At 44.0% G+C, this 70,701-nt stretch overlaps 4 protein-coding genes across 20 annotated transcripts in view; 3 read left to right on the forward strand and 1 right to left on the reverse strand.

The window, feature by feature from the left end:
* Positions 1–7,203: 7,203 nt before the first annotated feature.
* On the forward strand, positions 7,204–33,578 carry tcf3b (transcription factor 3b). Of its 13 annotated transcripts, none has more exons than XM_084011862.1 (21): positions 7,204–7,788; positions 10,740–10,836; positions 12,899–12,971; positions 18,047–18,120; positions 18,779–18,851; positions 19,286–19,329; positions 19,526–19,658; positions 20,203–20,249; positions 24,725–24,824; positions 24,925–25,025; positions 25,149–25,242; positions 25,360–25,418; positions 25,875–25,950; positions 26,532–26,593; positions 26,788–26,973; positions 27,634–27,745; positions 27,938–28,079; positions 28,380–28,433; positions 29,015–29,268; positions 29,387–29,538; positions 30,073–33,578. In XM_084011862.1, the coding sequence occupies exons 2-20, from the start codon at positions 10,762–10,764 to the stop codon at positions 29,530–29,532; spliced, it is 1,905 nt and encodes a 634-aa protein (XP_083867988.1). In that variant the 5' UTR covers positions 7,204–7,788; positions 10,740–10,761; the 3' UTR covers positions 29,533–29,538; positions 30,073–33,578. The 13 variants fall into 13 exon arrangements, with proteins under 13 accessions (XP_083867988.1, XP_083867990.1, XP_083867978.1 ...); XM_084011864.1 differs by having other exon boundaries at positions 27,637–27,745; XM_084011852.1 differs by having other exon boundaries at positions 7,205–7,788; positions 25,119–25,242.
* Positions 33,579–36,627: 3,049 nt separating this feature from the next.
* Positions 36,628–44,453, forward strand: mbd3b (methyl-CpG binding domain protein 3b). 4 transcript variants are annotated; one of them, XM_084011921.1, is made up of 8 exons: positions 36,719–36,776; positions 38,693–38,761; positions 39,359–39,518; positions 40,361–40,498; positions 40,628–40,718; positions 40,885–41,062; positions 41,842–41,994; positions 42,836–44,453. In XM_084011921.1, the coding sequence occupies exons 1-7, from the start codon at positions 36,763–36,765 to the stop codon at positions 41,987–41,989; spliced, it is 798 nt and encodes a 265-aa protein (XP_083868047.1). In that variant the 5' UTR covers positions 36,719–36,762; the 3' UTR covers positions 41,990–41,994; positions 42,836–44,453. The 4 variants fall into 4 exon arrangements, with proteins under 4 accessions (XP_083868048.1, XP_083868047.1, XP_083868049.1 ...); XM_084011922.1 differs by lacking the exon at positions 38,693–38,761 and having other exon boundaries at positions 36,628–36,776; XM_084011923.1 differs by lacking the exons at positions 36,719–36,776; positions 38,693–38,761 and adding an exon at positions 38,098–38,304.
* Positions 44,454–44,730: 277 nt separating this feature from the next.
* Positions 44,731–56,183, forward strand: LOC311015124 (unconventional myosin-Va). Its single transcript, XM_084012210.1, is given in 35 exon segments — positions 44,731–44,791; positions 45,322–45,432; positions 45,517–45,685; positions 46,457–46,601; positions 46,679–46,835; positions 46,926–47,069; positions 47,149–47,230; positions 47,313–47,420; positions 47,580–47,692; positions 47,758–48,109; positions 48,112–48,200; positions 48,589–48,729; positions 48,821–48,952; positions 49,025–49,108; positions 49,200–49,316; positions 49,384–49,481; positions 49,565–49,651; positions 49,756–50,076; positions 50,449–50,605; positions 50,690–50,929; positions 50,996–51,205; positions 51,333–51,426; positions 51,523–51,671; positions 51,767–51,967; positions 52,089–52,189; positions 52,284–52,398; positions 52,506–52,611; positions 52,908–53,033; positions 53,748–53,899; positions 54,109–54,198; positions 54,273–54,411; positions 54,497–54,794; positions 55,344–55,518; positions 55,638–55,718; positions 55,801–56,183. Coding segments are annotated over 35 exon segments (5,073 nt in total). The 5' UTR covers positions 44,731–44,764; the 3' UTR covers positions 55,963–56,183.
* Positions 56,184–58,931: 2,748 nt separating this feature from the next.
* unc13a (unc-13 homolog A (C. elegans)) overlaps positions 58,932–70,701 on the reverse strand; it is a 39,906-nt gene continuing 28,136 nt past the window's right edge. For both annotated transcript variants that reach the window (XM_084011749.1, XM_084011748.1), the window contains 8 exons: positions 68,722–68,751; positions 67,342–67,398; positions 67,159–67,239; positions 66,686–66,833; positions 65,917–65,973; positions 62,786–62,878; positions 61,945–62,104; positions 58,932–61,860 (listed from right to left, as the gene is read on the reverse strand). In XM_084011749.1, coding sequence (XP_083867875.1) covers positions 61,572–61,860; positions 61,945–62,104; positions 62,786–62,878; positions 65,917–65,973; positions 66,686–66,833; positions 67,159–67,239; positions 67,342–67,398; positions 68,722–68,751 — 915 coding nt within the window. In that variant the 3' untranslated portion in view covers positions 58,932–61,571. The remainder of the gene's footprint in view (positions 61,861–61,944; positions 62,105–62,785; positions 62,879–65,916; positions 65,974–66,685; positions 66,834–67,158; positions 67,240–67,341; positions 67,399–68,721; positions 68,752–70,701) is intronic.

The raw sequence follows: 70,701 nt of genomic DNA on the forward strand, positions 1-70,701 counted from the left end.
ACAGTGTGTCTGTCTCTATCTCTCTCTTTTACATTCTTCCCTATTTCCTGAACATGACGGCACTGATCAAGTTCGTGTCCAAATTTCCTCCGATGCATAAACATGGAGGCCGTACAGCCTGTACGACACAGATAGAACGTCCAGCGCCGTGTCACATGCACAAAGAGCCCTGTAGTCGTCCTCTTACAGAGGCAAAGGTCTCGATTGTATCTGTATCGGGGTTAGGCCACCTATAGTGCTCAAATCTGATTGGTCCCAGAAGTCCAGCGGCAGACTGCAACCATGGGCTCGTTGTCACCCTGTCTTCCTGTTTGTCTCGGTCTGTCTCCCTGAGGCGATCCTGTGGGGTGACAGAGGTCACAGAACAGCTCATTAACCCCACCCTGACAGCCCACACATTGCTGCAGTCCTCAGGCCCTGGATGCACACACACACACACATGCACACACACACACACACACACACACACACTCTTTATAATGCTCCACTTAAGTCGACTTAAACCCACTCTGTAAGCAGTGTGTTTTCAGGGATGAACCATGAGGAGCGTATGTGTCTTGCATGTTGTATGTAATATCACTGCTTTTAAATATGTTTCCTCATTAATGTGGCAAACTCACATTTCCATATACGTATTCAAAAGATTGCATGGTTTGCATTTTCTCTTGAAACCAAACCCCTGTTCATCTAATATAATCCACAGCGAGTGATTACAGGATGAGATGTTTTATTCCGTCATGTTGAACCTGTTGGCCAGATGTCTCGGGGCTCCAAGTCATTAATTGTTATGTTTGTAAAGTATGTAAAAACGCAGTGGGATATGGTGTTATTTTCCATGTTCAGACATCGTTGTTGCAGTCAAAACATATTGGATAAGAGGAACAGCAGCACTTCAGGGGCTGCGAGATGCCTGGGAGCTGTTGTCTGGCGTCTCTAGTGGTATTATTCTCCCGCTCGTGTGTGTGCATGTGTGTGTGTGCGTGAGCCTGCAACTGTTTCTGTTTACATGTTTGTCTATATGCTTATGCGCAAAGGTGTGGCTTTATAATCTCACTTGCCTGTGCACATGTGCATGCATAGCATCGTCATTAAGGCTCCCAGTAAACGAGCCTCCTTACTGTCCTCACAATGAACACTTGGAGACGGGCGGTAACGCAAAGGAAAACAGCCTCTCTCTCACACACACACACACACACACACACACACACGCTAGCCTCATTTTCACCGGTACACACCTTTCTCCAGGGATATAAAATGCCCCTGCCTCTGCACACTGTGGGACATGAGTTTCATCCAAACTAGCTGCCGTCCTCAATAAAAACCCACGTGAGCAATCTCTGCAGTATAGATTTCCAGTTTCTCTGGGGGTATATTTGGTTCAGATCAGGTGTTTAAACTGCTCAATATGACAATAATTAGGCAGCGCTGAAGACATGTGTTCTTTCTTATGTTGATAAGGGACATTGACCTTTAACCTGTGCACCCCTAGAACCCCCCCGTCCACCACCGGTCCCACACGCCCCCGGCCAACACCTCCCCTCTTCTGGCTCTGTCCAGCTCCCATCAGGAAGGATGGGGGGGTGGGGGGGGTGGACAGGCTTGGAGCCTTGCCTCTGGCCATCTCCCCTCCTCCCCGGAGAACAGAGGACTGAGGTGCCTTTAAACCACTGCGGCAAAAAACCCTACCAAAACCCTGCAGTCATTAATATGCAAAAATGCAAATGAGTAGGTAATTAAGAGCTGGAGCTCTCTGGAGGCTCTTTGATTGCTAATGAATTCTAATCTGCAAAGAAAGGGGGGAGGGGAGGAGAAAAAAGAGATGAAAGAAAAAGAGAAAACAACGAAAAAGAGAAGCTTCAACCCCGAAATTTGTCATATCCATAAGTTTTCATATCGGATTGGTTTTTACCTGGGAGCTATAATCCAAATCAATAGTCCAGACGATGCATATATATGGCTGAGAGTATTATGTGATATATAAATATCAAATGACCAGCCTTCAAAACACAATTAAATCAATTTATGAGATTTATTTGGTTTCTTTCTCTCAAAACACGCCCATGAAAATAAGAAATCACGTTCTCCACGGCAGATTATATGAATTACATGAGTATCAATAGGCTGGGAGTCTGTCTGTAATGGACACAGTGTAGTCATTGTGTGGATATGGCTAATTAGAGGTGAACATGACAGGCGGGCAGACGTCTCTGACCAGCGGCGACCAAAGAAAATAGAAGGTCAGATATCTCAACAGTGTGTTCTTTGCTGCAATCGCAGCTGTGCGCTGAAGTAAAGGAGATGTCATTTCATCACTTTTGTGAGCCATAACACATCCCCACATCCACTCTATCTCATTCACTCTGTCACTCACACACACACACTCACACACACACAGACACACACTGCTGTTATTGTTGTTGCAGTGCTCCCACGACACCAACAATCTCTCTGCTTCCCTCCCCCACACGGGCTCACATCTATCTCCCTTTCACTCCCTCTCTTCCCCCTCCTGTCCTGGCAGCCCTGACATGCCTTCTTCAATTGATTTAGAGTCAATTCGGCTCCTGATCGGATTGTTATCATGTGACTTTTCGCACATGTCCCCCCCTCAATATATATGAGTACTGTATTATTTTCTGATTGGGTGTAGATATTTTTTTTGGCTCAGGTAGGAATGCTCCTCTCCACTTTGCACTTTCACTGTCTGCCTCCCTCTCTCTCTCTCTGTCTGTCTCTCTCTCTGTCTCTCTCTCCCTCTCTCTCTCTCCTATATCTTTCACATTCTCTCCCGTTCTTCATCTCTCAACATGACAACAGAAACCTCCAGCCTCCTATCTGCTCTTTCCCCTCGCTGGTACAGTCTGGCGTCGGTGGGCTCTCCATCGCCCCGGCTCTGTAAACAGGAAGCTGGTGTTGTGTTCGCTGTACCTGGAGCGTGGGTGGCAGAACAGGGGCACCCATACAACCGCACAGTAATGGGAATCCAAGATGGCAGGGAGGGGGCGGGGGGGTGGTCCCATAAAACCACCAGAGAAAAGAGAGAGGAGGGTGTCATCCTGACTGAAATGTCCCTTGAGTGGATGGATAGTGGATGTGTGTCTGTCTGCACCGGTCCTTTCCACCACTGTTAGTGTTCAGCAGGATTAATGTCATGGACAATCCCTCAAACTCATTTTCTTCCTCACTGTTGGAGCTCTGTGGGAATTACCGTTTCAGGACGAGGGAGAGAGACATTGGTTTTCCTGCTGGCGGTCGTCCCGTTACGATGGAGTGAAACGTGGGTTCATCGTGTCCCTTTTTTGAGTTCAGCCTGTTTGTTTGAATTCAAGAAAGATAACCGCCGTCCTTCGCTCGTTCCAAAAACAAAGCCTATGTTTTCCAAACTATCTCCTAGAAGGGGGGGGGGGGGGCATAACCTTGTGGACTGTTGGCCTGCTTAAATCACTCAATCCACACCATTTTGTTTTATTGTTGTTTAACATGTTGGAAGAGTTTGGGTGTGTTTTCTGTAATAGGGGGGAGAAGCTTGACGGGAGTCAGTTTATCACGAGCACAGAGAGCACAACAGATAGATTCCCCCCTGTCTCCTCCCCTTCAGCACAGATAGACTCAGAGCATGGGCACTCAGCCAACACTATCAATCTCTCCGCTCCTACCCCCAGCCTCTAACTCTTATTGGAGGACGGCTTCCAAAGGGGCAAGGAAGCATGAATCATAGTCCGGCTATGAGAAGCTGTTATGCCTCTAAATACACGTGTTGTGGCTCAAAAAATGACTCCGTGGCTCGTTCGCCCCCCATTAATGACAAACCCGGCGAGTGATTGTCACAGGCCCCCTTTCAACAAAGTTGTAGCGTTTTGGGAAAGGCGTCGGAGCTGCTCGGGGAGAAGGATTGTTGGTCTTGGCCTAGTTTTCTTGTCTGATCAGAAAACCTGTGCACCTCTGCCCTTCCCCCACCCAAACCTAAGCCTCTACTATTACAGGCTGCGAGGGGCTCAGTGTGAGAGCGAGGTGAGCAGCTTGCCTCGCCGCCCAAGCTCTGTGTGCGTTACGCGCGCTGCTGCCTATACTGTATGTTTATCATTGTGTGTGATATAACCCCGTGATGTGGTTTGGCTCGCATGACTGGCTTGCTATGAGCAGAGCGGGATGGCAATGAGGGTGAAAGGTGTACAACACGTGAGAGAGGGAGGCAGGTAGATTGTGGATGAACCTGTGCTGCTTCCAGACACTCTGTTCCATTGGAGGGTTGGAATCAAAGCTATATGTATCGATAACACGAGGCAGGATTGACCTCTTTATTTGTTCTCTAAAAAACCTTATTAAACACCAAAGAGGATCATATACATGTTACTGAACATGATGTCTTCTTGTAACTGAAAAAATGTGCACATAGATATTTCATTAATATGCACAAATGTATGACCGATTAGCACCAATGTGCCAAACATATGCTAATTTTCCATGTGCATCTGTTGTTAATTACACATATAAACTGGGAATGGCTGGAAGTAATCGTCGAGGGCAACGTGTGACAGCATCCCTCCCCACCCTGCCTTTAACCGTCCATTGTACTGTGGATGTATTTTGGAGATTATAGATGACGTGTTGTGGTTCTATGCTCGGGCCTTCCTGTATAATGACGCTCTGAGCTTAAAGGTCTCCATGTGGTAGATTACCCATAGTTACTGTGGATAATGAAAGATCATTTGAGCGTAAAAATTGAGCTTTTAGAGGTCACTATCCGTGTTAATAGTGAAACAAACAAAATAGTGGATTAAAAGCGCCATAATGTTCACATATTCCAGGCTGCGCTAATTATTTCTGGAGCAGCTGAATGTAAAATTGCTTTGCTCTAGTATCAGGAATAACATATTAAACAGCTATTGCCCTTGGCTGCAATGAGAAAGTGGTACCACCCTAATTCACTTGTAAAAAAAATCATATATATAGGCATGAGGGCATTACAGTTCAAGAGGTAATGCTTTAAAACACATTTCTTCTGCCTTGCTTTACGGTCGATTTCCATTTAACCTCGTGTCATCGTTAGGGAGAAGATTCTTAATATATAACTCTATATGTTTTTTAATTATTTTTCTACCGCCCCTCCTTCTCTTCAGCCTGGCTGCCCTTGTACATGCTCTCCATGTCAGACCCAGCTGTTACTACAAACTACTTGGAGGGCTTACAAGCCTCATTGCTAATACTGACAACGGCACTATTCTTACTCAAGGCCTAACGTCTACTGGAGGAAAAAATCCAGAATATGAGAGATTTTCTTTGCCTCCACGAGAAATCCATTTCCCCAAACAGATGTTTCCATCTGTTCATATCTAATCTTTTGATTAATATATTCCTCAATGAAAGGATTCCAAATAGGTGTTGGATAAATAACTCAAGATGCTCTTCCTTTGATATCCGTGATTATGTCCTGATGCTATATGGCTGTTTTTTTTATTTAAAACGTGAACGTGTGCATGTTTGTGAAGGTATTTACGGCCCATATGTGCGTTTGTTCCCGAGCAGTAACCCCATCACATTCCTAACACGGTCCAAGGGCCTAATTAATGTTCTGTGCCGAGGCTTTCCTTCACCCAGGGGACACACCCAATGGATTATTTACCTATATGTCCTATCGACAGCCCCCCCCCCCCCCCCCCCCCCACCTCTTAATGGTGACCCCAAACAGGGTTGTATGATAACACGAGGCACCCGTGTAGAATTTGTTTGTGCCGTTTCTTAACACACCCAAGACATCCCGCCCACATCGTGACTCAAAAGAGTCACTGCGGCCTTCATCCATCTCTCTCTATCTATATATTTACACACATATATCATCATCATTTCAGAGCTTGTAGACCAGAGACAAAGCAGGGCCATCTTAACTTCCCTCTTCTGTGACGAGGTTTGCTCTTAGGTGAAAAAACAACAGCTGTCTACCAAAAAAGCGTCTGTGTGTGTGTGTGTGTGTGTGTGTGTGTGTGTGTGTGTGTGTGTGTGTGTGTGTGTGTGTGTGTGTGTGTGTGTGTGTATTAACACAGGCAGAACACACATCAGTCACATATCAGGGTCATCTGAACTTATTCCAGTGTTTGTAGTTCTTTATCATAATGGGTGACTGAGCTGCCGGTCGTTTGTTTTCTTGTAAAAAAGCAGCATTTTGAACATTTGCGTTGATCATCCGGTTAACCCTCCCTGTCTGAACTGTTTTCTCTGAACTATTTCCCCCCCACCACCTCCTCCTCCTCTGTGATCCTATACTCTGTGCTCTCCCTCCCCTCCACTCTGCTGCTCTGGAGCAGGCAGTAACCAGGCTGCGTTGATCTTATGTTTCTCGGCTCATTCACGAAACGACCGGGTCGCTTGGAAAGTAGAGCAGAAACACTTAATCTGGTTGCATTTGATAGTCTCTTCATTGCTTCAGTCAGTGCTCAAGCAAAATTCAAGATTCTTATTTATTCTTATTTGAGGCTTTTCTTTGTTGTATCTGATAGCCGAACATTTCAGGGGGGTTAGTACTATTAAAAAAAAACATCTCTTAGGTCTTTTTTGTTTATTGTTGGTGCTATATAGAACAATTTATTGAGAAAATTAACAGCTGGAAATTATGTTTATGACAGCAGTTGATAATTTTTAAGTATCAGCTGGATAAAATATTATTTTGGAACCAGACGACGTTGAAATATTTTAATTATTAAACAGTCTGAATAGTCTCCTTCATAACAATCCACAACAACTAGTATCTTTTTTTTTAAATATTCATTTTATATATATCCAGCAGTTGTATTGATATACAAAACATCTAATAATAGTTTTAAATATAACATTTTAAATGTCGAGACAAACCTTAAAAGTTACAATTGAGATTATATTTTTGGTTTAGGTTTTGTTTCTTGTAATAACAGCCAAATTATTTAACAGCCTTGGCTACGAGATACTGTTGTTGTTTTCTAAGGAAAAGCGGACACACCAACCAAAGTATTAAAATGATGTCAGCGGGCACGTTGGAGCCCCACCCCCTCCCTCCCCTCGGCCAGCTTCCCTGAGCACACAGGGAAAGTGAGCGTCAAGAAGAAGGCGGGGCCAACTCGGATCTACAGCCGCTCGATGGCTGCCGCCGCTGCCAGTCAGGCGCGCGCGCTTCCCCATTGGCCGCGCTCTTTCGCATTTATCGTGCCATCTCGTCAAGCTGCTGCTGTGTAATCGCAGGTAACTTTCTTACGATAGCCTTCCGCTGGACGACCTAGTGCTCGTAGCGCTCTCGCGTTTTAAGCCTCACACGCACAGCACACCAAAACCGAGCTTCGCCGTTAGACGTTCCCCGCCGTCGTGTCCGCCGGAAGACGTTAAAGCTGTATTTTTCCCCCTCTCTCCGCGAAAACACCCCGTCTCTCAAAGGCGTTTGAAATCGGACACCGCTGGCATTGAGGCCCTCACTTTTTTTTTATGCGGAGGGATACGTTGTTGCGTCTGACAATGTGGACGGAGGTGGTGAAGATGTCTACGAGAAGAATGAAATCATCTCAGTTGTAACAACAAAAAAGGGAAGACGCGAGATTAGTTACTAGAATAGATTTGTTTGCGCCGGAGACTTGTAGCGTTGAAGCAAACACGTGGGCGCCGTGTTGAGAAGCGGCTTTACCGGGACAAAAAGGGAAGACATCCACGGCTGCTCCAATGCGTTTCATGCACTGAGGTCGAAATTCTCTTGAAGTTTTATGTTTTTCCCCCTCGCGAGTCTCCGCTTTTTCTTTTTACTGTTGGATATCAGACACTTGGAGAGGAGAGGTAAAAAACACCATAAGACCTTCTTTCACTTCATGTTTCGGGGGAAGTGCATGAATTCGATGGGTTTCACTTGACAACCTATTTTGACGCCTGCAATTTTCGAAAAGTTTCTGGGAATGTGTGGTTAAAGCGGGGAGGGGGGTGTAAGTTTTTTTTTTGTGTGTATTTTTTTTGTCTGGTTTTGAGGTGGCGAGCCAAGTGTGTGATGGTCTCCGCATCGACCACGGAGAGGAGGAAATTACTCCTTTGTTCTGCAAAAAAAAAAAAAAAAAAAAAAAAAAAAAAAGACCCCACTAACGTTAAGTGTTAGTCCTAACGAGCTTCATTTTGTTGTTTTTTTTCTTGTTTCGTGTTTCATCGTGTGTCTCCGCCACAAGCTGCAGCCACAGTGCGGGAATATGAAACGTTAACGTTGTGTAATGTTGCTGAGCAAATTCTCTTAAAAGCTAAACTTTTATGTTGTTGGGGCCTTTACGTGTATTTGTCCATACGAGCCAGAAACTTTCCATTAACACAGAAAAACACAACCCTTTTTTGTGGCTAGCCCTTTAAACATTCCTTTATGGAAGTGTCTGGCCACCAGCTAGACTTTTTTTATTTTATTGCACATTTGGCAGGAAATTCCTCATGCTCCCACCCCCACCGTCTCCTCCGCTGAACTCCCCTCATCATGCAACTCAACCTTCTTACTACGTGAAAGAAACACAGCAAGCTCACTATTTGATGCCTGAAGTTTGGAGCTCCTACAGGGAGGGGAGGGAGGTCACGACCCGTTGCACTTGGCTCTAAAAAAAACAAACAAAACAACACAATTTGTTGTTGTCTCTAGGAAGCACAAGTGGAGATGATGAGGTTTTTCAGGATGTCAAACATGCCAGATATAAAGCGGTGGATGGGTAGTTGTCAGCGTGGATGTGGCCTCTGATCAGATAATACACATCCCTGCATCCTGACGGTGTTTACGGCCGTTGTTGGGAACTATTTGACCCCTCAGATTAGTTGTTTATTTATAATCTTCATCTGGCATTCACTGACTCCTTATTCTCTTGGATAGAACCGTTGAATCAACAGTTGAATCTCTTCCAGAAACGCGTGTAGTCACTTACTTTGCCTCGTTTTTTTTGTTAATCATCCACATCTGACAGGACAGATAACAGCCACACACAAAAATGTGCTTTTAAATTCATTTATTACACATTTGCGGGACAGAAGGAGCCACTATTGCATTTCACAAAAAAACAAAACGGGCACATGGCTGCAAGTCGTGTTAAGAATTTATTTGAAACATAAGTTGGGTGTTTTTTTTTTCCGTGTGAAGCATCTGTTTAGCTCAGTGGCTTGTTTTCTCCGGGACTGCCGGCTCTTTTGTGGGGGAATGACCTGCCTTCTCTCTGCCTTGTGTGGGGGTGACAAAGACCCCCTAATCTGCTCGCTTCAAATATTGATCCAGCAGTAGCCGAAGATGCCATTTTGTTACATTAAGCCCCTCAGTCTGCTCCGTTCAACTCGCTGGGTAAATGTGATTTGCATTGTTTATTATTTCTGTGTGTGTGTGTGTGTGTGTGTGTGTGTGTGTGTGAGATTTATTTTGTCCTCGTCTCTAAAGTTTTGGGGGAAAGCGATGAAAGCCATGTTCCCCCGGCCTTATTTCCACTTGGGACGATGTGTTGTTGTGCGTTCACTTCCCTTTCCTCGTCTCACGGTTTGAATTAGTTCTGCTCGCCTGAGTTCACCAGACGAGAACCGCACTGTTTGTCTCCCCCGACTTGTGTTATTTTCATAATTCATGACATTTAATACTTTTTGTCTTGCTCTCAAGACGTTCCCAATTTGTATTTTATTTATTTATTCTTTCTCAACGTGAATATTCTGAGCTTTTGCGTTTTTTAAAGCTTGCATCTCCTCCAAAAACATCCATCCCTTTTGTTGTTGTTGTTGTTTTATGCATCAGGTTCCGTTAGTTCTGTCTTACAAAGAGGCTGTAAAAGCACACCACCTGTTGGTGTCCAAGTGCCTCTATTCCTCCACTCTCTCCCCTTACCACTCGTTCCCTGTAAGGCTCGCAGGACCGCCGCTCGGCATCAGAGCGGCCTCGGGCTTGCGTTGGAATGCAAAACGCAGGGTAAATCCAGTATTCATGCTCACTGTGTCATTTGACAAGGTTCTTTCTGGGTTGACATATGGTAATTTGGTAATGACGTGTTTGCATACAGTCATTAGCTCTGCCTTTCACCCCTATTTCCTTGGGCTAACAATAGTCCCAATTATGTCTGTAATTGTAAATGTATTACATTCTCTTTTATGTAGCGATGATCGACATATGGCTGTTATTTGCTGGGGTTTGCGTAAAAATGAAAGGCTATTTTTTTAAAAGTCATTACTTGGTAGTGATTTGACTGAGGGCAGAGTCTTCATTTCATGGATCCTTCTGCTGCTTCGATTGGGAAGGCAGCGTCTCTCTGAAATGAGAAAAATTAGCATTTTTAAGTAGATCCAGCTAAAGTGTGTAGTGTTAAGTAGCCTAATGTCTTCTGTTTTCCCTCTTCGGTCCATAGTGAGTGAGGTGGTAATTTCAGCTGTATGTTTTGGCCAGCTGAGACCCCAATAGACAATTGCTTTGATTCTTGATTGGTTTTCCACATCTTTTGCCTCTCACCTGGATGTTCATTTTAATATTATATTATCACAAACAGAAATATGGTGCGTTGCAATAAGAAGAAAGGTGTCTTTTTTTTCAGAATGAAAAATTCAGACATAGGCCCAGCTTTGTTATCTTATGGGAGACTAACAATTTGACAATATGAATCATCTCAAGGGTTGTGATACAGCAAAGCGAGAGTAGTTTGAATCATTCATTACCATCACCCTCTTGTTTTTGAAGAGCTAAATGTAAATTCTCTTTGTGCTTGCTAGTGCCATTAAAATCCTGTATCTGCAAATTTCTCTCATAGGGTTTATTAGAGACTGAAGGGTATGAACGAACAGCAGCAAAGAATGGCTGCAGTGGGAACTGACAAGGAACTCAACGACCTCCTGGATTTCAGTGCGGTAAGCGAGTGGGAGAGCAGTCTGGGTGGTTCTGGGTGGCAGTGGTAGGTGGGTGGCATGGGAGAGAGAGCTGAAGAGAGCGATACAGGTCTGGGTCTGAGCAGAGGAGAGCTGGAGGTCTGAACTAGAGGGGTGGGGGGGTGAGCAGGAAAATCAGTGGGAAGCTTAATTTCTCAATATCTGCAACATAAAATTGGACATTTTTCTTTCTTTCTTTTTCTTTTTTCAACAATAGGGTTTTGTCAGCCCAAGATATTTCCATCCTTCATTCTTGGCATGCAAAGGTAGTGCTGATTACATCAAAGCATGGCAAGTAAAATACTGCCTCAGGGTGACTGGTAAAAATGAATTCAGGTTTTAATATATATATGTATTTTATTCAAATATGTAGGTGATGCAGAGATACAGCAACAAGGAAGTGGATCCTCAAAACAAGCTGGTATCCACTGTAAAAATGTTAATACTGAGTAATATGGTTTTGTTAACAGAATCTGGCGGGGCAGGAATATTGTTCTATATGAATTGGGTTGAGCAGACAGCTTCTGCATTTCTTTTTGTCATATTTTCAGTCTTTTAGGAAGACATTTTCACAGGGATGTTTTCAGAGGAACCCTCCAGACATTAGCTACAAAGTGGATGGAGGGATTCTGCTCAGCTTTTATTTACCAGCGTTTCATTTTGTTCTGAAGCCTTCGTCGAGCTTTACGCTGACATGTAAACGTCTCACAGGCCCAATGGAGCTGTGTTACTTTGTTTTTCTTCTTCTCCTAAATAAATTGAATAGCTGGTAAGGATAAATCACCAGCTCTGGATAATTACAATATATGGGACACAACAGGTAATTCAAAAGAGAAGCTCCTAATGAATATTTGTCAGCAGACGTTAACGTCCCATCAGATTTCTCTTGACAAAGTACAGTTGATTAATATTGAAGTGTTTTTATCATTGCAAGACTCGTTGACATTTTATGAAGCATAACACCAGGGAACGGTAGGACTAGCTTTATTTTTTGTTTTATTTATTTATTTTTTATGGCATTGTTGTGCATGAATTTTGTTGGTGGAGCTTCATTATAATGACTTGCATGTTTCAATCAGATGCTTTTTGTCATTTTCCTTTTCCTTTGCCACACCATCGGTATTTAAAGGAAAGCTTGCCCCGTGAGAGAAACCCCCCCCCCCCCCCCCTTGTTGTGAAGAGGGCTTTGTGGGAGGTTCTCATTAGACAGTTGGGTTTATGTTAGAGAAAGCTCAGATTGATCAGCTGCCAATTTGTATCAGCAGATGTTCCGTTTAAATATGACATTGATAATTGGGTGAGAAACTGTCAAAAATTGCACAAACAAACGTCCAACTCTTTGTTTATTTGCTGACTAGCCACAGAAATGCATGCATTGGATGCGGAATAAAGAAAAGCTAACATGTTTTAGATATCTGCGACCAGACTGAAACAAAGATGGTGTCCAAATGGGTTGTAGACCTACCCAACATGGGTGAGAAAAAAGAGAGAAATCATATGAGGTAGGAGCAGATTGTGTTTTGTTGGCCTACTTTAGAAGCTTTGGTTTGTAGAGTAGAGTTTGGCCACGTCATCCACACAGCAGACATTTAGACCACATCACAGCCTCATGGTAAAGCCCACAGTGTGTTCGGAAAGTTAAAGTTGATACTGCAGGCTCAACTTTTATATGAAAACATGTCTGAAGGCTTTTATTTCAGAAGTGCTGTATATTTGTTTGGCTAAATGTTATTTGTGATATAAAATTTAAAGATTTCTGTTGTTTTTTTAACCTAAATGTGGCATTTTGTAACTTAAGGAAGCATGTTTATAACTTGACAGTTTGTTTTTTTTATTAGCATGTTTTCACTGTTATGCTAGAAGTCGTCTTATAAATGGTGGAATCGTGGGTTTTCAAATCAGTTTATACCTCCACAAAAGTGAACTGCCTGCAAGGAAAGAACTGAACGACATGCTGTGGTTTTATTAGTGGAAATAGGAGGTGTGAAGTGTGCCATCCTCTGCTTTTGATAGTTACGGTATCTTTCCTCCTTTTGTCTTCTAGATGTTCGCGCCTCCAGTAGCCAATGGGAAGAACAGGACAATGACGCTCGCCAGCAGTCAGTTTGGGGGATCGGGTAAGCTCTGAGGCAGTAACACCGCCGGTTTTTGTTTTTCTATCATGTTATTAATGATAATTCACGTCTTTCTCTAAGTTAATTTAACGGGCCTGACTGTGGTTACATGCATGTTTAGGAAAAGCAACAATATACAAATTAAGTGTTTAAATCTTTGATCTTTTTTAGTCACATTAAATGCAAAAATGTTCACCCAGCTGAACAAAAAAGTATTTTCTCATGCAACTGTTATGCTGTTATATCTAGCAAGCAGAAGGTTTCAGTTTGAATAGCAGCAGTTTTGAGATCACTAAGTACAATAGAGGTGGATTATATTTGTGGTGAGCAAAGCTTTAAAGAACATAGAAAATAAAAGAATCTAGGAATGTGGTTATGATTATTTTTGTTTGTTCTATTGATTAGTGTTGGTAATCTCAGATGAAATTCACATTTAGCTCCAGTTTGCTCTATGCCTATTGATGCGAGTGTCTCTTTATTCTTATCTTAATAGAACAATCATCCCTTTAGACTACAGCACTTGTGAAGGATTGAAACTGCAGATTTATTAATATCCACACATTTCATTTCAACATCTGTCTGCTTTTCTTCCCCCGTTGCTTTAAATAGTCTTTGTTTCACTGTTTTAAAGTGTCAAGTAGCTGCAGCTAACCCCCTCGAGCACCTTGAGTTAGCTTTTCTCTCTTCCTGAATCTTATTAGTAAGTCGTGTTACTTTCGTTCCTCTGTCACCCTTCCAACCCGGCGTGTGAAATCGAGTCACACTCCCCAGTGTTCCCCAGAGTGAGAACTTGGCCACTGAGGAACAAAGGCAGAGAAGGAGGCTTATGGACTTGAAACGACTCCCCCACCCTGAAGTGTAAAACACTCCTCCCCCAACACGGCACAGGGCTCTTACCCCCACTGATCTGCAGGAAATGGCCCGAGTCCGAGACAATGTCCCTCACCCCTTGCTCGCAGCCTCTTAAACTGGCCCAGCATGCAGCGAGTGGCCGGAGTGGAAGAGAGAGCTTGTTGAATAGAGGGATCAGCCCGTGGAAGGCAGGATTCTGTTTGTTTCTATTACAGCAGGCAATTACTCAGCAGCCAGGAGTTAATTCCTCGCCCCCTCCTCATGTCCCAAAGTGTGGCCCTCGGTCATCGACACCTATTTTAATGCCGTACTTCAAGCTGTCCCATTTAACTTTGGGAGATCAGCTAGGTGCCGTCTAATAGCACATGGGGGTCAAAATATGAACATCTGCAAAATCAAGAGCTCCTCGTACATCTGTTCTGTGATTGTGTGTGAAATTCAGTGTGCTTATTAGTCTTATTACTCCAAAATATGATACGGTTGTGGGCCGGGAGTGGTATTTATTCTAGAAATGATGACCATTAAAGAACAATGTCCATCTATGACGTCACTGAGGCGGCTTGTATATTCAGGGACCCAGCAGCGCGGGAACGGCAGCGAGCAGCCTAGTGGCCCACCAGACCACCTCTATTCATCAACACAAAAGTGCTCAGAGGGGTGCTAATTGCATTAGGCGTCCTTCTCCCTTCCTCAGTGGCCAGTTTGTTTGTGTGTGTGTGTGTGGGTGCGCGTGTGTGTGTGTGTGGGGAAGGGTGTGTCGGGGAGAGGATAGAGGAGAGGATTGGCAAGAAGTGTGGGATGTTTGAGAAGTAGGGGAGGCAGAGTGTGATAGTGTGTGGTGGGAGCTGGCCAAGCCCACAAGCCTTCAGGCAGGCGTCCCCTCTGTCACCTCTGCAGCTGCTGGCAACGTCTCCAACCCCCTACACACACACACACACACACACACACACACACACACACACACACACACACACACACACACACACACACACACACACACACACACACACACACACACACGGGACGCGACAGGCTCGCTTCCCTGAGATCACAACAAACAACATTGTGAATTCACACACATGTGGTCTCTGTTGGTTAGCTTAGTCTAGCTCTGTTTGACTTGTACGCTCTCAGTAGTGTACCTGCGCACACACACACACACACACACACACACACACACACGCCTCCCTGTATTGTGTCACGCATTTCACCGTGCATGGGTGGGTTGTGTCTAAGCCAAAAAAAAAAGGAGGAAATCTCAGGGGAGAGTGGCTTCCTTCTTCAACTAAATGAGATGTTTTCAGAGCCTGCAGTCATGAGAAGGCTTTGTGGCAGAAAATAAATATCTTTCATTCACACTCGCCACGCCGAAGCCTGGAAGGACGTGGAGACGTCCAGAGAACCTGTTGTTTTCATGCCAACCTCTGTGTGCATAGGTGGCATTTCCAAGCTTTAATCTTATTTCCTCAGTTTGATCGGCGTGTCGAGTTGACTGTTAAATCTTCATCGCTTCACTTCTGAGCTTTATGTAGCTAATGATGCATCGTTTGAATGTGACATAGATTTAGGTGTTGGATTTGTGAGCCAGCGTGAGATCTAGAACTCTATTGCTGTCTTCAATTAATCACAGATGTCATACTGAAAAGACTCATTGGCATTAATGGTCATAGCCATTTGGAGTTTGTACAGCATCCTTTATTTTGCATAAAATCATGTGGAACTGTCGGTGCAGATGGAGTTCGTTTTAGCTGATCAATATGGCCAAAATATCACAATATAGGTAATATTATGTCTCCATAATGATGTAGCTGGTCGGTCTATCTATATCCACGAACACTTTTTCACTTCCTTTGTTATTTGTATTGTATTATACATTTATGTTGTTCCTGATTTAAAGAATTGAAGCATCAGAAGCTCCTGCCTGCAGAGTAAGCTGTCACAGTACATACGGAGCCGTTAGCACTGCTATGCAAGCATCACATTCACTTTTGAATGTCATAATAACATGCAGCAAATGAAAAGTTATCTACATGAGCTGAGAACTGCTTGTTTTTTCTATGGTACGTGTTGGATATCGGCGTCACTGCAGGAATAAAAAGCTCTGAGAGTAAAATACATGATGAAGAAAGGTTGGTCAGATATCTGCTCGTCCCTTTTTTACATTTAATTCAGAATGCAAAGAAGTGATCACCGCAATATTTTAGGTCACAGGCAAAGGGTTGGTTTAAAACAAAATACTAAAAATATTTTTACTGGCCAAAGTAATTGATGTAGGAGTACATCTCTGACCTACTTTAAATGGGACAGAACATATCTTGTTTTTACAGTTAGACTTTAAATCCTGCACACAAGAGCCGTATACCCGGGATATAAATATTATCTTAAAACTTGTGGCCAGTTGACCGCAATTGCTTATTTGTTTTAGCATGCAAAGCATGGTGGGAACTGAACGGTCCATGATTTTTATCAGCTGGGTCGTCTGCGGCGGCTGTCAAACGTGTGTTGGATATTACATGTCACCAGAAAGATGGAACAATAAAAGGTCTCTCTCCTGGCATCGCGGGGCTCTTCTAGGCTGGCTGGGCGTCAGTGTCACCTCAGCAGCTCTCCACCTTGTTTTAATTGCCTCAGAGTTAATTACTCTAGCAAGTGTGAAACAATGTTGTCAGACTTCGCCTGCACGGCCGTGCTTTCCTCTGCACCCCCGCTGGCCAAATGGAGGCTTCATCAGCCAATGAGTGTTGTTGGAAATAGCTGTGAAGAATTATAACGTTCCTCTCCTCCTATCTGTCCTTGGCCGGCTCCGGCTTCTCATGCAGGTTATTGTTGATGTGTAATTTTGTGGGTCACTGCTGCGTGTGAACATACTCCGTGGTCTACCAGCAGTTTGGACGAAGCCTTGAAGTGGAGCGGCAACAAGAAAAGGTGTTTGAGTTTGAGCATCTATTCATTGCGAGGACTGGAAGGAGCTCATTGTTGATGTCTCATAAAGACATTTCTCTCCTGGCACCCAAGGTTTTGGCTGAAGTGTCTTCATACAAAGTCTGTCATCTTTATTTAGCAGCGAGCCCCGTCAGCGGCGTCCTGTGCCATTGGACGTGGTGGATGGTGGTGCAGCGCGTCGCCGTGGCCTTTCAGCAGGGCCGATCTGACAGTGAGCGAGGCTGATCTTTGAGGTCCCCTCTCCTCCCTGCTCGCCTGATTCTCCATGCCACTGGCATCGGCTCCATAGATCACGGCTGTCGCAGCGCGTGTAGGTGCTTGCACCGCTCTGTTAGTCTCATCACTCATTCTCAGTCGTCAGCCAGGCTGCTGATCTCGCCCAGACCCCTCTCACGCTGCCATCCCTCTTCTCCCTCCCTCCCTCCCTCCCTCCCGCTCGTCCCCTTGCTTTCTCCTTCCACCCGCTCACTCTCTTTTGCTTTCTCACACACATTTTTTTAATTAGGCAAAAATCAAAGACGAAATATGAATATTCATAAGGAAACCGCATTAATATGCACAATTATGCAAATCAGCATGCAATTAAGGCTTGTGTCTCCAGAGAGCCTGGATAGCATTAGTGCATAAGACAGGGAGAAGGGGATGATGGGGGTATTTTGGAGTTTTCTGCTCCACCAGTCTTTTGGCTGTGGTTTTCCTTTGTGCCACACATCGTTTATTCTTTCTTTACCTAAAACGTTGCGGCTCCTGTTTTTGGCTTTGTGTTATTTGTACGTGTTTTTGTTTATGTTGGTTTAATTTGAGTGGAATTTAAATGTGGGTGAGATGACAAGTTATCCTCTTGGATTACATTAAGGCTGTAAATGGTTAATGTTCTGCTATTCAGTGATTATTATAAACACTAATAGGCACACCGAGCAGCATTTCCTGTGTGTTTTTTTTTTTTTTCAGTAATGGTGTAACACTGCATCTCGACTGTGACAGTGGTGTCTTTGATCAATAGTGATACTCTCTCTCCTTGCTCTGCAAACCCATTGTGGCCACTTAAGAACATCGAATGCTTAGAGTAGGATGTGGTGACAGCTTCCCTTGATATGACTCCAACATCAGGGTATTTCTTCATATCTGTAGGGACACATAAGATAATGATTATTTCCTGTCATGTGGGGATTACTCACGCCGTCCCCAGCATTATTCCAACCAGTTTTTCTTGATTCTTTCATCTCTGCTTCAGCCTGACTGGCTGATCTACCTGTCAGTCTAAACCCTGTGTCTTCTTGCAGCGATAGATGAGCGCAGCGGCTCTGGGTCTTGGGGCTCAGCAGAACAGAACAGCCCCTCGTTCAGCCAAGGACGGGTAAGATCTAAACACACACTCTGATTTTAAGTTTGCAGATCTAACGCATCACCACCAGACGCCATGATATTGTCACACACTCACACACGTTCAGTTAATCACTCTGCCGTACATGAACACACACACACCTACATAAGAGCTTAGTACTTTTTTCATACCGTGTGCCATGTTTGATTTGAAGTGGTAGTTTTATTCTCTACCTAATAACCTTGGCTCAGGATCCTGCGTTGGCAGGCTCTCTGGTTGCCCAGAACCTCTGTGGAAGCCCACCGGTAATTGCAGCTTCACATCCGCTGTAACTGTCTTGGCACAACTCTGTGTAAATACAAGGAACATGGGGTGAAATAGATGCAGCAGGCTTTGATTACCACAAGTTGATAATTAAGAAAGTCGGTTTGAATCCCCCGAGCTGATGCAGATTTGTTTGGCATGGATCCTGTTGGTTAGACAGAAAAGCAGAAGGAGGGTAAATAGCTGAGAAAGCCATATAGGTGTGCTAACAAGATGGGGACGGCCTTGAACCGCGCTTATCATTTTTGGCTTGTGAATATATTTGGTAGCTTGTCTCATATTAGAGCCTGCACAATTTATCTACATTTCTCTGAGCTCTTCTTTTCGGGTTGCTCATGATGTTTTGTGTGCACCATTGTTCCTGCAGGGCTATGGTGAAGGCTCCCACTACAGTGAGCATGAAGGCTTGTCCTCTCCGTTCATCAGTGCAGGCGTTGCAGGTATGTGCCTTTTTTTTTTTTGTGACTGAAAAATATGTTTAGCACTTGAATTAGTGTATAGAGTTACTTCTCAGTAGCGGAGCACACGTTGCCTCTTCACGCAGTTCAATAATCATGTTGATAATGTGCCGATGCGACTGTTGTGCGTACTTTGTTGTGTGTGTGTGCGTGTGTGTGTGTGTTCATTCGTTGAGTGTCGGGGATGTTAGGGCACTGAAGCAGAAACCTTCCCCAGGGTTTTGTCTGGCAGGCGGCTCAATGCAGCTGAGCGTACTGAAAAAGGGGAGGGCATCCCTGGACTTCTTGTACTAAAAAAAAAAAAAAAAGCTCCTTTTCATGTGTTTTTTAGCACACATCATTGCCTTTTTAATGTATGTGTTTATAGCTCATGGTTTCACTTGCATTCACGTTCAAACTTCCCTTTTATCTTGCAGGTAAAAATGAGAGGCCGCCGTACCCTCCTCCCTTTGGAAGCCAGGTATGTCGGCATGTCTCTTCATCATCTCCTCACAAGGTTCATGAAATCGTGTAAAGGAAGCCTTGATTTTTCACTTCTCTTTTCATGTTAAACGCTTTGAATCAACTGTGATCATTTCCTAGAAGAAAAGCTGCCCACGCCCCTGTAAGGAGTTCATAGTAAGAACCTTTCCCCTGTTTTTTCTTTATCCTCCCAGCCTGGTTTCCTTCCCAGCGACATAGCGATGCCCAGCCCAGATGCCATGTCCCCCTCTGGCCTGAAATCTGGCTCCCAGTTTTACCCGTCATACCCAAACAACCCCAGGAGAAGGCCGCCTGATGGAGGTATAGGTAAGCTTACTTCATTAAGACATGTGTTTTCATTCTTCCAACATTCCCCCTGCAGTGTTTTTTTGTTTTTTAAATTTGGTAAACTGGGCCTGCACCTAATTATTCATTTTCTATTCATCGGTTTATTATTAATTGGTCTAAAATATTCATTCATAATTCAATAAAAACATCCCCAGAGTCAAAGGTGATGCTTTGATATTATTCTATGCTGTAAAATGTACATAGCACACACACACCGTACCACACACACACACACACACACACACACCCCACACACACACACACACCGTACCACACACACACACACACACACACCGTACCCCACACACACGCCACAGTGTGTTCAGAGCTTTCTGTTTTTTATTCTGCAGTTGGATTTAAAGCACAAGAATGATTTACACCTGAACTGACAACGTAACACTGGCAAATGTGTGTTGCTATGTCCTTATTTGTTTTTGTTTTTTGTCTCTCTTTCACCTTTTCCGTGTGTGTGTGTGTGTCTCTGTGTGTGTGTGTGTGTGTGTGTGTGTGTGTCTGCATGTAGAAACCCAGCCAAAGAAGATTCGGAAACCCCCTGGCCTGCCGTCCTCGGTGAGTGCTTATTTCTGCTCGCCTTCACAGCTCACAGTCCTTTCTCTCTCTCTTCCTCTCATGCTCTCTCTCACTGTGCACACTTGCCACACACACAGACACACAAGCACATACACACTGCTTTCCCCCACTCTGCTTGAGCAGGTTTGTGACGGACGGGGGCAAAGACCCTCTGCTCAGTCAGACTCTCAGTGAGCTGACAAGTCGGGCAACTCGGGCCCCAATAAACATCATCACTGTGGTTGTCTCCACGCTACACTCAAGTGGTTTCAAGTGGCGTTCAGGGTCTGCTTGTCATGTAGACGAGCAATTTTATAGGATTTTGAGGTACTTTGTCAAGTCTGGTAACTCGCATTCTTGAATTATTGTGTTCTTGTCGTGTAAGAACACAGCGGTCCTGGATTTGGGAAATGAAGGTGTTTTCATGAATGGTTCAAGTAGGTTGAGTCCTGGTGGCAACTCAGTTTGTTACATTAAATTAATACTTAATTAATATTGCCTGTCTTCATGGTGAACTGATGATCAAAAGAGAAGAGTCTTGATGAATAGAAGTAAATTGCGGTCAGGTTTAACATCAAATCCTTTCCATTTGAATTATTTAGTTTCAGTCCTGAATCATGAAGAAGCGTGAGACTGTTTAGGTGGACGTGTTTCTTTAAATGGCAGGTTTTTAGCAAAGCTGCATGTGTTTTAGGGAAATAGTGAGAATACGACTGGATACTTGAGACTTGGATTGTACTGCACAAGTTGTGTGAGTTTGTAAACGGATGTGTTGATTTAGTAACTTTTCGAAAATCACCATGAAGACCATGGAAGAAAAACTTTTCTTAAAGAATTAGAGCTAACACGGGGTGAGTAATTGATATATAAATGATTATTTTGTGGGGGAAGTTTTTCTTGAAGGACGATGTGGAAATAATTTGGGAGGTTGTTTGGCTAACTATCACATATGTAATCTGTTTCCACCAAATTTTCACTCTTAATTTGTCTTTTTTTTTCAGTTACAATACAAAGACACAAATCAAAACGCATCAATAAGTATAAAAGGCACTTGAATGATTAAAAAAATATGCAGATATAAGTGGTATATTGCTAGTTTGGTTGTTACATTCTTAAGAAAAGTAAAGAATAAAAACATTTTACAAGCATCCACATGTTCATGTGGACACTAGTTCTTAATTCAGCTTTTAAATCTTAGGTTATTCATAACTTGTTCTTATTTTAATATGAAAGTTAAAATTAATTTGAGTTTGTGAAGTGTATTTGCCTGTGGATTAAACCGTGTGCTAACAAACCTTGGTCAAAGCACTGTGAAGTGGTAGGGCTTTGATTTACTGTACCAAGTGTCACATTTTGTCAGCGGGCCCAGAATCCCCGGCAGCTGATATGTGGACGACGGCAACCGCACATAGCTGGCAACGCAACTCACTGTAACGTGTTTGAATGCATCCTGAATGAATCTCACTGTGAAGTCTGAAGCGACTTGACAAAGAATTGTATCGGGCAGCAGTTGCACACATCATTCCCATTTATAGATAATTTCCACTGAGTCCTGGTTGCTGATTACAGCCCGTCTATCCATACAGCTTCAGCTGCTGGAGATGATTCAGAGGCCATTTGCTCCGTTTGAATTCCACATAGCATTTTCAACACGACACTAAATCCTTAATATTTTCCTCTGCAGATTTTCCCTTTTTTATGCTCTCGAAGCAACAGATGCATTGCTTTTTGTGAAACGGCAAACATGATATGTGGAGTCAGAAGATCCCTAGTTGCCCGTCGTGTTGCTGTTGCTGTTGCTATTGGAGCCCAGTCTTGCTGCTTGAGCTGCCACTGGACCATCAATATGAAATACTGCCATTGCACAAACATTTCCTGTCGCTCAGTCCTCAAGCTACCTTCGGTCTCGGATGTCAGGAGTGACCTCAAACATAAACTGGATATGGGACCTTTGCATCTCCTCGCACGTTGCCTTGAAGCAGCAACACAAGTGGAGGATAAGGATTAAGACGTTATTTACCAGGTTTTGTAAATATTGGGTTTGAAAGTCTACTATTCCCCGACATTTACAACCAACATGTAAATGAAAATCGACTCATGCCTATGCTGATGTTTTTTCAACGCATGGATGAAGTAAATTCAAAGGATTTATATGGCTGACTTGGTCCAAATCACAGAACCACGGATGCGTAATCTGGCAGGAAATGAAGCCGAGCGTTAACAGTGTTGCGTTCCGACTGTCGTCTTCGTTGGAGCTAAAGTTGCAACAGATGTAGCCGCCGTAGCCGGCTGCGTTGCCTGGGTGGGTTCGCTTCAGAGCAACTAATACTCAGCTTGGAGATCGGTCTGGACCTGGAGAACTTATTCCTTTTCCTGTCCGTTGAAGAAATCCGTTTAGTTTCTTCAAATCGGTGCTTGTCCTCCACCTGTGGGTGTTGTCACGTTGAAGTGGTTGCTGAAACCTCGGCGTGTAGACACACACACACACACACACACACACACACACACACACACACACACACACACACACACACACACTTGTCCGTGGTGACTACATCAGAGGTGTCTGGTCGAAGCCCCCTCTTTTTCACCGCAGTCGTTCCCTGCAGTGTGAACGATGGCCGTGTGTGGTTTTAGTACGAGTGTGTGTGTGTGTGTGTGAGACCCCCCTCCCCCACCTCACCCAGCCCTCTGCCTACGCTTCGCCACATGATGGCCTGGGTGGGCCTCCCCCCTGTGAGTGACCCAGTTGTGAGGCGCGGTGCTTGCGAGGCCTCTTAGCCCCGTGTCTGAGCCCAGATTAATGACTGCCGATGATGATCCTGTGGTCTTTCGTCCCTCCCACACTCCCTCCCTCCCTCCCTGCTTCTCTTCGCCACCCCATCAACACACTCTTCTGTTTTTGTTCGTCAACTTTTGTCACTTAAATTAAAAAGTTGGCATAAATCAGATGGACAGATGATAGTTTCCCCTGAAGGTGTCTGACTTCTGTAACCCACCAATACATGAACACCAGATCCTAACCCTAACCCGTGAACCTCCACCCCCTCCCTCATCTGTAACACTCAAACATGGAGGAACTTCTCTTCTGCCCCCTAGTTGTCCAGTGGAATAATCACAAAACAGCAGTTGAATAAAGCGGTTTGAGGCTGGTTTGATGTTAATCTTCATCTACTCCCCGCCCCTTTGCCACAACCCATGCTTTTCCTAGCGTAGAGACCTTTACACGGTCATAACCTGAATTATATTAAACCCCTATTAGTTGAGGATTTTACCCTAGAAATCCCCTTTCTTCCTGAGAATACAATTATCCAGCAGCACCAGTCATTGTGTAGTTCTCTGTTCCCATCTAGAGCAGCAGGATTCACTCGACATTGTTCCCCGTGAAAGAACAACTCAAAGCCTATTGTTAAATGAAGCCATCTCCGTCATGTTTTCCCCTGAATTAACCGTGATCATTTTAAATCCCCTGTTTCCTTCACACTCCCCTGGCCATATCAAGCTTTGTTTAAGTCATTTAGATTACCTTCTCCTGTCCCCCCTCAACACCCCTTATCTCTCTACCCATTTCATAAATCATCAGGGCCTTCATCCCCCCCTCATTCCTCCCCCCTTGCCCCTTTACCACCCCCTACCCACTGCAATCTCTCTCTTTCTCTCCCTCTCTCCCACTGCCTGGATCCCAGCCCCCATCTCTGCCTCTCCTCGCTCCCTCTCCTCAGCCCAGCTGCCTGTGGAGTTGGATGTGGTCCAGGAACAGGCAGATGGCTCTGTAATTAGAAGTGCATCTCTCCATTCCCTTTCCACTTCTCCCTGTTAAATCAAATTACAGAAAAAATCCCTTCTCTGGATTAGCATTCTTTGCAGCATAGCCTCCATTCTCTTTCTCTCTTCCTCGATTTGCCATGTATTACAGAAGGGGGGGGGGGGGGCTCAGTGCTTCACATGTCCGTCTTCAGTCGGTTTTGGAGCTCAGAGATGTGTGTTTCAGCCATATGTGGGATGACTGGGCCTGTTCAAGGTGCCGGTATGAGACGTCGGAGTCGTCCGTCCCCATGTGTTCTGGAAGCCAGTCCTCTTGTTGATGCCACACAGAATGTGATAGCGCTAGTTTGCAGGGTATTGCTCACTGAATGCATGGTATGTGTGCGAGCTGATACCGAGTGTGTTGCAGGGAGGGGCTGCAGGCTAGGCAGGGCGATGTCACTGGGGTCCCGGGAGCGAGAGGAAGTGCTCACTGTGCACTGGGATTCAAGCCGTCGCTGTGCCCAGCATGGCATGGCCGCTGTGTTCTCCTCTACAGGCAAGGAGCCGGCCTGCCTGCACCGCCGGCAGACTCCCTCTCGCCACCTTGTGGCCACTTGGCGCTAGTGTAATTAAATGATTTCCAAAAGCAAGGGACAGAGTGGATACATGCCTTGTTACTCAATCAGTATATAGTAGTTGTTTTCTAACTGCTCTCCGTTTGTTTTTAGGTGTATGCTTCCACATCTGGGGATGAGTATGCAAGAGACAACGGAGGATATCCTGGTGCTAAGCCTGGAGCCGTCTACCCTGGCTCGTTCTATATGCAAGGTAACCTTCCACCATCATATCACGGGAGTGAATTTGTTCTGTTATCCCATTTTGTGGAGGTGTTTTCATAGTTTCCAACCGTTTGTCTGCTCTCCTCCAGAAGACCCGTGGTCGTCTTCTGGCTACTCTGCCATGCTGGGTAACTCTCCTCACATCGGTCAGCCCGGCTCCTTCTCTGCAATCAACCCACAGGACAGGATGGTGCGTAGAAGCGCTTCATGTCTAATGGCTCATATTGTTGTGCATCTCTGAGGGTGTTTGTGCCTCATGAAGCTACTTGTATCCCCTTTCCAGAAGCGTCAACCCCTGCCTCTGTCCCCACAGAACTATCCTCTGCACGGCAGCGACGTCAACGGCTTCCACTCGGCCCCCACCACCTACAACCACACGCCCGCTATCAACGGAGAAGGCATCATGGGTAAGGAACTTTTAGAGAAACTTAACTTGTCACACAAGTATCTTGGTAGCATCTGTCTTTTCATAAAAACCACATAAACGAGTTATCTGACTCACGTTATTTATTTTGTCTCTGCAGCCAACCGAGGCACCACAGCTGGCAGTTCAGGAGATGAAATTGGGAAGGCTCTTGCCTCAGTGAGTTACTTTCTGTTGGTTGTTTGGGTTTTTTCTAAATTAGTGCCGGGCAATAAAACTATTACAGTAATTATGTTCTATTTCCTCTTAAGTGAAAATGTTGAGTGATCTTGAGGAATGATGACGCTGACAAACATGTTCCGTCGGTGGTTTTATTGGTTAACTCCAAACAAACGAATGTCCGTTGTAAAATATGCAGAAGACGCATCTCAACAAGGAGATCATTGTTGGATTCTGAGATGTGATGGATGTGTTTTGTAATTAGTTTGGCAGATCTATAATTATTGATAATAATAACCTACGTTATTATTTCTTTTATAATGTGCTGTAATTGGTTCTTCTCGTAAACCTTTTATGACGTGTCATTTGACTGTTTTGAGAACGCATTGCTCACCAATTCACTATTACAGTGAAAACAATAATAACATTATGTTGTGTTTTAATTAAATCTTTTAGATTTACCCGTCGGACCACAACAGTAATAACTTCCCCTCGGCTCCATCTACTCCTGGATCTCCTCAGACTATTGCAGGTATGGATGAGTTCTCACATGTAGACCAGATGATTGTCAAATAGTTACGACTTGTATATTAAAAGGCAAGATTTTATGGTTTTTAAGATGTTATGTCAATGCACTTACATGCATTTAATTTCCAATCACAGCTGCAGTGTATAAAACATATAAAGAAAAAATCAACATTTTCATAAACCCGTTATTGAGTCTTTAAAGGTCTTTATTTTACCTGCAATATTTAGGGACTATCTTGCTTTTAAAGTGTGATTCATGTCAACAACAGCTGAGTAAATTGTGCCGATCAGAAGGTTGGCAGACTGAGTTCAGGTGGTTTTTATTCGGACTCCTCATCCAACCGCAGGTTTGGATAATGTCTCAATTTCAGCCTCAAAATACTTAATTCAGTCCAATTGATTTAACTGGTTCTGTTTGATTGCAACCTTGTTTTTTGGCACACAAAAATGAATCTGTTGAAATTGTTGGAGCAGAACTGTTCCTCCTATGTGTTTAATCTTCTTCCGCACTGAAACGTGCCTGCAGCGCCATCTGCTGTCAAGTTAAGTATTACAACTACATACTCCCAATACTTCTCTCTGCAGGAGCTCAGTCTCAGTGGCAAAGACCAACCACACCCAACTATGAAGGGCAACCACACGCACTGGTTTGTGAAACTATTTCTCTGCTACATCAAAGTCAGTTTGAAGTAAGAGCTGCCATGGTCTCATAGCTTTGGTATGCTTCTTTTAGTTAAGTACACTGTAACGTGCACATTATTTCTAAAAGCATACTGTACGTTTTTATAAGCTTTTATTCGCGTCATGTTCATATGAAACGTTTGTCGTGTCTGACATGCAGAGTAAAATGGAGGACCGTTTAGAGGAGGCCATCCACGTGCTGCGTAGCCATGCTGTGGGTCAGGGTTTGGAGGGCGCCCCCGACATCCACAGCCTGCTGTCCTCGGTACACAACGGGGGCCTCGGGGCTCTCTCTCCAGCCTTCCCCAATGCAAGCCTCGCCCTCAGCAACAGACATCCTGCTATGGTGAGTCACCGCGTGTCTTCTGATGGGGAACGACAAACCAACAAAATGTTGGCGTTTCATCTATAATATCCATAATTGTGAAAGGTTTATGCAAGGAGCTTGTTTTGCTGTTGTTGTCGGGGGAAGTTCATGCTCATCCTGTCATTCCTGAACAAACTGTGTTGAGGTTGAAATAAACAAACCATGTGTTGTGTGTAACATGGCTGCCATAAACCGTAACAAATGCAATGCACTTTCTTTTATTGATTACCGTGATTTTATGTTCGATTTATATGTTGGACTACATATTAGCTTTTTGAAGAAATTAATTTTCTGTTCTAATTAGCAAGAAAAATGAGAGAACGATTGCATTATTTAGGAGTTGATTTCCACGAAGAACAAAAAATGTCATACATTGTATCATTTGTGCCATCTGCTGGTAGAAACATGTATAATTATAAGCAATTAGGAGTAAATGTTAAGCGAGTTAAATAACAATAAATAATGTTGGCTAGCAACGTGTGACGTTTTAATAAGCTGCATCAGACGGTCGTAGACATGTCGGGTTTATTTTCTCTGAAGCTGCTTTGAAGGCCCTCATATTGAGTTTGCAGTCGGAATGAATTTGTGATACGTCTGGCCTTTTATGAGGTTCACAGTAAAAGTCTCCACCTTCATCAGCAGGGAGGGAAACACGAGGAGCCCACAGGCCTTCCGCCCAGCAGCACTCTCCTGCATGGTCATCACGCGTCCGGACCCACGCCGCCAGTTGGCCAACCGGAAGGCTTCACCAGTAAGTCCAACTACAGTGAAACTGCACAACATCATGTCTGTGATTCAGTCGAATCATGATTATCTGGGTATTGAAATCAACAATGATTGGTTTTGTGGAAATGTTCACTTTCCACGATCATCTGTTGTGTTACGTCCCATCCTCGGAGAGGTTCACTTTGGAACATCCTAACTCCCATGCGTTTGTCCCCAGGTCTCCCTGGTTTGGCCCGCTCCACGCACTCCTCCAGCAGCTCGGACATCAAACGAGAAGATAAAGAGGACGACGAGAACTCTTCTGTAGCGGACAAATCCGATGACGAAAAGAAGGAGTCCAAGGCAGCACGCAATCGACGGTAAGCTGGTCCTTAAATGGTCTTCTAGTCTTTTTTACTCTGGATTTATGATATAATGGCATAAAAAACAACAAAAATGTAATCCTACCAAGGTGGAGGTTGTCTTGACACGTTTGCCAAGTGTGGAAAATTTGATATTGGAAATATCCCCTGCTAGTTTCCACACGTCGGCTGTTAATTGAGTCAGAAATATGTAACTCAACCTCGTCGTCTCCACTGTCCTGTGTGCCCCACTGAGTGCCCAGACTGTTGGGTATTTAACATGTTGTAATCCTCCTTCCCTTCATGTCACGTTTTCAGAAAGGAGGCGTTGGCCCTCCAGATGCTCTCTAGCCTTACAGAACAGAAAGATAAGTAAGTGTCACAAATAGAGCGTCAATTTCTTGTGCTTTGTGGGCTCCTCCCTGCATTCAAGCACATCTTTATGAAACTGGGGTCTAAAAGCTGACTTTGGATTGGAGGAAGTTAAATTTGATGACATTCGGAACTTTATTATTAATTACTGACTTGTGTTATACATTTATAGTTCTGTATTTATGCTGCAAAGAAGGTTTTTGTGACGACAAAATGTGCAGGAAACTACATCTCATCATGCCTTACCTTCTTAAAGCAGGTTGTTGATGCATGTTTAAACGCAGCAGCACACAATGCATGTACAACATAGTATAGTATGAACATATCCAACTTTTGGGGAATAGATATTTTGATCAGGTGGGCGGTATGCTTGGATTCTTGGGTAATGTAATGTATTTATTCTGCATTGAAGCTCTCACATATCTTACTTACTTTGAGTGCATCCATTGTGTAGAAGGCTCACCTGTGGGTGTACAGTCCCTGCTAATCATGCTAAACTTAGCTGAATGCTAGTTATAAGGTGACATGAACTGAGGTGTTTGACATGTCTTGACATTTCCTTCTAACTGTGGCTTGATTAGCTCATGTCTGTCTGTCAGTAGTCTAGATGAAGACGATGAGGACCTTCCCCCTGAGGTGAAGATGGAGCGGGAGAAGGAGCGGCGGGTGGCTAACAATGCTCGTGAGCGTCTCAGAGTACGGGACATCAACGAGGCGTTCAAGGAGCTTGGGAGGATGTGCCAGCTGCACCTCAGCCACGACAAACCTCAGACCAAACTTCTCATCCTGCACCAAGCCGTCAATGTCATCCTGAATCTAGAACAGCAAGTCAGAGGTCAGTGTGCAAGCGGCACATCACGGATGGGAAGCACAGTTCTGTTTACCTTTTTGTTAAATACACAGAGACGCCTTTTCAGTCTAAAATAATCACTGTTTTCCCTTTCCTCCGTCAGAGCGTAACCTTAACCCCAAGGCAGCGTGTTTAAAACGCCGCGAGGAGGAGAAGGTGTCTGGGGTGGCGGTTGACTCACCCATGCAGCTCTCAGGAGGGCATCCGAGTATGGGAGGAGATGGCCACAATCCAGTTGGCCACATGTAACACCAGGTAGGCCTTGAAGAAGGGATTTATTCAGGCTGTAGGTTATCTATAACCCCCCAGTTAGTTTTAAAGTTATAATCCTTAAGATTTCAGTTCGGTTTGATTTAGTAACAGCAAGAGTGGCTTATTCATACGACTCCAGTAGCCACACAAACGGTAGCAGCACAAATCAAGTTGGTTATGATGATGATGAGGAGTTGGATCTAACGGCTCACTGTGGCTGCTCCTTTTCATTTCTTTACTTCCTGTAATATTTAAAACCGAACCGCTGTTGCAAAATGCCCAAATGGCTGATGTTTTTTATATGCTTTTATATATTAGTATATATTTTAATATATCAGTTAAAGCCACTTGGTTTTCAACACAGAGCGGCTACTGCTGGACGGTTTGACTTCAGGAAAATCTTAAAGATTATAGCTTACAATGAGAATTGTTTCGTAGGAGACGACGGCCTCAGAATAATCCTCAATATATTTATCGATGTCTTTATTATGTAGGAATACTACAACATTGTGTTTGTGGTCTTTCCCTTTTTTGCAGATCTGGTGGTGTTTCCTTGGCTGTCAGAGGATGTGGCCTTAACAGATTTCTTCCACCCATTATTCTCAGTGTGTGCGTGTGTGTGTGTGTGTGTATATGTGGACATGTCTGTGTATTGTCCGTTCAAGTTTCAAGATGCACATTCACACACTCGTACACACATGCATACTGCCAAAACTGACACAGCCTGTTTGTCGCACTCCCAACCATGACTACAAGCTCAAATGTGAAGAACTTTTTTTAGTTTTTGCTTTGTTTTATACATGTAAAAAAAAATCTCTTCTTGGTTTCCACAAGACGATGGAACACCGACGTACTTTTTTGGTCCTGCCACAAATTGGGACTTCACACACTGCCGAGAGGTGCTCTGGTGAAAGAAAGGAGACCTAAACAAACACAAATTGATTCAAGGATTTGTGCCTAATTGTTACATGTTTTCTATTTGACATTTAAGCAAATTGCTTTACATGTGAGGAACATTTATTGTGAGGGATTGCTTATGTGTATGAGCAATTATTTTTAATGTATGTCATTCCCAGCGTGATGGTACAGTCTTACATATGTTATGTAACCAAGCCCATAGTTGAGGTTGAATTGTCAAAAATCCACGGACTTTTCCTCGCTCTTATCAGCAGATTTTTAGGGAACTCGATGGAAAGGTCACGATGGAAAGGTCAAATGTCCTGATAGTTCGAAAGCAGCTTACGGAAGACATGACCCCTGACCTAGAGGCAGTCTCTGACTGAGTTATGAATTATCCAAGTGGTAGAGTCTGTCAACTACAAACCCGTTCTTCCTATTTGTTGACCACAAATTCTAGTGTTACTCCAGTAATCCCTTGTCACATGTTCAGGTTTTTGTACTGCTTTATGTACTAAAGCATACTTAGACGAGGCAAAGCACAGTTTGTATAGGTTTAGGCTGAAAGTTAAGTGTCGACCTGTTGTGTGTTTCAGTCCCTGAAAGTCGTGTATAAAAGCCATTTGAGACGCTCGCTAAGTGATCAGCACCACTTAGTGCTCTTACTTAACTGAAATGGTTTACTGACAATGCCAGCAGACTTAACAGCCCAACTTATTTCCCCCTTAATTGATGTTCTGTAAAAGAAAAAAACAATCTGGGTTCCTTTTTTGATGAAGGGATCTCATCAGTCCGCAGTTGTTTGAAGCAGACAAGCCTTTGTGTGACGGAGGCTTTCTTTTTCCTAAATGAGCATTCCCACTGAATTACAGCCCCTCACCTTCCTCCCCAGTAAGTTTGTTCTCACGTTTCTTACTGAGAGGAGTGTGACGCGACGTGACACGTCATACATTACTCTGATATGTTTCATTTTTCAAAATTAAATATATATAAATATATATATTTTTTGTTAGTCTATACATTGTAGATTTTTTACATAAATGGCAATATTAGTTTGAAGTTTAGAGTGTATTGTAGATGAGCTGAGTAAAAGGGGAATATTTGACATTTAAATGAAATTGTTCAGAAAAAAATTCAAATTTGAACGGAGATGGCAGAGGAAAAGGGTCAACGGATGACAAATGAAAAAGCTTTTGGTGTATCCTTTATTCCAGTTTTAGTTGTAAGGCGTATCATCAGCTTACCCAGATGAATTTTTCTCTTTTCATTTGGGTTACGTGGACAGTTGGTGCCACGGTCCTGTTGAAGTGTTCTGACTTCAGCAGTGAGGCACAGAGGACAATATGGGAAGATTTCTGTCTCTAACAGTAATTATGCAACTGGTTTTTGAATGTAGCTACCATACAAATGTGGATCACCTTCATTTTTCAAACTTGTGTTCCTGGGTTTTTGTCAGTACAGCATACTAGTTTTCATTTCACCTTTTTTTTTTCGAATCTTTGCCCTCAACCAAGTGGCTCTCAGTGTGCGGCTCACTTTTTAAGTAGCCTGCACGTATATTCTGGAGGCAGATGTCCGTATTTGGGTGTAAGGTAATGGATAATATGGAGAACAAAAACAGTGTTATTGTGATGTTATTCCCATGTCATGTTGTGAATGGTTTTTACCAACATGTTATCACAAATGGGAGGTAGAGCATTTTTTTTTGTGTTTAATTTCTACAAAAAGAGATGAAGAAAAAGACCTATACAAATCAATAGTGTGGCCTTTTCATTCTCAAGACTTAAGATGACATGATGGGAGAGTGATACCTTATCAGTGCCTGAACTTGTATTTTCATTTAAGACAGTTTTATTTTGTGAACCATATCATTTCATTTATCATGGAGATTAAAGAGGTACTTGTTCATTCCCCCACCCTCCCTTCTCCTAATGCTTTTTCAATTTTCAGGAAGAAGTTTAAATGGTATAAAGAGATTTTCTTTCAGTGTATCTAGTTAAATAAATAAATGTTACGTAGATCTTGTTTAGTTTTTTCCCTTTTTTTCCTAATTATTCAACTGGATTATATTGTCCAAACTGCTGTTTTAGTTAAGGTCATTGGGTCCAGGTCATGGGTTTTTCTTTCCATCTGCCCTATATTGCTCTATCACTTGACATTACGGGGTTCAAGAGATGCTGCTTTTGGCTCTGATTGTCTGCTTTTGATGCACATCGACATGTTTCAGTGTATGTGTTACTTCAATTTCAATATAGGGAGTGAGTTTTATTTTTCTGTCGTAGCTGGAACCTCGAATGACTTGGAGCCTTTTTAAATTTCTGTATATCAGAGTGCAAACCCTTTGCTGCAGTGGCTTTCAGTATATTTAGTCTCCACTGACTATTTCCACCTCTTCCAGCTCTTTGATGCCATTGACAGTGACTCTTTGCAAGAAGCTATAATCGCTTCTTTCAAAAAGTTGTATTTGAACTTTTTCTTTTTATTATTACAAGATCAATAATTGTACTGAATATTTCCGTTCCAAGGGGGGGAAATCTGACTTGCCGTCATTTAGTATTCTGTGAGCATCGCATTAGCCTTCAAACTACATACTCACATTATTTTTTTTGGGGGGGGGGGGCTTATTTCTTAACACCTTGAATCTTGACATAGACACAGTTGAAATCTGCAGAAGAGCAAGCCGCCCATTTCAGGAGCACATTATGTCAACAGAAAAATTACAATACTATGATGGGAAATGTTAAGTTGACAGGCTTGAACTTGTTTTGGTATAAGTATAAGAAAGCAGTAATAAAACACTTGCTTTCAACAGTTTTGTCATATCTTTGTTGAACTAAAGGGGGAGACTATTGAGTGTTAAATACATTCGCAGGTACAGAGCCTGACATCTTGGGAGTGAGGACACTGTTGACTCCTGCAGGGTCCTCACAATAATCTCACTCAATCTCAATCTCTCTCTCTCTCTTTCCCTCTCTTTTTTTTTATATATATAAATATATATAGTTGAGAACTGTCCTGTATATAACAGTAATGTAGCAATAAATGTGCCATTTTTAATAACAGATTATACCTTTTCCAATGTCTGGCTTTTGAATATTGTATACATAAAAAGGAAAATAAAGGAAAACATTGTAATAAAGGGTTTATTGTAGTTCGGAAAATGAATTTGTTCATATTTGCTATTGTCAACAGACGGCTAGGGAACATTCGTGAGAATGCAACCAAGGCACCACATCAAATACAAGACATGATTAATACGAGTCGAAGACTGGAAGACTAGTTGTAATTACATAGTTTGTCTAAAACGGAACAAACGGAAAAAACAACTGTTGTAAACGGAGACCTTCTTGAAGCGGTGGCCTGAAATGACCCATCGTTGTTGCGCCCGCCCGTTTGTTATTTTGAACAGGCATAAAGACGGGCAGTCCGCGGGGTCCTTAAAGGCCACCATCCATGCCGTCAGCGAGAAAACAACATTGAAACGAGCGAAGCGCTGCTGCGACGAGAAGGTCAGGATGATGCAGAACATACTGAATAAGTTCGTCGGCGCGAAGTACGTCACTATTCTGAGGACGTGGTAAGTTAAACCAACTACAGGTGGCGCTCTGTGACGCAAACGATGCGTGTAGAGCGCTTCCGTCGTGCTCAAAATGCGGATCTTTACGCCCGTGTCCTTCTGGGTGACCCGTTAGCTCACATGCTAACTAGCTTAGCCTGCCTGTTTATTTCCCGTTGATTTAGCTAGCTGGCTAGTTAGCATCATCTAACTCGAACTGAACGTTAAGTTTAGGTTATTGGATGCAAGTAACGTTGACAGCGTTTACTTTCATACTGTGTAGATTTGCATTTCTGGGTATTATGTTAAATATGACGAGTTTTAAATGCATTTTCTTTTAAATCTCAACGTCTTGAAGTAAAGTTACACTATTAGTTAGAAAGGCTCTCAGTTTATTCATGTATTTAAACCACCAGTGCATTATCACATAAATCTCATAATTATCCCAGTATGAATTATATTAGAATTAAGCATTTGCAATAATGACATTAAGTCTGTTTTTATATAATATGTATTTTCTAACGCAAATAAATGTAAATTATACTTGACGGTGGATAAACATGAGAGCACAACACTATGATTGACCTTGCAAAGTGCACACACAGGAAACTCAATATTGACCAGTAATGTATAGAGGAATATTAATTTAGTTTTATGAACATGAGTGCTAACTTATAAATCATCAAAACCTTGTTGATAGCTCACAAATTATTTGACCCATAATCCCTTTTGCTCATGCACCACAATTTAAACTAGCATTCAAGCTGGTTCATTTGCTACTTTCCAGTAAACTAAACATAATTTATATTATAATAATAATGAATAATTTACTAATTGGGGGGGAAATCAGTTTCTTTTTTATTATTTTATTTTTTTTTACTTCTAACTGCTGCAACTGATAGATCTTCAGAAGATAAATCTAAGTTTATTTTTGTGAGTAAGTCACAATTGTCGTGTCTGTGCATAGACTTTGGGAAGAGGGCATGTTGAAAGCTAAAAATGGACAAAACTGCCTGTTGAAGACCTCCGTGCCACCTGAAATAAGTATATAAACTATCCACGTAGCTCTTAATATGTTTTACAGGCAAATGTGTGTCTATATGTATATCTATACGTTTATTTCTTCCATCCAGGGTCCCAAACATGGTTGCCTGGGGAACAGTCGGTGGAGTGGCACTCGTTCACTTCACAGACTGGCGATTGGTTCTGGACTATGTGCCGTACGTTAAAGGGAAGTTCAGCAATGATGAGTAAAGTCCCACACAACCAGATTGTGAGTGTTTTGTTATTATAACCAACGGCAGTGTAACTGATGTTTCACACGCACTTTGTTTGCAGTGTTCGGTTGGTTTGCCCGTTAGTGTCAGCCCCGCCCATGTAATCACGATAAGATGCCGACAGGTGTAACGTGACAGGTGTTGGAGCTTCAAATAAACACTCATTGAGTATGTTTTGAGTTCACCTGGCGTACACCTGACCAGAAGTCTACTTGTGCACCCGAACAGGCACCGCCATACTGGGAGCAGAAATAACTGTTATTCTAAAACATCTGCAGCCCTCACTAACCAACGCTCACTGTAGGCTGAGAGTCAAGGCCATAGAGTTCTTGTAGCTCTTGTAAGCTTGCTCGATGACAACTGTGCAGACATAAAGGCTTTGTGCTTCGGTCTAATCTGAAGCTTTGCAAAAGGGTCGGATTAGTTTTAAAATAGAAACGGTCAGATTCTGACAAAAATAAAGGTTTAGAAAAACGATGCATTCAGCAGATTTCAACTGTGTGATTTTTTTCAATTAGAATTTAAAGAAAATTCAGATGTGTTGGTTAGAGCTCGATCATTTGGAATGGTCTATTTATGTATTACTCTGTTCTTAATTATCAAAACAATGTGGCATCATTTTTTATACTAGCCTTTTGTGCGATCCTACAATGATGAAGCTTAATATCAATAGCATAATACTGTTATTGCAACCTAAACCCCAGACGGTATCCATGTAATACATTGTGATATCACACCCTATTAAAGTTCATCTCCTTCCCACCCCAAACCCTCTACCCTCCTGCCCCCCTGAATACCTACTTGATGTGGTCTCGTCAGAAATCCAACCTCACAGACAGGATGTGCTTCATTTATCTTTTTTTTTTACACATTCAAACGGATGTGTTCATGTACATTTTGCTAACTAATTGGCTGTGTGTCTTGCCTACAGGGCCAGAGCCTGGGAATGGGCACATGGGTGGATTGCTTGCACAACACAAGCTTAAGTAGGATGCCCTGGCTCAACAATCACTGGGGGCTTGTTAGGAGTTTGCTGTATTTGCTGTTTTTCATCCAGTATTATTTAATGTGAATAAATCTCTGCCCCCTATGTGTCAAGTCACTCTACAAAAATGCTTTGTGTTAATAAAAATACATGAATAATAAATATATATTGTATGTTTAGTCCTGAGTAAGTGAGCACATTATTTAGCATTGGGCAGCTTTGTACATCTGATGTTTGCCAACAGACTTTTACTGTAAAAATAAATAAATAAATGATGTGAAATAAAACTGGCACAATATACATGTAAATTCTGTGATGCTATAATTCTTCATGCATGCCGAATCACGTGATACGTCAGGTAGATTCCTACACGCACGCTATCAGGCAGACTGCTGACATTTGCGTGGATAATGTCTTTCATTTCTCCCATCGAAGGGGGAGGGGACTGAAAGAGGAGAGGGAGAAGGGATTTAACATAGCGGAGAGAGGGAGAACGCGAGTTTGTCTTCAAGATGGATAAAAACGAGTAAGTACACGAAACCCGCCGACATCTGCGTGTTTTAGGATGGTAGCGTTTGATGCGGCGTTTGCATAATGATCTGTAACGTGTTTATCCTCGACCAGGCAGATGCACTCTCGTAGTCTCGCGTTTGCAAACAGCGACGCTGTCTTCTTGCTGCTTTATTTAAAGCATCATTGTAATGTGCGTTAATCGTCCAGGGAATGCAGAATGAACACACTGCGTCGACATGTCGACATAGATTCTAATCTTACAAAGAGGATCACGTTGTTATTATTTCCCCCTCCGTCACACACAAAGACCACATTGATGCATCGGATTTTAAATCTGTTTTATCGATGAGCACTACTTTGTTCATTCATAAACACATAATAATAAAAAGCCGGCTCGCTCCGGGAGTCTTGGATGACAACGGTGGACATTGTGGCGGAAGGGCTCTCCTGTTTCACGTAGCGAACGCGAAAACTTTCACATTTTTGCGTTGACGGCCAAGCTACAAGTGAGGGGCCGCTATTCTACAACATCCGGTCGGGTTAATTCTTCAGCGACGTCCGCGGCTGCTGTCACTGCGTCCGCGTCGTTTCTATTCACGCTCTATTTGGGGCAGTATCCTAATTTATGTTTCCCATAGGTTAACCGATGTAGTGTTTGCCGCCAGCGTCAAGCTGGACGGAACAACGGAAACAGACTTCCGGTGAAACATTTCAAAACAAAAGACCAACGGTCAAAAGTGTAGTTTTGTGGGTCATTGTTGGGTTTCTCACCTCTTTGACCTCGAGGGCCGATAATTTTAGTCTTCGGTAAAATTAGCCGAAGTATGAACGTTAGAAATTGCAGCTTGAGTTCTTTTAATTATTTTTTTTATTTTAATTTTTAAACTTTTTTTAATTATTTTTTCATTTTAAACTTTTTTCTTCTCCAATGCTTTTAATGTTTTATGTAAAGCACTTTAAATTGCCCTGTTGTTGAAAGGTGCTATACAAATACAATTGCCTTGCCTTGCCTGCGGATTAAGTTGTGAAAACACTTTTCCGGTGATCAACGATGAGTTTTACCGCTCACGTACATTCAAATAATGAACAGTTAACAATTTAACTGACGTAAATGTAAATGTTCCGTGATTTGATACGTTACGTAGTATTCCTAATGTAATCGAGTCGGGTCTGGTTGCGTTTATTCCGTGACAAACGTGCTCTTTAACTTCCTGTCTCGTGCCGACCGTTGACGCAGCCGCGTTGCCCTCCGTGTTCCACGCGGATGTAGCCGTCGCGCCCCGGCCAGACGTGCAGGTAGTGATGTGGCCGCGGAGCTCTGCGGCGGAGCGATCCGCGCGACGACAAAGAGACGAGATGTTGTTGCAGGGAGATCCCATTGCAGAGGACGCATGTTGTAATATGGTCGAAACAAAAGCGTGAGACGCGATAGGCCCGACATCCCGAAACAAGGGCAAAGAATCCTTAAAGTCCAGTCTGTTTAATCGCAGTAACTTTTAGTGGATTTATAGGCTACTCGCGTGGGAAATGGAGAAGAAAAGGTGGGATTGCACTGCTCTCCCCAAGGGCTGGAAAATGGAAGAAGTGACCAGAAAGTCGGGTTTGTCAGCTGGAAAAAGCGATGTCTATTACTTTAGGTACTAAACGAACGAGGGCTTGAAAAACTTACAGGTGCACCAGAGTTTGGGACGGAAACAGACAGGGTTCCGATAAGAGGGGGGGGGTTGTATAAAGTTTGGGATGGGGGGGGGGGGGGGGCGTTTGCAGCCGGGTAACAAGGCCAGCTCCTCTCAAAGTGTTGGCATAAGGAGTGTGCATGCTAGCAGCAGCGAGGGCCTATTTAACGAATAAAAGTGTCATCTCAGCTATATTACTCTCTTGTATCTCCCATTGAAGTGACTCAACAACGTCAGGTTTGTTTTCATTTAGCCGAGGAGACGAGCAGGATGAGGAACAGAGGCAAGAGAGGGGGGAGGCGGGTCGGTTGTATAGTCTGTGGTAGGCTAACCGTCCACTCATACATGGTGTTAACGTGCTGTGTGATGTAAGAGACGTTTTGCATGCAGTTGCTAGCACGTATCCATCCGCACTGTGTTCCCTGTGGTTGGTCATCGCTCAGCCTCGTCCAGATGCTGAAACCAGTGTTTACATTCCCAGAGGTCCAGTCCGAGGCTGCAACATGCCATGTTTTTGACTATGTTTCGTGTAAAGTCACATCTGCTTCTGTTTCTGCTGTCTAACATGTGTGCAGCTTGTATTAGATGAGCAGGCTTAGGTGGAGTGCATCCATTTCACACAGTAATGTTGATATCCGTGTCATCGATCACTTGAATGTGCTCTGCTTCCGTTTGCTGTTGACCTGTTGCATGTTTCCGTCCGTCTGTCTGTAGTTCTTCCTGTTTGTCTGTAGTTCTTCCTGTCTGTCTGTAGTTCTTCCTGTCTGTCTGTAGTTCTTCCTGTCTGCTGGGGGTGTATGCGTTTGAAGTGTGACCTGCCGTCGTCTCTGTTTTGGTTGTATTTTCTGTTTTTTGTTGTTGTTGTTGTAAGAGATGATGTGAGCGTAGTGCTCTCTTGTGTCTCTGCCTCCCCCGTCAGTCCATCTGGGAAGAAGTTTCGGAGCAAGCCTCAGCTGGCCCGTTACCTTGGTAACCAGATGGACCTCAGCTCCTTCGATTTCCGCACGGGGAAGATGCTGATGAGCAAGCTGAACAAGAACCGTCAGAGACTGCGCTACGACAACAACAACCAGAATAAGGTGAGGCAGCCAGACCCGACACTGCTGACCTGACGCTGAGTTTTAACACAAACTGTGACATGATGACACATTAATACACTGAACACTGCAAAAGAAACGCCGTCACATAAACTACATAAACTACTATCTAATGTGCTTTAAATTAAAAATGGGTAAAGACCATATAAGATAAGAATATAAAATATATGTATTGCATGTATGACATATTAGATAAAAACACACAAGAAAAGACAGTATTACAATAAAAGGGAATAAGATAAGATGTTGTTATTGCAAAGAGAATGATTCTTAAATATGTTTGACCTATTTACCACACTTTAATCCTCACTAAAAGTTAGGGAAACAGCTGTTTTTATTCTGCATTTAAAGGTTGAGACAGACCATAGTTCATGTGGTTAAAAATCCAGGCAGCGAGACCATAATAATATATAATAATAATATGTGCTCAGGTAGTTTATATTAGGTGAAGTGAGAAGACATTTAATGATGATCTAAGGGATTAAAATAATATACATTTGAGTTTAGTTACTGACCCCTTTCATATGAAAATAAAATTACATTTTATATTGCTCGTCAAGCTGTCATTAATAAAGACATAAAATGTAAATAATGACAGTTCCGTCCATGTAGGTTAGATGAGACAAACTGCTTAGCAGATGCTGACGTTTAATTAAATCAAAGCAGGAGAAGAACATCATTTTTTTTTGTTGTAATAGTAAATGTTTCTTATGGCCGTAGATTCTCAGAAGTGTTAACTGATTTGAGATACTTGTCCTCGTCGTTGGAATCCTTTGCTCCTTCACATTCATCCTCATCCTCCCTCTGTGTTTGGTGTTTTTAAGGGCAAACCTGACTTGAACACGTCGCTCCCGGTCAGGCAGACGGCGTCCATCTTTAAGCAGCCCGTTACCAAGGTTACCAACCACCCGAACAACAAAGTGAAGACTGATCCTCAGAAGGCTGTCGACCAGCCCAGACAGGTGAAACCAGCTCTGTTAGCCGCTAACAGCGTCCGACACAAACCCATGTTATCTGATGCTGTTGTCATGCTGGTGGGAGATGTGCTTCTTCATTAAAACAGCTAATATAACTCTTATTTTTGTCAACAGCTGTTTTGGGAGAAGAAGCTCAGTGGTCTCAATGCTTACGACATTGCAGAGGAGCTGGTGAAAACGATGGAGCTGCCTAAAGGCTTGCAAGGTAATACACACAGACAAAAAAGCTGTTTATATTCTGCATATGTTATCATGTCTGTATCCCTCAGCAGCAGATTTGGTTTTCATTTGTGTAAGATGGGACAACTCCTCAGCGCTTGTGGTTTTGATGTTCCTACAAACCGTCTTCTAAGCATCTGTGTGATCCTCAGGCGTCGGTCCCGGCTGCACAGACAAGACTCTGCTGTCGGCGATCGCAAGCGCTCTGCACACCAGCGCCGCTCCCATCACCGGCCAGCTGTCTGCCGCCGTGGAGAAGAACCCAGGAGTCTGGCTCAACACCACACAGCCGCTGTGCAAGGCCTTCATCGTCACTGATGAGGACATCAGGTGGGCGATCACAAAACACACCCACATGTGGATCACCTGTTATTCTTGGGATTTCTTTACAGGGTTTTAACGCGTCACATACAAATAATTGCAATTAGGTGAAATTCGCTTTTTGGGAAAGTTGAATAATAAAATATCCCAGCGGTCTGAGCTCACCCAGAGCTCTACAATAGACCCTCATGTTAGAACAGCGACAGAGCAAAGCTATGTGTATGAGGTCACTGCCATATGTATGTCTAGATTACGTTATTCTCACTGTTGATGGAGCAGCTACATGTTCAGCCTACCTCTGATCATTTGGTGTTTGCCTGTCGTCTTGAAGTCCTAACAGAGCTTCACTTCTGACTTTTTACAAATTGTCGTCATTGCGTCGTCATTTCGGCATCCTTTTAATCTGTTTATTGGTTACCGGGTATATCTGGGACTTCCCTGGCGTGCCCAGCGTGAGTGATTGGAATAAACAAAAATGACCCAAACAAGGAGAAAATTCCCTTTGTGGTTGGTGAAGCACAGCAACAAGTATTAAAAATGCAGTTGCAAAGAAATAATGGAGAAATCCTCCAAATTTGGAGCGACGGTGAATATTTCTTCGTCACGTTTCGTCGTCGTCTTTGATTCCCTCGAGGTCGGCTGAGTGGAGTTTGTTCAGCAGTCCCACAGTCTCTAACCAGTGACCCTGCTCTTTGTCAAACTGGCACCATCTGGTCGGTGCTGATTCACTGGCTGCTGGAGCTGTAACTGCCAACTGTAACGGCTTCCTGTTGTGTTTGTGTGCGTAGGAAACAGGAGGAGCTGGTGTACAGCGTGAGGAAAAGGCTGGAAGAGGCACTGATGGCTGATATGTTGGCCCACGTCGAGGAGGCTGCCAGCGAGGGCGAGGCTCTGAAGGAGGAAGGCAACGGCAGCGAAGATATGGAGAGTGTATAGCACAGGTGGGTTGAGGGGCAACAATTTAATGTTTAACACAACATGAAGGCTTTTCCTAGCTCGCTGCAGCCTGAAGGCGTATCAGGAGTTTTAGGTAACGCTTTATATTAAGATCCTTTTAATAAGCTTTAATTAATAAGTAATACAGCCCCAATAAAAGGCTCATTAACATTTCAATGTGTTAAGACTGTTAGTAATAGAACCATTAATGTGTATTATTTATCAGCACTTACCTTTTATGTCACTGTTTAACATTAAGATTAATACATACTTTATTGTGCATTTGTTTTTAGTTAACTAGACACTTATTAACCATCAAGTCTGCTTTTTGATGCATTTGATACAATATTTCAGAATATTGCAAAGATGCTGTAATTGAATAAAATAAAATATAGTACTATTTATTTCAATGGCTTGTTTGAGCCGTGAAGATGTTTTATAGAACGTTCTCTGTCATTACCATGAAAATATTCTTCAATCACGTTTTATCAACTATGACATTATATAGTTTTCATTCCAGAGAAGCATAATTAATAAGTCGACAAAAATAAAAGCAACAAGAAAAATCTTAGTTGGAGTTTTACTAATGAGTTAGCTAAACTGCTTGTTAGGATATCCATTTTTTTACATAATAATTTTATAAACTATTAACAAGTTTCTTGTTCATGATGCTATTATTAAAACTTTTATAGTCTTTTTTTATGATAATGTTGATGAGCATTTTATAAGCACCTCCTTAACTTGTCACCTTAATATGAAGTATTTCCAGGTTGGGTAGTAAGTGCATGAATTATCTAAAAACCCTTCTTCTAATGTCCGATCCCGTCCTCTTGTGTTGGTTTGTAGGTATTCGTTCCACGCCTGCACACATGACCAGTAGGAGCCATACAGCAGTCCTGCCCTGATGAACTGTCCCTGCGTATCTGCGTCCAACTAAACCCTCAGCTGACTCACATCAGTCCAGTCGGACCTAAAGACCCGTCTTCCCCTCCTCACACCTGTCTAAAGACCCGTCTTCCCCTCCTCACACCTGTCTGTCATCATTAACTCCACCGATGGGACTCCTTCAACCTGGAACGCCAATTAAATTACTTGACGTATATATTTCTGAGCTCGGTTGATTTTTTTGACTTGAGCATTTTTAAAAGGAAATTCCCTTGAACTCTCAAATATTAAAAATAACTCATCCACGGTGTGTCATAATCAGTGTTCGATGAGAAGCGTATTTTTTACTGAAAGGCTTTGAATGGGTTTGTATTTGTGTGACAAATGTCAAAAATCCAAACATTTTATCTCGGTGAGAAGTTGTGTTTGTTTGTTTCTTTGGGTAGATTGGAAATGAATGTTTTGTATATTTGGCTTGTCTCTTTCTTGAATATTCTGATGCACTCCCCCGAGTTGTTGGACACGAAACAGTCTTTTCTAGTGGATCTGATGGAGATGTAACCAAACCGAGTAGAGCTCAGTGAAACGGCGTGTGTGCCGCCCTGCTGACGATCTAATGCACATCGTGTCGTTTGAATCCGTGTCCATCCATCGCAGTGGGACGCTCGTGTTTTTATCGTTGTAATTTAAAGGAAGTATTGTACTTCATGGCCGCCGTGTCGTCCTGAGAGTCGTGTTCAGTATTGACCAAAGAGGAGACGTGTCATTTTTGTGAAGGTCATGTGACCTGCGTGAGTGATTCTATTGGCTCTGCTGTTGAACAACTAAACCTTGGTAGGGCTGGGCGATGTGGCCAAAAAACAAATATCACTATATTTTTGACCAAATACCTCCATCGACATTGTGGCGATATCGTAGGTGTTGGCCATTGGTGCTTTTACAAAATCTTTACATGGTGAGATTTTTGATAAATAATGATCATCATTTATGTGGATAAAATGATTTAGTGTATGAATGCAAATGTTAAAGGAGAACAGTTTAATTACTGCGATGCAGAAAACCTGTTAAAGACGACACTTATTATATTAGGATATCTGAAAGACGATGACTCTTCTGTCATGGTGTCGATGCCCAGCCCTACACGTTGTGGCACAATGTGGGACAGAAATGACTTGGAGACCTCTTCTAGTGTAGAAGTCTTAGTTTTTAAACCCTCCTCATCATACAGGTGCTTCCTGAAGTTGTGAATCACGGCTGTTTAGGCTTCGTCTGTGTCACAGTTTCAGTCCATCTTTTTATTTTAATCCTTATTATTATATGTATCGATGTTAGCACACACATGCTGCCTTCACCTCAGCCCACGCACACACATCGGTTACACAGCAAATTACAGTGAAGACTTTTAATGTGATTCATCAACTGCAGAATAACGACTTTGTAAATTCCCCCCCGTCTGTCGAGGTTTGATGGTGAATCATGTGTCCCGCTGAAATCATGAATATCCCTTTTAATGTCAGCAGGCTGATTGCTGAAATGGAAATTTGATTGTATTACTTATTAAAAGGAGTCTATGTCATCACGTCCGCTGCTAGTGTGTCTTTATTTTCTTTTTACTAGAGACGCTGTATTCAGGTCCTTGAAGGCGTCACACCTAAACATTTAAATGGAGGAAGCCCTTCATCCAATCACCTGCCGGGGATTAACAGTTAACTTGACAGCCTCATGCCTCCGTGAGCCTGGACAAAGTGCAGAATACCGTCACAGGACACAATGTGGAGGATACCGGCTCTCCTCAGTGGAACATACCGGCTCTCCTTCAGTGGAACACATGTAACTGTTGATTTTTCTCTATTTGTAAAAGATCTGTTTGCAACCTTTAAATGAGTTAAGATGACGTCATTGGAGCTCTACAGTAAGGTAGGACCGATTCAAATCCTTTTCCATTTATAACGTCTAACTACTATAGAAGTAGACTTGTGATAAAAACCAACTTGGTAATGATGTAAACATTAAGGTATGACATATCTGGTATATATATGTGTCAAACTGTCGTGTACATGTTCAGGAAAAATGCTTGCTTTTTATAAATCAGCCGATATGTTTTAGTTGTGATAGATTTTCTGTGATAATTTCTCCTCAAACATTTTCTTATCTTTAATTCTATAAACTTGGTGTCCAGTCATTTATAAAAAATTGAAAATAAACTGCAGATTAATTTTGTGAAATGGACACGTTAATAAGCAAATATTATATAATATATAGTATTTTAGAAGGAGGTAATGGCTAATCCATGCAGGTAATTCAGAGGAGGATGACCGGTGTTAATTTTTAACCCCTGTTTAGGAGCCTTTTATGCTGATGGATGACAAATATGTTGTCCGGGTGGGGCCCGGAAGTTTCACATGTACCTGAAGAGTGTCAGAAAATACAGATGTGTTCCTTTCTAGGGGGCTGGTGTGTGGATTCCTGACCCAGATGCAGTGTGGGTGTCAGCTCTGCTCCAGCAGGACTACAGTCCTGGTGACAAACATCTGCTGCTGCAGCTCTCTAATGGACAGGTGAGACCGGCAGTGCTGTTGTATTCTATAATCATGCTCCACTCTCCTGTATATCCTGTACTAACCTCCCTCCTCCGTTGGTAGGAGGCCCGTTACCCCGTGGCGTCGCCCTCTGACCTCCCGCCCCTGGGGAACCCCGACATTCTGGAGGGAGAAAACGACCTGACGGCTCTCAGCTTCCTCCACGAACCTGCGGTCTTGCACAACCTGCGGGTTCGATTCCTGGACTACAGCAGCATCTACACGTACTGTGGTGAGCGCTCGACGGGCAAAAAGAGACGAATGAGATAAAACGAAGCATGACGGGACATTAGTGACAGAAGGTCGTTCAGATTTGAGCTGGTGGAGCTCCTGGCCCTTCTGTCTGAATGGAACAGCTCATAAATTCAACTATTTTACCGTAGGTCAAAGGTCAACTCCCTCACTGCCACCTGTAATTACATATTTGCTGTTATTTAGACGATGCAAAGTTCTTTAAAAGTCACTCTGCCGGAGTTACATGTTGCATCGTGGTCCGTTACCACTCACTATTTTTCTCACATTTATCATTTATCTGACTTGTTTTTGTTTTACATTAAATTTGTGTCGTTATGTCTGTGTTTTTTACCCTTAAATCTCTATAAAATAAAAAGGTTGTCTGTTTAAATCCACTATAATTAGTGAGGTTGGTACGAGGACACTATGAAAATATAACGTCAGTATTAGGAGTTTAAAACATTTTAGAATATAGATTTGCAAATAGACGCACATTTAAAATTGTAATTATCGAAGGTAACCATGTAAATATCTTGTAGGGGTCAAGGCTTAGGGTCAAACTCATTGTTCCCCTGGCGACCCTCAGTACTTCAGGCTAACTGTGATTTTACAGTCTAGAAGGCTGGGAAGCGTTTAGCTTGTAAATCTGGTCTACAGTCGAGGAAGTGTGCCAGACAGGGTGTTCTTTATCCTTTGAATCATTCACACAGTTATTCCAGAGACCAATTTCTGAAAGCTGATGATGTCTTTTGTCCGTCTGTCCATCCAGGTATCGTGTTAGTGGCCATTAATCCCTACGACCAGCTGCCCATATACGGAGAGGAGGTGATCGATGCTTACAGCGGGCAGGACATGGCCGACATGGAACCTCACATCTTCTCTGTGGCCGAGGAAGCCTACCGGACTATGACCAGGTCAGAGGTCGTGCTCTGACACAGTAAAACATATAGAATATCTCCTCTACTGACAGTCAAACTAACTGTGTGTTCAGGGAGGAGAAAAACCAGTCCATCATCATCAGTGGAGAGTCCGGCTCAGGGAAAACGGTCTCGGCCAAATTCACCATGCGGTACTTCGCTGTGGTTGGAGGAGCGGCTCAGCAGACCAGCGTGGAGGACCGGGTTCTGGCCTCCAACCCAATAATGGAGGTGATGGATGTGTCGAACAGGTTTCTCACTTAGAAATAAGTGTCAATTAGGGTTTTTTTAAGATACAATCTCCACATATTTCGCCCACAGTCTATTGGGAACGCCAAAACCACTCGCAACGACAACAGTAGTCGTTTTGGGAAGTACATCGAGATCGGCTTCGGGAGAATCGGGGACATCATCGGGGCCAACATGAGGACGTATCTCCTGGAGAAGTCCAGGGTTGTCTTCCAAGTAAGCCGTTCATCCAGAGTGATGTTTGTGCACCAAAGAATCAAGTCATTGATCATGCTTCTGTTCATGTGCCTGCAAGGCATCCGCAGAGAGGAACTACCACATCTTCTACCAGCTGTGTGCCTCCAGAGAGCTGCCTGAGATGAGATCCCTTAAACTGGGTGAGACTTCATCCATTCACCGCGTCCATAAAGTTTTGTATTATAATGTCTGAGATGTAGTGTGACTGTGTTTTTCCTCCAGATGCACCGGAGCGTTTCCAGTACACCAGCCAGGGAGGAGAGACGCTGATTCCTGGTACTGATGACTCGTCAGACCTGGAACGCACTCGCAACGCTTTCACCATCCTGGGTAGAGGACGCACACACACACACACGCACACGCACACGCACACGCACACGCACACGCACACGCACACACACACACACACACACGCACACACACACAACCATACAAAAGATCTCCTGATTTCCTGATTGAAACAAAATTGGCGATTTGTTGAACTTGCAGGTGTGCAGCCTGACCAGCAGATGGAGCTCTTCAGGATCCTGTCAGCTGTGCTCCACCTGGGAAACGTCCACGTCCAGGCCAGCGGGAGAAGTTCTGAGCGCAGTTATATCGATGTAAGAAGAAGAGTACTTTTCCTCAGTCAGTGCATGAACTGAGAGTCTTTTTTCTTCTTCCTCAGGCAGACGACCGCCATCTGGCTGTCTTCTCCAAGCTGCTAGGAGTGGAAGGCCCTCAGATGGCCCACTGGCTGTGTCATCGCAGACTGGCCGTGGGGGGCGAGATGCTGGTCAAACCTGTAACCGGCCAACAGGCCCTAGAAGCCAGAGATGCGCTGGCCAAACACATCTATGGCCAGCTCTTCACATGGACTGTCCAGAGGCTCAACTCTGCTCTGCGCACCCAGAGGGGACGGGCCAAGTCCTTCATCGGGGTGCTGGACATCTATGGGCGAGTGGCACTGATAGACTTCGTTCTTGAGGCCTCTAAAATGTTCTTTCAGTTAAATCTGAGGTGTGTGTTTGTCTTCCCTCTCGGAGCAGGTTTGAGACCTTTGACCGGAACAGTTTCGAGCAATTCTGTATAAATTATGCAAATGAAAAACTGCAACAGCAGTTCAACAGGGTAAGTCATGTGACTGTGTCGGTGTGTCTACAGCTGAAGCTGGAGTGGACTTTGAACGTGCCAGTAGCCAAATCATTCTTGTTAAAAGAACCCTTCAGGGAATCGGCCCTATCACCACTGCAATCTGTCATCCCAAACTGCAATTGAGTTTAATTGAATGATAATAATTCTACAACAGATGTGTCATTCCATCATTATTTCCCTGTTCATGTCCGTCTTGTTTAGGGTTTTGAAAATGACTTTATATTGTTCTGAATTTGTGGAATCAAGGAGGTGCTGCTCCGTCTTCACCTCTATGTTGGTGATCTCTTCTTTCAGCATCGCTGTGTTTCTTATCAGGATGTTCAAGTCGTCTCTTAACCTGCTTTTATTCCGTGTTGGTCTGCAGCATGTGTTCCACTTGGAGCAGGAGGAGTACATCCGGGAAGAGCTGGCCTGGAGCCGGATCGAGTTCAGTGACAATCAGCTGTGCATCAACCTGTTAGAGGGGCAGCTGGGCCTGTTTGACCTTTTAGACGAGGAGTGTCGGGTCAGTCGTACTGTCTTCATTGGCTTTTTATTCTCTTTAACTACTTAATGTTAGTGATAACTCTGTGATGGCTGTCTGTGTTCATCATAAGATGCCCAAAGGTTCCGATGAGAGCTGGGTGCAGAAGCTCTACGGCCAACACCTGAGCAGCAAGCCCCACCCTCACTTCCAGAAACCTCGCCTGTCCAACAGCGCCTTCCTGGTGGTGCACTTCGCCGACACGGTGACTGAACTCTAGTTTAATATGTGGTAGAAATACCTTCATGTTGTTATAATGATTCTCTTTCTCCATCAGGTCCAATACGAATGCAGCGGCTTCTTAGGCAAGAATCGAGATACGGTGTTCGAGGAGCTCATTAACATCCTCAAAGCAAGTCAGGTAGAGACGTGTTGTGTATTAAACTTCCTTTAGTTTCTCTGGGATCACGGGATCACTCATGTGTGTGTGTGTGTGTGTGTGTGTGTGTCAGTCTGAGCTGGTGGCTGAGTTGTTCCAGCAGCAGGGAAACGTTTCCTGTGTGCCTAATGGAAGTGTTGGTTCAGGGAAAAGAGCCGTGAGAGAACATAAGCTGACGGTGGGCTTCCAGGTAAGGACTTTCACGTTCACCTCACTTCGTTTGTGCCTTCAACACTGATATCTCTGGTGTCCGTCAGTTCCGCCAGTCCTTACAGATGCTGATGGACACTCTGAACAGCACCACGCCTCACTACGTCCGCTGCATCAAACCCAACGACCTCAAAGAGCCTTTTATGTGTGTATTTGCTCACGTTTATGCATGTGATTCAGTGTTTTCCGGCGTGTGAACCAAGCAGCCTAACAGCCGTGCTCTGGTAGGTTTGACCCCAGGAGGACAGTCCAGCAGCTCAGAGCCTGTGGGGTGCTGGAGACGATTCGCATCAGTGCTGCAGGTTATCCAACCAGGTACTGACCCCCCCCCACTCTGTGTATAAATAACCACTAGTATAAATGCCTAGTAATGTGTGTCTCTTTGTTGATGCTCTATACACTTTGTACCTCGTTTCCAGGTGGACGTACGAGGAGTTCTTCAGCAGGTACCGTCTGCTGCTTCGAGGTCCTCAGACCCAGGGGCAGGCCCAGGCCTCGTGCAGGCAGGCCCTGCCTCAGCTGATCCCAGACCCAGACCAGTACTGCTTTGGAAAGACCAAGGTGTACTTCCGTGCCGGCCAGGTGGCTCTCCTGGAGAGGCTGCGAGCTGAGAGGCTCCGTGCTGCTGCCGTGGTCATCCAGAGCCGGGTCCGAGGATGGCTGGCCAGGATCAGATACACCAGGATCTGCTGGGCCACTGTCACCATACAGAGATACTGCAGAGGAGCTCTGGCCAGACGGTGAGGACAGCAATGTGTTGTGTGTCTGTGTGCGAGAGATATGAATAGATATTGTCTGGTGTAGAAGTTGTTTCAATACAATATTTATCCATTTCCTTTTATTTCCTGAAAGGAAACTGATTATGATTAAATGAAATGTAATTATCTGTATTTGTGAATATTTTAAAGCACTATGTAGCCAGGTTTATGTTGGGAACTGTTTCAGGTGAGATACTATGTAATTTACAGAGCACAATCATCTGTGGATCCTAGAAATGATTTGATCTGTGGTTTTTCTGTATTTTCTGTATACTTTATAAATCCCTAACTCAAGCCTTCAACCTGAAATCAAACATTCAGCACTAAAATGAGCTCGTTGTCATTTTGCTGCAGACTGGTCCTGATGCTGCGCTACACCGAGGCGGCCCTCGTCATCCAGAAGACCTACCGCATGGTGGCGGTCAGGCAGCTGTTCCTCATGATCCGACAGGCTACCGTCACCATCCAGAGCTTCACCAGGGGCACGCTGGCACGCCGCGCATACAGACAGGTCAGCCTTCATCATAACCTACTAAAGCAACCTCCACCTGCCCTCTTTGAATATGTTTCTAGTCACTGTTCTCTCCCTCCTCAGTTGGTGGTGGAGCGGGCTGCCGTGTTGCTCCAGGCGAGGGTGCGTGGGTGGGCGGCGAGGCGCTCCTACATGCGAGTCCGCTCGGCGGTGGTGTTCACGCAGTGCTGCGTGCGCCGCCGGGCCGCCAGGAGAGAGCTGATGAAACTAAAGAGCGAGGCCCGCTCAGTGGAGAGGTTCAGAGAGCTCAACAAGGGCATGGAGGTCAAGCTGATGCAGCTGCAGCTGAGAGCAGACCAGGAGGTATGTGTGACCCTGGATAAACACCGTTGTATTTTCTATACATGATGACCTGTTGTGTGTGTGCAGGCCAGGGAGGGGGCAGCTCTCAGAGGGACCCTGCATGCAGAGCGAGAGGCCGCCAACGCCGAGCTGGAGGCTTTGAAGATGATGGTACAGAAACTGGAGAGCCAGAAGCAGGAGAAGCCTCCGCCGGGCCCCGTGGTCAGCGAGAAGGAGGTGGAGGACAGAAGGAGAGCTGAGGAGAAGGCTGCCCAGGAGATCCTGCAGCTCACACAGGTAGGTCTACGGCCCAAGAATGAGTTATGTGTTATTATTAAAGGTGAAGAAAACCAGATGTCTTATAGTACGCTTCCCCTCTGACCAGCTGCAGAGAGCTTTTCTTAATTCTCTCTTGTTGTTGAAGGAGCTGCAAGCCTTGCAGAGAGGAAAGGACAGTTTCTGCAAAGAGAGAGAGGATCTCTCCGCTCGCTTGCTTGAACAAGAAAAAGCACAAGAAGGTAGATTCTCACTTTGCAGCATCACACGGACGCCACAGATTCATAGTTTAACGTGTGTGTGTGTGTGTGTGTGTGTGTGTGTGTGTGTGTGTATAGAGTGTGTGCACCAGGCTGTATCACAGGCGTGTGCAGCCCTGAGGGCGGAGCTTGATGAGGAGAGGAGAAAGTATCAGGGTCTCCTGAGGGAGTTCACCCGCCTGGAGCAGCGCTACGACAACCTCCGAGAGATGAGTCTGCTCCCGGAGGTTTGTGACTCCTAAAATACTTTGACTCAAACTCCATCTCGAGCGCTGAGGTCATCCCCCCCCCCCCCCCCCCCCCCCCCCTCTACTCACTACAGCGCACCAAGGGCCACAGGAGGACGGACTCCGCCCAGAGTCTGAGCTGGGAGCCCCTCTCACCCTCCCCCGTTCCGGTGTCACCCCAGTCTCCCACGCCGCCCTTCCCGTCGGGCTTCCTGTCCCCGGAGGACGTCCGCAGGGTCAGTGTGACGTCTCAGTGTTCGGAGAGGGTCTCAGTGTGGGGCCTCGACACGCCGATGGTGAGGAATGTCACAAAGGTTCTCTCAAGTTTGGTGGCAAAAACATTTGATGGTTTTTCATGCTTAGCTTAGGTGCTTTTCCATCAGGACAGGCAATAAAATGCTGCCTTGATGTTGACAGGACCAGTTGATGGAGATGATAGATGTGGCCAGAGACCCGGCAGTGAAGATGAAGGGAGAGGACCTGGCACATGCTTACGATGCTGTACGAGTGGCCAACAAGTCAGTCAGTCAGTCGCTGCCGTTTCAACCGGCTTCCCCTTTAATGGTTCTGCTCCGGTTTAGATTGAGGATGAACTTGATGCTGTGTTTGCAGGTTTCTGGAGAGCCAGGTGAGGAGCCAGCGCAGCCAGACGGAGGACGAGCTGCAGGCTTTGAGGTCCCAGCTTCGTCAAGCGACGTCCGGCTCTTCCTCTGCTGCACAGCGACAGGTATGAGTCTTCCTTCCTTACTCTCCTAATCACTCACCTGTTCTCCCTTATAATCACTCTACTGAGAGTCCTGGTTCAGACGATGTGAGCGTGTTTTGTGTGTGAAGGAGCTGCAGGGACAGCTGGAGGCCAGAGAGCAGGAGTGTGTCCGGCTGAGGAGGGAGCTGAAGGAGCTTAGAAACACCGTCTCACTCCGACGGCTGCTGACACAAGGTGAGCTTTCACCACAACATCCACAGCTTTCACAATATTGTGACGGTTAGGGTTTTTATTTTCATCACTAGAATCATATGAACATTTCACTGGAAATCACAGTTAGGTTTACAAATAATGTGACAAAGTGCAAAAGAAACACATTGTGAAAGGACATTCAAACACAATTAAAACAGTTCAAGAGAGTATCAATAAAAAACAGCTGAAATAGAACAAGATGGCTATAAAATGCAAGAATAAAAGTTACAGTTTAGTGTAAAGTAAGTAAGTCAAACTGTTGTGTTTTCTGTCTCCAGTTCTGCCCACAGCTTCCCCCCCGGAGACGTCCTCCTGTCCGTCCCAGCCGAAGCCGACGGCCGTCAGCGGTCTGCTGGAATGTAGGAAGAGAGACGAAACCAAGCTGATCAAGAACCTCATCACCGGTGAGACGTATCCAATAAACACGAACAAACGCTATATTACTGTTTCACATACAACACACAAAAGTAATTTCCATCAGGGCTGCAGGAGAAATGTACATACTTATAATTATTAACATGTACAGAAGCTTTATTCAGTGGAAGAAAATGAAAAAGCATTCCAGGAGAAATCACGTGCACCAGCATTCCTGGCAATATTTTGGTCTTTAAATCTGCAGTTTCATGTTGACATGAACCCAATATACAAGCCTTTGACAGGTGACCTGGTACATTATATTTAAAAGGAGTCTACTCTCTAAAAAACGAAAAAATAGACAACAATTAAGTGTAATTTTACAAGATTAATAAAATAAAATAGTAAAATATATCAAATTCACAAGAATAAATCGGCACAAGAGGTAGAACTGATCAAGGAGAACTAGGGAATGATTGATTTTTGTTGATGAATCAACTGGAAGTTTCAGCTCTGAACTAATAAACACACATATGTGTGCACCCTTGTTGTGTGGATATGTAGACCTGCATGATTGTGACTCTCATAGTTAATGTCATTTTAATTAGTTTCATGGAAACACCCGGGTAACCCTGACAGATGAGTATCCCGTCCTCTGGAACGACTCCTACAACACTTTAAAGGGATTCTTTAGAAATGTCAGCCTCTGAGGATCAGAATAAACTTGGATTGTGACCCCTCCGTGTGACCTTTGCTCTCTCCAGACGTCCGGGTGGACACCGCCCTGACGCTGCCTCCCGGCCTGCCTGCCAGCGTGCTCTTCCTGTGCGTCCGTCAAGCCGACTGCAGCGGCGACCGAGCGCAGGCTCGCTCCCTCTGCAGCGCCGCCGTCGCTGCTATGAAGGCGGCTCTGAAGGTGATCTCAGCTCCGAGTCTGCTTGGTTGCACCAGATGGTTGAGGTTTGATGTGTGAGGCCGGATCACATCATGTCGGTGTCACTTACAGTGAAGTGGTTCAAAGTCAAAGTCAACCACAAGCCCATACATACCTCTCACACACATTTCATCACATAAGTTGACCTCCATGTGACACATAACCTCCATCCATCCCATCTGTCCCTGCAGAAACACAGTAATGATGTAGACATGACAGCTCTGTTGCTGAAAAACGCCTGTCTGCTGCACGACCTGTTGACCCAGCACTCTCCGAAACAGGTAGGATCAACACATATTAATTATTATTTATATCTTATTGATAAAAAAGTGATTATGATGTCCTACACGCTCAGTCTCAGAGCCTTGACTCAGACGAACTGGTTCCACTGACGGCTGACCTGAGTGACCTTATACGCGCCCTGAGTGACCTCTGTATCCAGGCCTACCAGCAGCTCCTCTCAGTCACTGAAACCCGCCTGCAAAACATCATAGGTACCTCCTCCATGAAGCCGACGCTGATGTCATCGATGACCATCCCTTCCTCTGTCCCTCTCACGTCTACCTTCTCCCCCCTCAGTCCCTGCTCTACTGGAGAGCGAGACCATCCCAGGTTTGTCGGGCTCAGCGGTGAAGTTGGGAACGTCCAGAAAGCGAGCAGGCTCGGACCCCAGGACTGTGGGGGGCGACGCCCCCACTATGGCGGCGGTGCTGAGGGAGCTGGGAGCCCTTCACACCGCGTTGTCCCATCAGGCTCTGCCCCCCACCCAGATGGAGCAGGCCTTCCACCAGCTCACCTACCGCATCGCGTCCTCGGCTCTCAACGGCCTGCTGCTGAGGAAGGACATGTGCTGCTGGAGTCGTGGCATGCAAATACGGTAGGAATATACACAGAGATGAATCTATGCAACATTATATTACATATCCCACGAAGGTGATGCAGCCAAACATTTACTTATTATATAAACGCGTATCCAGAAAATCAGAGATGGAGTATGACGTGCAACAAACATTACAAGACTGTTTATGATAACACTGTACTATTACTTTTTATGACACTTTTTATGGCATACTACCTCAACCTCACAAAACAAATCTTTGGTCATAACTGAAGAATTCAGATGCTAATTATGACAATATCATAAAGTGCAGCCAGCTGTGTTTGACATGCTTTCTACAACATGTACTATTATAATTTCTTTCTGGGATACTTTACTACTTCATATTATGAAAAAGAAATGTTATCTGAAAAAATAAAATCATGATATGTATAGAAAATTCAGTAATTAAAATGTCATAGTATAGTTGGCTATAGAAAAAATAATGTCATATTGTAATATACCATGAAAGCCATAGCATGAATGTCTAAAGTCATATGTCATAGTACAGTACGCCATAATAATGCATGTTATGTGATAATATCACAGGTATAATGTGAGTCTGCTGGAGGAGTGGCTGCGGAGCCGAGGTCTGCAGGCAGGGGGCGCTGTGGCCACACTGGAGCCGCTCATCCAGACTGTTCAGCTGCTGCAAGCTGGGAAAAAGACCGAGGCAGAAGCTAAGGCCCTTGTTCAGACCTGCACCGCCCTGTCCAGCCAGCAGGTGGGTGTCTATCTGTGTGTGTGTGTGTGTGTGTGTGTGTGTGTGTGTGTGTGTGTGTGTGTGTGTGTGTGTGTGTGTGGTGAACAGATATAACATCCTGCTGGTTTCTGGTCCTACAGATTGTGAAGATTCTGACCCTCTACACGCCCCACAGTGACCTTGATGAAAGAGTCACCCTGAACTTCATCCGTACGGTCCAGGTACCGTCCGACCGCCACAAGGCTTCCCTGTGTTCATTACCTTTATTACTATATTTCCTCATGTCTCTCTGTGCTCTTCTAGGGGCTTCTCAAAGGCCGAGGCGTCGGTCCGCCTCCACAGCTCCTCATGGATGTGAGGCGAGTGTTTCCGGTCACATTTCCCTACTCGCCTCCTGCCGTCCTCCGGGCCGAGCAGTTAGTCATCCCAGACTGCCTCAAGATCTCCTTTCTACGCCGAGTCTAGAACCTGATGCCAGGCCTCTTCAGAGCAAATACATTCATGTTTTAGCAGACTTTAGTTCCCCAGATATTTGAATTTAATCTGTTCATAATCAGTGAACTAGTCCATACACAGCAAAAGTGCAGATATGTCTCAAACCAGGAATGAGATTTTTTAAAGATTTTTTTTCTGGTTTAGTCACCTTTTATTTAGCAGTGGACAGAGGGGGCATGCAGCAAAGGACCTCCGGCCGGGATTCGAACCAGGGTCGGCTGTGTACATGTGTACATGGGTACATGGCCATCCAGTAGAATCCAGTACGCAATCCAGTGGGAGGACTTTTTTTGAAGGTGGAAAAAAAATTGATGCTGCTGAACCGGGCCGGATGCAGCCGCATTTGAGAGGACGATCGCGCGTGTGTGCGCAATTACGCATAGCGTGTGTTGGCCCCTCTCCACTACACAATACAGCTCAGCTCTAGTCTCGTCACCTCTCTGCTGCTGAGCACTGTGGGCCGAGCCGATGCATGTCTCTCTCCCCGGGCCGGCAGAGTTATCATACCGTACTGTGCGTGCGTGTCCAAGCGTGTGTGTGCGTGCGTGGAGTGCTCACAAGCGTGCGCTTGTGTTTAGGTCGGGGATGGAGGGCACAAAAAACTATTTGCACCGGGGCCTATCACCATGATATACACTACTGATTTCACTGATACTGAAAACATTAGATTTTGTCTTAAAAAGTATTTTTCCATTTGTTGTTGTATTTGCCGTTTCTGTGCGTACATTGAAATTGAATCCTGGCGGCGGCGCTGACAACACCCTCCCGCAGCTATAAACACGCACACAGTGAGAGAGAGAGACAGAGACAGCGAAACGTGAATAGTTCCGTTAACAGCCGGGACCCGAGTGGTCATCTTCCCCTGCAGGTGTCAACGGTGCGTCCGTAGTTTTATCCAACACGCCCGCCACCGCCATCTGTTGTTCCATCCGACGACGTTTAAAAACAAATGTATCCATGATCAATTTTGACCAGCTTACTAACGTTAACTTAACGTGAGTGACTATAAGCCGCTAACGCGAACTGCTAGAGCCAGGTAGCTTACAAACTAGTAGCCTGCTGTCTCTGTGTCGGGCATACACTAAAAGCGGGCTCACATGAGTGACGTTGACGTACGGACAGTACAGTCTGTTAATGAACCCAGATCAGTGACAGTTGTCATCGCAGCTGCCTGAATGCCGTTACGACGTGACGTGGTGGTGCTGTTGAACTCCGCACCTTTCACATGGGAGAGAGAGGGGGATGTGATATGTATCAAAGGATCTCCAGCCGGGATTCGAACCTGAGGCTGCTGCATATATGCAGACATGGGTAAATGGCATGCACTCTAACCACTCAACCACCTGCCTGCCATGAATAAGCCTTTTTATGACTGTTTTGGACTCACTACACTCAGATTTTGATTGACACGCGATATAGAAGCATATGTTAGGACTTTTACATAATTTTTACAACATTTTATGAATTTTGTCGATTTTTCACTTTTTTTTCGACATGCTATAGTATGACTTTTTTTTTTCCTGAAAAAATTGATCATGGCTTTTTATGGCTGTTTTGGACTCACTACACTGAGACTTGGTGCATCAAGCGATATGAGCGATTTTTATGACTCTTTAACAATTTTAAATATTTTTTTATGAATATATTCTGACTGACTTTTTCGTGAATTTTCGACGTGCTATAGTATGACTTTTTTTTAACAATATGATCAAGGCTTTTTTTTTTTAAGATTATAGATAGATCTAACCACTCAACCACCTGCACACCAGGTGAAGGTTTTTTTAAATACATTTTATTGGAAGCAAAAGCTAAATGAGGCCGCAGTTTTTACTATAATTTTTTCATTACTTTTTTCGACATAATATACTATGATGCATGTTGGAAAAAAAAGTTGAAGAATAGTGTGTCAAAAAAAGCCAAGTAAAAAAGTCATAGTATAGTATGTCCAACAAACAGGCGGTTGAGGCGGTTCGGGCGCCGGTGCGTCTCAGTCGTGTGAAAAACCAGGACGGAGATTCAGCGTTTTTTATATATATTTTATTGGAAGCAGAAACACAACGAGACTGCAGTCCCAGTTACCTCGACCCCCAATAAGAACGACCAGAATAAAAAAAACGCAAAAAATTAGAAACATCTCCTGTATAAAAAAACTCTCATGCGAGTACTTTGTACCACTACACATCATCAGTAATACATATTTATATATTCACAAACATTTGAAAAATAGAAAACAATAATATCAAACTGAAAGGAGACAAAAATTGGCAATTAACATCAAATAACTATGCGTGCTGGCACAATACATTTTTTTTACATTTTTTGTTCCCATCATGCACCTTTTCTGGAAGTAGGGGCTGACATCACCGTGCAGCTGTCTGCCTGCGTGTCACACAGACAGGTCATGCATGTCTGTCTGCTCGCTGTCTGTGTGCTTGTGCTTCTAAACGTGTCTCATTTCTGTGCTTCCAACACACTGACACGCCGCCGAGCCTCTGAAGCATCAGGATCATTGTCAACAGCAATAAATAAAGAGTTTTTTCGTGGCATTTTGCGTCTGTGACAGTTGTGTACCTGTTATTTAACGACTGTGCAGATGTCCCCTCGGATAAAAAGACCTTGAACGCACCAGAGAGTCACAACATCATAAGTATATTTCATAACATCATTAACTTTGGGTAGTTTTCCCTCAGAAGCTAGCGTTGTATCGCTATAGTATAGTGTGTCGAAAAGTCATTGAAAGTCATAATATAGCATGTCCAAAACAGTCGTGTGTCCAAAAAAGTCATAGTATATTATGTCTCATAACTTATTTTCACCATGCTATACTGTGACTTGTTTTTCAACACTGTATACTATGATTTTTTTTTTACTTTACGACATGCTATACTATGAATTTTTATGATTTTTTCAACTATACTGTGACTTTTTAAAAAAAAAAATTTTTAAATTTTTTTTGACACTACTGTGACTTTTTTTCTTGACTTTTTTCGACATACTAAACTGAAAAAAAGGTCGTAGTATAGCATGTCCAAAAAAGTAATATTATATAATGTCAAAAAAAAGAACACTTTTTTACTATAGTATGTTAAAAAAGTAATGGAAAAAGTCATAGTATATTATGTCTCATAACTTATTTTCACCATGCTATACTGTGACTTGTTTTTCAACACAGTATACTATGATTTTTTTGACATTACGACATGCTATACTATGAATTTTTATGATTTTTTCAACTATACTACGACTTTTTTTCAACTTTTTTTTTTTTACTTTTTTGACACTACTGTGACTTTTTTTCTTGACTTTTTTCGACATACTAAACTGAAAAAAAGGTCGTAGTTAATATGTAGAAAAAAGTCATAGTATAGCATGTCTAAAAAAAAGTAATATTATATAATGTCAAAAAAAGAACACTTTAAGATTTTTTTTTACTATAGTATGTTTAAAAGAAAAAGTAATGGAAAAAGTCATAGTATAGCATGTCGAAGCTGAATTTGTCTTATAATGAAATCATCAGATTATTATTCATCTCTAGCATGAACACGGCCTTCCTTTATCTTTATAAGAGCTACATATCCGGATTGGTCACCCAGAGCAAATATTCAAGTCTACAAAAAGAGCAGCAAACTTCACTTCACATAGTCTGACGATGTGTTCGTTACGTGTGAGCTATTTACAACAGCCAACAACGATCCATCTCTCCGTTCGGGGTTTTTAATCAGCGCCCAGAAGCTGTACAAACAAATCTCAGTCTCCAACACAGCTGTGATATTTGGTCCGTTACCATAGAGACAGCATGTACAACATAGGAGACAAACACTTGTGCTGATATAATAAGAATAATCCACAATGTAAACATTATAAGACTGCCATCAAAAATGACTCATCTACGTAGATTTTTATAGATTAGATGCATAGAGTTCAGTTACACCTTGTTCAAAAGAGGGGGGCTGTTAAATGATTCATTATGATCGGGGGGGAACTTAAAAAAGAGGCAGAAATAGAAAAAACAAAACACCCTGTCTCCATTAAACTTGGACTCTAATTGATGAGAAATATGCACACTTCTTCTAGATAAATATCTTTTTTCTTTCTTTTTTTGTTTGTTTAAAAAAGGCCCATTCATGAAAATAGAATCAAGAGACATGCTGGACAGTCAATAGTCAAAAACACCGTCACGTGAACCCAACTCTAGATTTAAAGAACTAGTGATGACTCGGATGGTTATAAACGTGTTATTAGGGCGGTTAAAGGCCCTGTGCTTCCAAACCTTCCCACTCCGTGTCAGCCAAGCGGGAGGTTTGAATGTCAGCGCCAGAACCTGGTGTGGTCTGGATCCGCAGCCCTTGAGCAGAGGTCGGACTCCTCAGGATCAGAGATCAGGTTGCAGCACCTGCGGTGGGGTGGTGGGTGCCAGATCATGACGGGTCATGCCCTCCCCCGGGTGCAGCATGTGTTGTGTTGCAACCCACGTAGAGATTTTTGTTGCTTTTTGCAAAATAGGATCTCTTATTTTCAGGATGTCCAAACATGCAGATTTTTATTTAGCAAAATTACAGAAAAGGAAATGGCAGTTTACTTTAGTCTTCCTCTATCATGCACCTCTCAACCCCCCAGTAGAGGTTGGGAATGTTTGCAGTAACACAAATACAATGGAAATAACTGATGCTCCGCCCCCTAAAGTGAAAGACACTTTGAAAATCCTCCAAAGTCTAATCTGAGTTTGACCACGCCCCCTCTGTGCCACGCTCTTTGCTCTGATGGCTTTCTGTGATTACGTCTGCAGGTAACAGCTACACGAGGTTAGAACGTCTTCCACACACACACACACACACACACACACACACACACACACACACACACACACACACACACACACACACACACACACACACACACACACACACACACACACACACACACACCGAGGTTACGAGGGTCAACAGGACAGAAGGCATTGAGGGTGTGAGGCAGTGTGCTCTGTTACAGGACGGACATGAAGACGGACGAGGACAATCTTTCACGTCCATCCAATGATCCTGCTTCTAACTTTACATATGCCCTTCTTAAACACTATCATATATATCTATATATAGACTTGGTTTTTGAATATAAATATAATTTAGAAGAGAGCAGTAAATAAATATTAAAATCATCTTAACTAAATAGACATTTGTTCCCGCCTGTATCTGGAATGTTTGGTGCCTTGCAGCGTGTGATCTTTTCAACGGGTCGGCTAGACGGTTGGTTCGTTGTGCTTCGGGCTGCTCTTGGCATATTTCAGAGATTATCTGTTGGCACTTGCCGTCCCTTCTGAAGGAACGAGAGGAAGCCAAAATATTAAAAGGCTACAAGATATTTCTCACCACAACCAGTCAAACAACGGACGGAGGAGGACAGTAATTTATGCTTCATGATTATGTATTGTTCATCAAAAGGATGGCTGATCATACCTGCAGCAGTCAAGACACTGGTGCTTTCTGAAAGAAAAGTGTTTCCCGCTGGAAGGGATGTGTTCGCAGCGCCGGAGGCGTGGTGACGTTGTACCGGGTCAGGCAGAGACACCCTGCCGTGGTCTCCTAGCTGCGGCCCTCCTCCGCAGACCGCTGGTCCGACTTGAGCTTGACGAACTCCTTGGCCACGTCGTCGTTGTTGCGCTGGGAGAGGATGCGGAGGACGGTGAGGCCCGTCTCGTCCATGTGGATGCGTTTGCCCAGCGGCAGCCAGCAGGCCACGCTGCCTTTGGAGGCCACGTCCTTCAGCTGCAGGACGGCCATGCCCACGGTGCGGTCCTCCCGGGCGAAGCAGTAGTCCTTCACGCACACCTGCAGCTCGTAGCACTCGGGGCCCACCTCGCTGCTCAGGGTGCTGCGTGGAGAGGAGGAGTCCCGGTCACATGGTTTATACGAGCAAACAGAAATCAGCCGGGAACGTTACGGGAGCGTTACTCACAAAGTGAAGGTTTCGTTGTATTTGGGAGCCCAGCTGTTGTTCTTGGACTTGGTGGCGTACTTCCTCTTCTTGTCACTGAGGTGAGGGCCGATGATGTACACCTCCACAAAGGGCCGGAAGATTCCCTGGGTCTGCCAGCGCAGGTCGTTGGCGGCTACCACTGGAAGAGAGGGGGGGGAAGGGCGTGAGACTCCAGAGCAAGAAAAACATCGTCTGAGATCCTTGTTGAGGTGGTGAAGGGAGAGAACTGGGATTTTATTTCATGAAAAAGTCATATTTTTGGTAACAGATAAGGCTTTGATGGCTATTCCATATCATGAGAATATTACCGTATTTATCCATATGACATTTAACAACATGGGCTTATGCCGTTGACATCATAAAATGTTTTACTAACTGTGAAGCTCGCACTTACATTTTTTATGGCACATTACCAAGACATTTCTTTATAACAAATTCTATGTCATACTAGTCATTTTTCCGTCTTTATATGACATACTATATGATGACTTTTTATAATATTTGAACATACTATAGTACGGCTTCTTGATGGCATACTATAGAATGTTTTATTATATTTCTAATTTAATGACAGTTTCAAGGCATACTACATGTCATTTTCTTTACTTTTGTGATACATATACATTCTAATTGAGACTTTTTTTATGGACTATTATGACATTATATTCTATCCAAAGACATTTCTCTGTCATACTAAACTCTAGTTACATTCGTTTTTAAGACACTTTTGTGGAATACAATACTCCTAGACTTATAATGACATCTTTATAGTGTAATATGACTGAAGTGTGTCTAGAAGTGTGTAAGACCATCCGTTCACCTTTCACCGTGATCTTGTGCTCTCCAGTGTTGGGGTGAGTGAATATCTCCACATGGATGGACACCTCTCCCACGGCGTCGTCCACCCCGGAGCCTGTCAGGACAGACGGCGTGAGGAGAATGTGGAAACATGGACTCCTGTTGAGAACTTAAAATAAGGCATAGTGATCTGCTTGTTGTGGTCTGGAGGTGGACAGACAGACAGCGCTGCTATGAGTGGGCACACATTCAGTAGAATAGTCCAGTTTAGGCATTTATGCATTATGATTCAACATATCAGAGACGGTCATTTGGATGCAGCAAGGAAGGGTAATTTGTGCCCACTCATAGACGCGAGTTGTCTGATAGGATGCAGGGAAGAAGAAAAGGTCAACTGACAGTGTGGAACCCCTGACGGAGATCAGGTCAGGACATGCTCAGATGGATCTAGAGGTGGAGACACCCATTCCTTGGGAAAAGACTTTTACCCAAGCATGAGGAAGAGGAGAGACGAGGAAGGGAAAGGAGCTTACGGAGAGAGAATAAGCTCTCTGATCTGTCGGGAAGGACACCACTACTGACAACCAACGCTCTCTCAAAAAAGTTTCTGGATGACTCACATTCAAAGTCCTCTAGCTTATACGTAGGACATGAATGCACGTCTGTAAGTCCTGGGAGATAAGGATGTTCCTGTCTGTGGTGTACAGGTTGTAAAGCAAGTTTTGGCTTAATAACATTAAATGACAGAATTAGAATATTCTAATAAATGCAGGATTGAAAACGGTTAAAGTCATGGGTTTTGGTCCACGCCTCATCCAAGCTAACCTGAGACCTGGGACCACATCCAGGTCTGGGGCTCCTCGGCTCCATACTTCTACTTGGAAGACTACTTTGGGGTAAAGAGGACAGCGATGGCTCTGCTACTCTTTTGTCTGGGAGGGAGATGCTGGATAAATCTTGTGCTGCATTCTGAACGAGTGGTTGAGATCCACGACTCCAGAACGACACAGTGACAGATGGACGTTGGTTTTTTTAATTAGCGTCTCTGACTTTGTCAACGGTATCCGCGGCGACGAGCAGCCAAACAAGGTGTGTGTGGGAGTTGGTGGCACAGTGTTCCTGGCAGGCAGCTCCCCGGGGAGCGTTATGGGATTGTCGGTCTGCTGCTAACAGGACCAAAGAGAGCAGCAGTCGTCCATCTGGCCTCGTCTACTCGATGGAGGACGGCCATAAAAGATGAGAAAGAAAGTTTGCTGGCCGGGAGGCGGGACGATGCTGCCAAGAAAACGCTTTCTCTTCCTCAGTAAACATCAGTCAGATGTGCACATGTTTCTATCATGTTGCAAATCTTCCCCAGAGTAGAATTAAATCTCAAACTACTGTGATAATGCAGCTCACAGCCTGCAGTATGTAAGGACGACAGTCATCACTGATCAGCAGCAGTAACGTTAATAACATTCAATTCCTCCATCAGTCACCTGTTCATATCATCTACTCCTAACATGCTCTGAAAAACGATCCAGTGGAAGGAAGTTCATTTCCATAATGTTCCAACCAAGGACATCCAGCAGCTTTGCTTTCTATATGATATTATTATAATATTATATATTTCTATATACAGTACCTCCACTACAGCAGGAGGCTGTAGACATCTGAATATCATAACCAAATAAATATCTTAATCTCTCTCTCTCTGGTATGATTTCTCCTCTTTCAGAAGATTTTAGGTTTTGTAACATAAAAATCTTTTTGCAGGTCACAAATTCAGATAAAAAAAAAAGATTCAAGTGCTTAAATTCCTAATTTTCAACTATTAAAAAAGACAATAAATAAATAAATAAATCAAGTAGATAATTTTAAATTCAGCCACTAAAAACCCCAAATAAAAAGGTCAAACTTGAACATCCAGTTTCTCTGGCACAGACTTCTGTCCAATCAGGAGACGTTCTGTCAGTCACGTGATCTTAGAAAGAAGCGCCAACGCCTAAAAAGCCTTGAATCACTTGAATTTGTGAACCTGAAACAAAAATCAAAGTCTTTGAAAGTGCAAGATAACTACTGGAAAACATAATAAGGGGCCATTGAGACGACACGGATTCAGCCTGTTTTCTAATAATAATAAAATATAAACATATATATATATATATATATATATGAAGTTTTCAGTAGCTGCTCATACGCCAAACCTTCCCCCTCGTCTGTCCATAAAACAAGACTTTAACTAAAAGCTTTAACTGCTTCCTGTCGTCCACACAGGGAACTGAACCAAAGTCATCCTGTGTCAGTGCTCGTGAGCAAGAGTCAGATCTCTTCATACTGATCTGAAGTGACAGAAATCAGACCATCTGACCCGAGGGACTGTCTCTGATTGGCTCAGTCTGTGGAAGGGGGGGTGGGGGGGTTAGGCAGCCTTTCTCATCACCGCTGTAGGGCGGGCCGCGCTGCACGTGGACGCTGTGTGTGTTTGAATGCATTTCCGTGTGACGACAGTGCAGACGGGGACATGGGAGCCCTCCCAGACAAAAACTGAACAGCCATCATCATTCTTCACCATCATCCTCTTCATCACTTCCAAACACAGTGGCAACAATACACTGCTAAACTGTGCTTCTGCTTCACACACACACACACACACACACACACACACACACACACACACACACACACACACACACACACACACACACACACACACACACACACACACACACACACACACACACACACGGCCTCTCTGGGTGACATCATGCCAGATCAGGATTCCTCCACACTTTGATGCATTTCTATTCTTTTCCGTCTGATGTCAGCACATCATGCTTCAGCGTCTGCTCATACATACAGTCCGTGGCGTATGTATCCAGTGCAGCTCCGGACATACAGACATCAGTGTGTACATGACATGCATGAATGCATAAAGTCTAGGTTCTTATTGTTGCGGTAGGGCATGTAAATGTGTGTGCAAAGAGACAGAGGAGAGAGGGGAAAGAGGAGTTCAATCTGAGCATTGTGTTTGTCTGTCGGGATGAGTTTGAGCAGGCAGGGGAGTTTCTGGGATGCACATGGGGTGGAGGGTGGAGGGAGCTGGGCTTTGGTCTGGAGGGCTTTCCCCGGCAATCCTGGATGTCTCAGGCCCTGAGCCCGAGTGCCACATACCCTTTTCTGGGTAAACATCCTCACTAGTGGTGAACCTCACCCCTTTGCCGCCGAACACTGGCCCACAGACGGGCGAAAAGGAGGAGAGTAGACAGAGAAAGGAGAAACAGGTAGAAATATGAGGTTTGCAGAGTAGAAAAACAACATTTATAAGTCTTGTCCATTAAGATGGGAGCGTGATGCATAATCATTTCAAAAGCAACTTGTTTTAATTCCTCCGATCTGCTGTGAAACGACTTAGGGACGCTCTGAGAAACCCACGTGGCATTTCAATGCAAATTCAATTCTAAACGATCATCCGCTCAAATGGCATTTCCATCAGCGGCGCTCGGGGACGCCGTGTGAGCCGTCAACGCTTCGGTGAAGATGACGGCAGCGTCTGAGGGTCGGGAGGGGCTGAGCAACGGAATCAAAGGGGGGGGGGGGGGATTTATGATTTCTTTTGCAAATAGCTGTCAGATGGTGTAAAGAATAGTCTCTGTGTTTCCCCGAGGCGGACTACCAGGAGACACTGCAGTTCAGAGCAGAGAGAGAAAACACACAGAGCCTCCACTTCATGCTCTACAAAGCATGGGAGATACTTTCAGGATGTGGAGCTCAGCATTTGGGGAAACCCTGCTGTGAGGAGTGGGAGTCTCCTCTGAGAGAGGGAAGCACAACCCGAGGCGCTCTCAATCAGAGAACTACGTAACGTTAACTTGACTCCTGGAAAACATGAAGATACTGGAAAATATCTCTGCGTCGCAGAGAGCAAAGCCGCTGAGGTTACCTTGTGCGTTCTGTGACTGGACAAAGGTCCGGATGAGTTTGTCGGTAGCCTGAGTGTAGAGGGACAGGGCGTAGTGCAGAGACAGCAGGTCAGGACTCTTCTCCAGGAAGGTCTTCTTCAGACCAACACCACCAGCGTGGAAGTATTGCTAACACACACAGAGGCAGACGACAGATGTTTCCCCACCGCAAAAAGATGCTTCTCAAAATGTTCACTATCATCTATTAGTTGGTTATTATATTAGTAGATTGACAGGACATTATTCCAAAACTATTAGGATTATTGATGAATCCTTATTTTTCAGTCAGTAGAGGAATGGAAGAAAAGAAATCACAGAAAGCTCAACGTCTTCAAGGTCGGCCGATCTCCATCCGGGTAGGTTTTCACTTGTGAAGGGTGAACTGTCATTTCCACTTGCTATGCTTGTTCATTGACACACATTCAGTCTGTCTCCATGTAGTATGAGTTCCTACCTTGATGGTGTCCAGGGCCAGCTCTATGACAGCGCACTGCTTAGGGGTGAGCGCCTTGGCCTCCTCTCGCACCATGTGCTCCTGAAGATAGGAGACAAAACATGATCGTTATGTCCATTTGTGTTTTCTAAGCATTTAAGAGTCTGGATGGACGCCGCGATGCCAGGGCTCAGCAGGACGTACCTTCAGCTTGGACAGCTGTCCCAGCTCCTTGGCAGCGTTGAAGATCAGCTGAGTGCCCTGGAAGAGACCGGAAGACAGACCGAAGACAAGTAGACAGGAGGACAGAGTTGTTATTCAAAGCAATGGAGGGCAGCAGTAAACGAGTGTCACACAGAGGACGCCGACGTTTCTGACACGCACATTCATAACCATTCATTAACATTCATAACCATTCATAACCATTCATAACCATTCATTAACCATTCATTAACCATTCATAACCATTCATTAACATTCATAACCATTCATAACCATTCATTAACATTCATAACCAGTCACTCTGAGCCGCTTCACAGATATCAAGGTGCTTCTTCCTTCAAGTGCTGATATCACACACACACACACACACACACACACACACACACACACACACACACACACACACACACACACACACACACACACACACACACACACACACACATTTCTGTACATAGAGAAGGGAAAGTGGCTCAGCTCGTAGTGAGGACAAGAAAGAAGACACACACACACACACACACACACACACACACACACACACACAGCTATGCAGTTGCACGCTGGGGTCCGCAGGTATTTACTGGACGTCCAGCCTGATGCAACACTGGTAAATGCATCACTAAGTGCTGCTGACTGCACTTCCAAATACAGCCTGAGGCATGAAATGCATCGTATGCTGTTTGAGGCTAAATCTGTTGAAGTTTACATAATCTTACAAAAACACCTTAAATTAACAATAATGTTAGAAAAAGAAACAAAATGTAATAGATTCTTTATATTAGAACCATTTAAATAGTCTGCACTGCATCGTCTCACTGAAACTGTATTTCACTGAGATTCAGACACTAACTGACAGAAAATGAGGCTGTCTTTTGTTGGCTGCTGCCATGAAAAGAACTGCTCTCGGCTAAATATTCTACCTCCCCTATGAGCACACTTTTGCAGTGAAAAAGCGCCACAAGCCGTAGGTCAAAGCGTCGAACGTCACTTCCTTTTCCTCATGAAGCTCAGCCGCTGGCAGCTTTTTTTCATCTCTGTCGTGTTGCAGCAAAGAAGACAGCGTTCTGTCTGTGAAATCCCAGGGAAAGGAAGTGACGATTGACCTCCTGGACTGACGGTTGGTGCGTTTTGACCACAAACGTCTGCATGTGTGTGACCTGCGGTGAGGCCGGGAGGGCCGGCAGCCGCCGCTACAGCATATAAACAGCACTAGAGAGCAATGTGGTGTTAAAAACAAAAGCGGAAAAATCAATATTTCCACTCTTTGTTTGACTGGCGAGCCGAGGGAGAGAGACGGAGACACGGAGAGGACACAGAAGAGAGAGACAAGACACATTGATCTAAAGGGGGTTTAGTCCTTACATCACTGTGAGAAGCACTCTTCAGTCTCCCCTGGAAAGAGAGCATGTGGTTAATACTTCAAGCAGTGGCCGGTCCCTGCAGCCTGACTTTCACAGGCTACATGACAGTATGCAATCAAAAGTGCACGTGTAGAAAATAAAGAATTAATCTGCGGATGCACGTCACTGCTGTAGACCAATTAGCTTTCCCTCCAAAGCAACCACGTCAGATTCTGTGCCTGACCACAAAATACAGACACACAGTTGGACACATCGCCAGTTGGCAGAGCAAGTAAATGGATGCTGACAAGAAAATGTGCTGAGAATTATTCAGGGGACATTTTGCTTTCCCTGCATAGTGTTCAAATCCATGAGCGTGCTGTTTTACGGGAGGCTACGACTACAGGCCCCGCTTTGTGGTCTGATGTTGGAACCAGCTCACTCGTTATTAGTTTACTATTAACGGCAACAGTGGCAGGAAACACAGGAGATACAGTACAAACCCTAACTTATAACACATGATGACAAATCAAATGGAAACTAATATCTTTCCCGTAGATGACACTGAATATTCCACATGTATGACATTATGAGCTTCCTGCTCAGAGTTAGGTGAGAAGATATCCGTGCTTTAAGATGTCAAAATGACAGAATGTGATTTTATGAACTTAGAAACAGTGAAAACTGTCAGAAAATCTACAATTGTCAATTGAAACGTTTGCGTTTGTGAATGGATTAAACAAAGAATAAACCACATGTTACTTTGTGAGCTTTAGAGGTGCTGGTCAGTGGGTTTTTGAACTGGACTCTCGCTTCATACTTAAAGTACAGATATGAAAGTCGTATTAATCTTAAACTTAAAAAAACATCTTCAAACAAAGGAATCTTCTTATCTAACTCTCAAGACAAGAAGGCAAATAATTGTAGTTCCTAAAAGGTCAAACTTTTCCTTGTGAATAGAAATAAATCAGCATTCAGGAAAGTCACCAGACAATACAAATACCTACTTATTGCTCAGTCACTTATTGCTCAGTCATGGCACGATGATTCATGATTCACGATGAATCATGAATCATCGTGCCATTTAGGTGTCTAGGGCCCTGGTATTGGAGGTCAAAGGGTCAATTGTGTTCCCTCCCTTTCGTACAATAGTGAGGTACCATATGGACATTAATGAAACGTGTTGTATACTGTTTATATTGTGTAATATTTACACCCAACAGCATATAGAATAGTTAAAACCCTCACATGTACTTTCCTTTTGATACATGAAGTACATTTTACAGATAATACTTACATATTTGTAACATTTCCAGGACAGGAATGTCTCTGGTGATGGATTACTTTAACAGTGTGGTGTTTATTTTACTGAAGAACAGGAAGTGAATACTTCCTCCACCACTGGTTACACCTGACTGAAGTAACTAACGAGGGCTGCAGATCACACGGACCGACTGTTCATTAGAAAACTAGATGCTTCATTATTTCCTGTTCTGTTCCAACACTGATATAAATCATCACATCAAGGCAAGGACGTCTTGTAAGAATCCGGTGACATCATAACCAGCATCACAATCATCATCAGTAACAACAGAACATGAAGTCAAACCAGGACAGACCGACATGACAGGTCTGCAGAGACATACAGTACAGTGTTGTACAGTATACTAAGAGAAGACTGCAGTGTTGAGAGAGATCAGATGCAAGCAACGAACCCACAGTGGGCGGTGGAGGGGGACACAGTTCAAACAGGTGGGGGAGGTAGGGGAGAGTGTGGGGGAGGGGGAAGGACACCAGACGCCAAGCCACCGAGAGATCAGAGTCACCCCACCGGAGTCCCAGTAAAAGGACACAATGCATGAGGAGAAACAAGGCAACACCAGGCGCAAGAGAGGAGCACCACTTCCTGTGTGAGGAGAGTGTTCAGGAGGAAGAGACAGCAGAGAGGGGAGGGCACTGATTGGTGGAGATTGTTGAAGGGGGTGGGGCCTGTCAGAACCAG

This window comes from Eutrigla gurnardus (genome assembly GCF_963514095.1).
Source record: "Eutrigla gurnardus genome assembly, chromosome: 6".
NCBI lineage: Eukaryota > Metazoa > Chordata > Actinopteri > Perciformes > Triglidae > Eutrigla > Eutrigla gurnardus.

What these genes read in the sequence shown, in the direction of transcription:
- tcf3b (XM_084011852.1), top strand. Translation starts at nt 10,762, where the DNA reads ATGAACGAACAGCAGCAAAGAATGGCTGCAGTGGGAACTGACAAGGAA. An exon ending in ATCTCCTCAGACTATTGCAG is followed by an intron (nt 25,951 to 26,531) that starts GTATGGATGAGT and finishes TTCTCTCTGCAG; the next exon opens with GAGCTCAGTCTCAGTGGCAA. An exon ending in TCTAGAACAGCAAGTCAGAG is followed by an intron (nt 29,269 to 29,386) that starts GTCAGTGTGCAA and finishes TTCCTCCGTCAG; the next exon opens with AGCGTAACCTTAACCCCAAG.
- mbd3b (XM_084011920.1), top strand. Translation starts at nt 38,291, where the DNA reads ATGGAGAAGAAAAGGTGGGATTGCACTGCTCTCCCCAAGGGCTGGAAA. An exon ending in AGCGATGTCTATTACTTTAG is followed by an intron (nt 38,401 to 39,358) that starts GTACTAAACGAA and finishes CTCCCCCGTCAG; the next exon opens with TCCATCTGGGAAGAAGTTTC. An exon ending in GTCACTGATGAGGACATCAG is followed by an intron (nt 41,063 to 41,841) that starts GTGGGCGATCAC and finishes TTGTGTGCGTAG; the next exon opens with GAAACAGGAGGAGCTGGTGT.